Source organism: Elephas maximus, chromosome 17, assembly GCF_024166365.1.
Source record: "Elephas maximus indicus isolate mEleMax1 chromosome 17, mEleMax1 primary haplotype, whole genome shotgun sequence".
In the NCBI taxonomy this organism is placed as follows: domain Eukaryota; kingdom Metazoa; phylum Chordata; class Mammalia; order Proboscidea; family Elephantidae; genus Elephas; species Elephas maximus.
The window spans coordinates 59,557,278-59,629,366 of record NC_064835.1 but is presented as its reverse complement, the minus strand read 5'-3'; positions in this window follow the sequence as shown (position 1 = coordinate 59,629,366).

Genomic DNA, 72,089 nt, shown 5'->3' with positions numbered 1-72,089 from the left:
ATATGTGTCATTTTGGCTAGGCCATGATTCCCAGTATTGTGTGTTTGTCCACCATTTTGCCATTTGATATGATTCCTATGTGTTGTAAATCCTACCTCTATGATGTTAATGAGGTAGGATTAGGGACAGTTACGTTAATGAGGCAGGGCTCAATCTACAAGATTAGGTTTTGTTTTAAGTTAATTTCTGCCAAGAAATCAGAGCCAGGAGAACAGAGCATCCTTTGGACCCCAGGGACCCTCATCTGAGAAGCTCCTAGACCGGGGAAGAGTGATGAGAAGGATCTTCCCCCAGAGCTGACACAGAGAGAAATTCTTCCCCTTGAACTAGCACCCTGAATTCAGACTTTTAGCCTCCTAGACTGTGAGAGAAGAAATTTCCTTTGTTAAAGCCACCCACTTGTGGTATTTCTGTTATAGCAGCACTAAATAACTAAGACAGGCCTCATCCCCCTAGCACACCTTAATGGCAAAGACATGAATTTTGGTTCTGACTTTTTCAAACCTAACAGGCTGTGGCCCCACCCTTTGTGATCTAGGAGACTATGATCCCACCCTTTGAAACTGAGATGGCCCTGCTTCACGTGCTCCTTCCAACAGTGCTGCTGATCTCCAAGATGCTCCAAGGACGTTCCTTTTCTTTTCTTGAAGGACAACAGATAAAGCTCCTTTGGCCTATTTCCTGCCTGTAGAATTCCAAGAGGGAAACAATTTCTTTCCTTTTTTCCTGTTCTTGAAGGAGTCCAGTCTAAGCTGAGGGGCTTTCTGCTGTGGCAGTTGGTTAGATCCATCAGTTACAAGTCCTTGGTGAATATTTTAGGGCACATGTCCTTAGTTTGCGTCTTAGTTATCTAGTGCTGCTATAACAGAAATACCACAAATGGATGGCTTTAACAAACAGAAGTTTATTCTCCATCAATCTTCCCCTGGACTAGATGACTCTGTGCAGAAACCCTGGGTTCAAAGGACAGGCTCTGCTCCTGGCGCAGCTTTCTTTGTGGTATGAGATCCCCCCCTCTCTCTGCTCACTTCTCCTTTTATATCCCAAAAGAAACTATCTCAAGACATAATCCAATCCTGTAGATTGAGCTCTGCCTCATCAACACAACTGCCACCCATCCCCCCTCATTAATATCATACAGGCAGGATTTACAACACATAGGAAAATAACATCGGATGACAAAATGGTCACACGCTACCAGAAATCATGACCCAGCCAAATTGGTACACACATTTTTGGGGACACAATTCAATTCACGACAGTTTGTGCAACAGAATTTTCCAAATCTTTGAGTTCTGGTTTTGTTTTGCACAGTTCATTTTTAAGTCCATCTCTTTCCTCTTGCATTTTACTATAAGTGATAAGGAGAAACCATGCAGCTTCTTTAAGACCTTGCTTAGAAATCCCCTCAACCAGATATCCGAGTTTATCACTTATAAGTTCTACCTTCCACCAAATATTTGAACATAATTCAGACAAGTTCTTTGCAACTGCATAAAAAGCATTGCCCTCCCTCCATTGTCCAGTCACACATTCATCATTGTCTTTTAATGCCTCACCAGAAGCACATTTAAAATCTACATTTTTAGCAACATTCTGTTGCTTGTGCCATATATATTCTCTAAGATGATAGAGATTGTCTCTATAGCTCTCCTCACTTCCTTCTGAGCCCTCAACAGAATTGCCTTTGATATCCATAATTCTACCAACAGTCTCTTCAAGGCAATCTAGGCTTTTATGATTGTGTACCTTAAAACTCTTCCAGCCTCTACCAATTACCCAATTCCAAAACCACTTCCACATTTTAGGTGTCCGTTAGAGCACCATCACGCCCTTCAGGTACCAAATTCTGTCTTAGTTATCTAGTGCTGCTATAACAGAAATGCCATGAGTGGATGGCTTTAACAAACAGAAACTTATTTTCTCACAATTTAGGAGGCTAGAGGTCCAAATTCAGGGTGCTGGCTTTAGGGGAAGGTCTTCTCTCTCTGTAGGTTCTGGGGGAAAGTCCTTGTCTCTTTTAGTTTCTGATCTTGGGCTATCTTCATGTGGCTTGGCATCTCTCTTCCCTCATCTCTGCTTCTCTCACTTTCTTGTTTAATCTCTTTTATAACTGTGATGGTTAAGATTGTGCGTCTACTTGGCTGGGCCATGGTTCTCAGGGTTTATTAGTGATCAGTTCCATGACGGGATCTGCTGTGAGTAGCCAGTCAGCTGAAGGGGAGTTTCCTTGAGGGTGTGGCCTGCATCCAAATATAAGCAGACATTCTGGCTTTTTGTTGGCTCTGGATTCTGCAGTTACCTTCTGTTTGCCGGGCCTCTGGTTCTTAGGCTTGAACTATCAGCTTATCTGCCTATCTTGGGATTCATCAATCTTCATAGCCTGTGAGCAGAAACCCTGCCCTCTGACCTGCCAATCTTGGGTTTGCCATCCCCTGTGGCTATGAGAATTGGGACAAGCCTCTATCCAGATCCATGGACTTGAGATGTTCCAGCCTCTACAATTGTGTGAGTCATTCGTGTCCTTGATATAAATCTCTTTCTATATTTATATTCGTACATTTTACTCGTCTTGCTTCTCTAGAGAACCCTAAGACAATATCTCAAAAGAAATTGACTCAAAATACACCCTGCACTCATCCTGCCTCGTTTACACGACAACCATTCCTAAATGGGGTTATAACCACATGCATAGAGGTTAGAATTTACAACATGTGTGTTTGGGAGACGCTATTCAATCTATGACAGTCCCATAGCAATTAAAGGATGGTCAGAGAAAGCCAATTTTAAAACGGAAGTTATTTGTTCTCCAGCTGTATCACCAAGTCTTAAAATCTTTGCACACAGTCCAGTTTATATAAAGATGTGACAACAAAAATCAAAATTATATAAATCTACATCTAGGATATTTTTTCTCCTAATCAGTGGTTTCTTTCTGGAAGGCTGGATTATCTACAAATTCTTTTTTTTTTTTGGAATAAATATGGTTGGGATGGGGGTAGATCTTGTAATTTAAAAAAATGACATTTTCATGTGTTTCATTATCTTGCCAAGTCATTATAGCAAAAAAGAAAAGAAAAAAAAAAAAAAAGTAGCCTGAAGTACTACATAAAGACCATCCAGTGGCAAAATACTAATAAATATTTTTTTGATATAATTCTTTATCTTCTCAGTCTCCCTGAATTGTGCACCTGCGAGGGGAATTTTGGACAGAAGCGTTTGGAACCAGTTGGGGGATTCCCTGAAATCTAACATTTTGTTGGCTGTGAATTGTACCCCATTACGTGCTACACTGCACTTTATTTCCCACATTTGGCACTTTCAGTGGTAATTCCTCCAAACAGACCCAGGGATCCGTGCTTGGTATTCCTTACAAGGAACAAATAGATGAGCTAATTGTTTTAAATGTCTCCAATGAGATAAGTGGCAGGAAGCTAAAACTGGTCATCTAATTACCTATTTGCTCTCTCAGAGAAGAGGAAAATCCAACCCTAATTAATATTCAGGGAATCCAAAAGTTGTCATCTTAAATCAAGGTGCAATATAATAATCATATTGAGTATTTATTACAGAAAAATACAAATGATTTGCTAGATGGTGGGGGATTGGCTGCTAATTGAGTGCTGGCACCTGTGATATGGCATTACCAAAGGGTTAGTCTGGAATTTAGTCCTGATTTATAAGCATTTTCATCTACAGAACTTTGGATGCCATTCCATTTGATGTCAAGGGAGGAATGGCAACAGAATCCTCGGGCCAAAACCAAGTGCTCACCCATCAAACACACAGCTTGCTTGTCAGGAAAGGGCAATAGCTGCCTAAGCAAGCCACGACATTAGTTATAAGGAAAGTATGAAATGGCAGGATGATGCATACATCCCATGGGATATGCACAAACCAGCAGAACAGCATACCTTTATTTGGAGTGTTATTTATTCTAAGAAAAGTCCTATTGTGATCACCTTAGGAGAAAGACAAAAGTTGTCACAGGTTAGAAAGTACTTTAGAAGGGAAATTTGTACATGAATCAAAACCAAAGAAAACCCCAAACTCCTTGCCATCGAGTCAGTTTTGACTCACGGCAACCCCATATGCTACAGAGTAGAACTAACTGCTCCATAGGTTTTTCTTGGCTGTAATCTTTATGGAAGCAGATTGCCAGGTCTTTCTTCCATGGCACCATGGTTGTGTGCAAACTGTGAACCTTTAGTTGTCAAGTGCAAACTGTGCCACCCAGAAACCTCCTTTATATGAAGAGTTTGTTCATTCTCTCACTTTTTGCCAATTATCCTGACAAATCTGGTGGATTGACTAGCTGATGTGCTGATAAAATATTAAGTAAGGCGGTTACTACTATACCTTGATAGTCCTCACTGCTATTTTATCTTGGCCAGACCTCCTCAGTTTAGCATCAAATTTCCTTACCCATCACTAAATTACCAAAGAGGAAGCACTTTTCTTTGGGATCATCTTTGCTCATCTTTAGAAGGACTTGGGTGTGACCTAGAGAGAACGTGACCTTGGTGAGGCTCAAAGTATTTAGCTCTGAGACATAAGTTTCTGTACCCAGGCAAAGTTGATGCTGTATCTCAACGTGGACCAATGTAACCTACTAAAAGTAGGGGGACCTTGTAATATGTCACCCAAACCTGGGCACTTCTGAGTGCTAAAGGGGACATACATTTATTAATTTACCAGGATAGGGCAACCCCAGGCAAACAAATATATGATCACCCTGACTGGGAGGTTATATTAGCATTGGGAGCTGTAATGAAGTGTTCGTTAGTCAACCCTGTCCTCTTGTACATACCTTCCTGGAATAAACTTCAGAGTCTGGAAAAGGATGGGTGTGGCAGAATGGGGTTTAAGTGTTAGAGATCTTGGGTTCCAGCCATGTGTCAATCTCTTTCCACTTAAGAAAAAGACAAATTTTGATGTATCTCCAAATCTTGGCACTCCAAATACATCAGAATTTGTCTTTTTCCCGAGTGGAAAGACAAACATAAGGTACATATATATATGCATATGTTGTTTTGTTAGGTGCTAAAGTGTCAGCTTTGACTTACAGCAAAATTTTTTTTAAACGTTCAGTCCCACACCATCTTCATAATCATTTTCATAATTGTTGGTATGTTTGAATACATTGTTGTAATTAAGAACTTGGCTTGTTTTTGCTGACCCTCTATTTTACCAAATATGATGTCCTTTTCTAGAAATTGGTCTTTCCTGATGATGTGTTTAAAGTCGAAGTCTTTCCAGCCTCGCGTCTAAGGACCCTTCTGGTTGTATTTCTTCTAAGACTAACTTGTTCATTCTTCTGGTAGTCTACATACAACGTATTCAATATTCTCTGCCAACACCACAATTCAGATGCATCAATATTTCTTTTTGGGTATATATATATATATATATGTATACATATATGATGAGGAGAGTAGAGCTCAGAGTGTGGGACAAGCCATTAGAGTTTTGTTTGTTTGTTTTGCTCTTTTACAACTGCAAGAGAAACTGCAGGACTGCTAAACTAGGTCCTGCTTGGAACCACGAGCATTAATGGAATTAGATTTTTCTTTCTACAGACAGAGCCAACTCACTCAGCAACCTCTTATCTGGCTTATATGCTCCAAAATCCTGCGAGGTGGCAAGACTTCCAAGTTGTGGTTACGGCTATAGCAGCTGGAATCAGATGGAATTCTATATTAATGGGGGGTCCAGGTTTATTTGTAGGGCCAGGACAAGTTTACCCAGAACTTCAAGTTACAAATGAAGCTACAAGTCTAGCTGGAAACACCTCTTGTGAAGTGACCAAGGGATTGGTAGAGGCAAAGGCAGAATCATTTCCAGTGATGAGACAGACATTCCATTCTGATATTGGGAAATGATCGTGTTTCCCCAAGATTTTATAAATGTAGGAAAGATGCTATGATATGCTCATTTGTCCAGTTGACCTGGAAATTTTGAAAATAGGACACACAAGAGAGATTTGAATTGAGCTATTTTAATTTTGGAAATTCTGAAGAAATACAAATATTCCTGGTAGGGGATAACCTCAAAAGGAAGTTACTACCAAGTAGACCACTGAAGGGGCTCTTTCTACCCGCTGTTAACCCAGTGCCGTTGAGTTGATTCCGACTCATAGCGGTTAGGCAGCATTAAAGAAGCTGGGGAGTGGAACATTTAGCATTTACTTTGGGACTTTAATTTCTATCCTTGTAAAAGTACAGTAAATATCGCTAGAATAAAATAAAATATTTTTTTTTCCTAAGGAAAATAATTTGTTGAGAAAAATTGCTTTAAGATGCATCTAGTAAGTTGAGAACTCAACTTAGGCTGCCAAAAATGTTATCAATAAAAAGTTAATGGTTTGGAATACTCAGTTTTGGTCTGTGTACTCTCAGAAAAATTGCATCAAGTCATAGAAATTGTTGTATATATTTTGTAATCATAAACATGGTTAAACAGTCAGAGCAGGCCCATTTGGCTAAAAATAAATCAAAATAAAATTCTGAAAAATAAACAGCAGTGCCGAAAGGCTTCGAAAGTATGCTGTCATCAGGGTTCATAAAAATTATCTCCTCTTGAAATAAATACTTAAGAAAATCTATTAAAAAAAAAACTTTAATTCCTAAAATATCTGCAAAATCACCCAAAGGAAAAAAAAAAAAAGAGAGAATGTGTTTCCAACTCCACCACCAAATTCTTGACAAACAGATAAAAAGCATTTTAAATACATAGAAGCTGTATGCCTGCCATTCAACTCAATTTTTTTTAAATTGTATTTTAGATGAAGGTTTACAGAGCAAAGTACTCTCCCATTAAACAATCAATATACATATTCTTTTGTGACATTGGTAGCCAACCCCACAACATGCCAATACTCTCCCTTCTGGAAATTGGGTTCCCCGTAACCAGTTTTCTTGTTCCCTTCCTACCTTCTCATCCTTGCCCCTGGGCTGGTGTGCCCATTAAATCTCATTTTGTTTTATGGGCCTGTCTTTTCTGTGGCTGAAGTGTAAACCTGAGTTTAAATGGTGTCTAGGGGCCACATTCTTGGGGTTTCTCCAGTCTCTGTCAGACTAGTAAGTCTGGTCTTTTTTGTGGGTTAAAATTTTTTTCTACATTTTTCTCCAACTCTGTCCAGAACCCTCTATTGTTATTCCTGTCAGAGCAGTCAGTGGTGGTAGCCAGGCACCGTCTAGTTGTACTGGACTCAGTCTGGTGGAGGCTGTGGTACATGTGATCCATCAGTCCTTTAGATTAATCTTTCCCTTGTGTCTTTGGTTTTCTTCACTCTCCCTTGCGACAGATGGGGTGAGACCAGTGGGATATGTTAGATGGCCCCTCACAGCTTTTAAGGCCCCAGAGGCTACTCACCAAAATAGGATGTAGAACATTTTCTTTATAAACTATGCTATGCTAATTGGGTTAGACATCCTCCTAGACCATGGTCCTGCCTCCCCCCCTAAGCTCAGTAATTTGGTCCCTCAGGGAGTTTGGATTTGTCTATGAAGCTTCCATGACCTTGCCTTGGTCAACTTGTACCGAGTTCCCAGTATTGTGTACTGTTTTACCTTTCAACAAAGTTATCGCTAATCTATTGTCTAACTGGTGTTTTTCCCTCCTCACCTCTTCCCTTCCCAGTGAACTTCAAAGATTGTTTCTTTCTGTCTGTAAACTTTTTCATGAGTTTTTATACTAGTGGTCTCATACAGAATTTCTCCTTTTGCGATTGACTTATTTCACTCAGCATAATGCCCTCCAGATTCATCCCTGTTGTGAGGTATTTCATAGACTCATTATTGTTCTTTTTTGTTGCATAGTATTCCATTGTGTGTATGTACCATAGTTTGTTTATCCATTCCTCTGTTGATGGGCACATAAGCTATTTCCAAGTTTTTTCTATTGTCAATAGTGCTGCAATGAACATGGGTATGCATATGTCTATTTTTGACTGCTCTTATTTCTCTCAGGTATATTCCTAGGAGTGGGATTGCTGGATTGTACGGTATTTCTATTTCTAGCTTTTTAAGGAAGCACCATATTGTTTTCCAAAATGGTTGCATCGTTTCACATTCCCTCCAGCAGTGCCTAAGAGTTCCAATCTCCTGCAGCCTCTGCAACATTTGTTATTTTCTGTTTTTTTTTTTTTTTATTTGTGCCAGTAATGTTGGGGTGAGATGGTATCTCATTGTATATTTTATTTGTATTTCTCTAATGGCTAGTGATTGCGAGCATTTTCTCATGTGTGTGTTAGTTGCCTGAAAGCCATCTTGGTAAAGTGTCTGTTCATATCCTTTGCCATTTTTTAATTGGATTATTTGTCTTCATGTTGTAGAGATGTTGGATTTTCCTGTAGATTGTAGAGAGTAGACTTTTGTCAGATTTGTCATAGCCAATTTTTTTTTCCCAGTCTGTAGGCACTCTTTTTACTCTTTTGGTGAAGTCTTTTGATAAGCACAAGTGTTTAATTTTTAGAAGATCCCAGTTATCTAGCCTATCTTCTGGTGTTTGAGTATTTTTACTTATGGTTTATACCCTGTTTATGCCCTGTATGAGGGTCCCAAGTGTTGATCCTATTTTTTTTTTCCATAATCTTTATGGTTTTTGGTTTTATATTTAGGTCTTTGATCCATTTTGAATTAGTTTTTGTGTATGGCATGCGGTATGGGTTCTTTTTAATTTTTTACAGATGAACATCCAGTTTTGCCAGCACCATTTGTTTAAAAGACTGCCTTTTCCCCATTTAATGGACTTAGGGCCTTTGTTGAAGATCAGGCGACCATAGTGGATGGATTTACATCTGGGTTCTCAATTCTATTCCATTGGTTAATGTCTCTGTCATTGTGCTAGTACCAGGCTGTTTTGACTACGATAGTTGTATAGGAGGTTCTGAGGTCAGGTAGTGAGAGTTCTTCTACTTTATTCTTTTTCGATACTGCTTTACTTATCCTGTACCTCTTTCCTTTCTGTATAAAGTTAATGATTAGTTTTTCCATCTCATTAAAGAATGCTGTTGGTATTTGGGTCAGGATTGCATTGTATTTGTAGATTGCTTTGGACAGACATTTTCACAATGTTGATTGTACCTATCCATGAGCATGGTATGTTTTTCCATTTACGTGGATCTTGTTTGGTTTCTTGCAGTAGGGTTTTGTAGCTTTTTATATATAGGTCTTTTACGTCCCTGGTTAGATTTACTTGTAATTATTTTATTGTTTTAGGGGCTATTGTAAATGGTGTTGTTTTCCTAATTTCCTTTTCATTGTTCTCTTTGTTGGTGTGTAGGAATCCAACTGATTTTTGTATGTTTGCCTTGTATCCTGCCACTTTGCTGAATCTTTCTATTAGTTTCAGTAGTTTTCTTGTGGAGTTCTGGGAGTTGTCTATTCATAATATCATACAATCCACAAATAGGGACAGTTTTACTTCTTCCTTAAGAATTGGGGTGCCCTTCATTTCTTTTTCTTGCCTTATTGCTCTAGCCAAATCTTCCAGCACAATGTTAAATAGAAGTGGTGATATAGGGCATCCTCATCTTTTCCCTGTTCTCAGGGGGAATATTTTCAGCCTCTTTCCACTGAAAATGATTTCGGCTGCTGGTTATGTATGGATGCCTTTTATTATTTGAGGAATTTCCCTATATTTCTATTCAATTGAGAGTTTTTGTCAGGAGTGGGTGTTAAATTTTATCAAATGCCTTTTCTGAATTGATTGAAGTGACCATGTGATTCTTTCCCTTTGTTTTATTTATGTGGTGGATTACGTTGATTGATTTCTAGTATTGAATCATTCTTGCACACTTGATATGAATCCTGCTGGGTCATGGTGTATTATTTTTTTGATATGATGCTGAATTCCATTGGCTGGAATTTTGTTGGGAATTTTTGCATCTATATTCATGAAAGATATTGGTCTGTAATTTTCTTTTTTGTGGTGCTTTTACCTGGTTTTGGTATCAGGGTTAGGCTGGCTTCATAGAATGAATTTGGAAATATCACTTCCTTTTTTTTTCTATGTTCTGAAATAGTTTGAGCAGTACTAGTGCAAGCTCTTCTCTGAATGTGTGGTAGAACTTTCCAGTGAATCCAACTAGACCAGGGTTTTTTTTTTGTTGGGAGCTTTTTTTTTATTTCCTTTTCAATCTCTTCTTTTGTTATTGTTCTGTTCATATTTTTTACCTCAGTTTTTGTTTGTTTTGGTAAGTAACCCATTTCCTCTAGGTTTCCAAATTTGTTGGTGTTTAGTTTTTCCTAGTACTCTGCTATGATCCTTTTTATTTCAGTTGGGTCCATTGTAATGTCCCTCATTTCATTTCTTATTTGGGATTTAATATATCTTAATATATAATAAAAGATATATTATTCTTGGTTGGTAGTTTTTTTTTTTTTTTTTTCTTTCAAGGTTTCACATATGTCATCCATTGCCTTCTTGCCTGCATGGTTTCCTTAGTCTTATTGTTTCCCCTTTGTGACTTTTTATTTCTGTTGAGCTGCTTTCAGGATTCTTTCTTTGTCATTGTTATTAGCGAGTGTAATTATGATATGTCTTGGTGAATTTATTTTGCGGTCTATCCTGTATGGGGATCATTTTGCTTCTTGGATGATCAGCTTTTCATCTTTCATGAAATTAGTGAAGTTTTCTGTCAGCAAATCATCAACAATCTTCTCTGTGTTTTCTATTTTCTCCTTCTGTTTTGGAACTCTAAGCACACATAGATTTTTGCTTTTGATTGTATCCCACGTCGTTCTCAGATTTTCTTCATTTTTTTTTTTCATTCTTTTCCCTGATTTTTCCTTCAGCAAATCAGTATCCAAGGATTTGTCTTCAATTTCTCTAATACTGTCTTCCACTGTTTTAAATTTGCTCCTAAAACCTTCTATTGCACTGTTCATTTCTGAAATCTTGTTATTTATCTTTTGGATTTCTAATTGCTGCTTTTGTATGATTTCTAATTGCTTATTTATTTTGAAATTTTGTTCCTGTATTATTTTCCCATATTCTTGCCTTGCTTTTTCTGACTTTTCACTGAATTGTCTGTATTTTCCATGATTTTCTCTATTTTTCCTTATATTTCTCTGCATTTTCCTTCATCTCTTAAAGAACCCTGAATATCACAGTTTTGCATTCCCTAACAAGTAGTTCCAATGCCTTTTCTTAACCAGAAGGTCATCTGGTGTTTTATTTTGGTCATTTTCTGGAGGTATCCTGTGCTTTTTTGTATGTGTTTTGATGTTGTTTGCTGTCTCTATGACATTCAGAAATTATTTTCTTTGCTTATTGCTTGTAGATTTATTTGTTTCATCCTGCCTTTTTGTTTTATCTGGTTATGTCTGGGCAGGCAGACTGGATGTGTTTTGTTGCTTGCCCACCTGCAGGCTTAATACTTCTCACCACCTTGTCTACATGGGCAAGGCCTGTCACTCAGCTATGATGCAGTAGGACTGGTCCATTGAAGGTGGAGGGGTGTGTTTGGGTAATTTGCAGCACAAACTGGGGGTGATGGAGTGGGGTCAAAGGCAGTGCAGACCTCATCAATTCCACTAGGGGGACACAGTCCTCAGCACATGGTGCAGATAGGCAGGAGGGAAGGGAGTGGATGTTGTGTGTGGGGCTAAGTGGGTGAGTGAAAGAAGAGAGAAAAATAAAAGCAGGAAAAGAAAAAGTGAAGAAAAAAAGTAAATAAAATGGTGGTGTAGTAGGATTCATCAGGCAGGGGCACGGAAGACCCAGCAAGGCCATGTTCTTGTGGTTCTTTAGACAAGCTGTGTGGCTTGGACTGTGGAGAAGGGACCTGGCCATCACACAGGACTACTTGGTTAGGAGAAAGGAAAGAAAAGAGGGGAAAGAGAGAGAAGAAACCACCCAAAACTAAATAAACAAAAACAATAGCAACAACAAAAATAAATAAATATGGTGGTGGGGGTGCTGGCCATTGGGAGAGGGGTTGAATTGGGATGGCAGCAAGCTGATGTCTCTCTCACCAGGTGGCATGGTACACCCCATCAGGAAGGAGCAGAGGCAGCACAGGGTCTAGACGGAATGGAGAATGAAAAGGTAGAAGGGGAAATACAAACAAAAATAAAAAAATACAGTGCTGAGAGAGCCAGCCTGTGGAGGTGGTGCAGAGCTGGTGATGCTGTGTACCAGAGGCTCTCCAGCTGAGCAGTACAGAAGAACGCACTAGGGGGCGGGGTTAGCACATGGGGCTAGGTGGTTGGGAAAAAGTAAAGGAAGGAAGTGAGATAGAGAGAAGAAACAGCAGCCAAAAAAAGCAAAACAAAAACAGACAAAAAATAAATAAGTAAAATGGCACTGAGGGAGCTGGTTACCAAAGGTGGTGCAGACCTGGGGAGGCCTTGCACCAGTGACTCTCCAGCCAAGTGGTACAGTATGTCCCCTTGAGAAGGGGTGTGAGTGGTGCACAGGGCTAGGTGGGTGGAAGAAAGGAAGGAAAGGAGACAAAGAAGAAACAGAAAAAAAAAAAAAGAACAAAGCAAACAAACCAAAAAAACAGGCTCTGAGACAGATTGCTGGATGCAGTGCAGACCCAGGGAGGTCGTGCACTGGTGTCCTTCCAGCCAAGTGGTGCAACACACTGTTAAGAAGGGGCAAGGATGGCACACAGGGCCATGTGGACAGGAGAAAGAAAGGGAGGGAAAGAGAGAGAAGCAACAACAAAAAAAAAAAAAATAAAATAAAATAAAATAACAAAAAACAAACAAGCCCTCCCCCCACAAAAAAAAATGGCCCAGAAGGGGCTTGCCTATAGGAGTGGGGTGGACCCTGGCAGCAGCGAGCTGATGTCTCTCTGGCTGAGTGACCACTGGCCTGTTGGAAAGCAGCAGAGGCTGTGTAGAAGTAAGAAAGGGTGGGGTGTGGGAAAGCATGTACCCCTGGTTACTGGGTGCTCTGCCTCCTGTTGGGAGTTCTGTGAAGTTGACTTCCCCTACTCCTTGTTCATGACCCTTGGTGGCTGAGGTCCAAAATGGCGAATCTGTACTGTGTTAGCTGGTAGGGGACCTCCACTCTGTAGCTCTCTTCGTTCTCTGCTCTCCGTCAGTTTCTTACTCCATTCAGTGCTTGATCAATTTCCTTATTCCTTCATTTGTTACTTAGGCTTCCAGGATTGTTGTTTGTACCTGTTTTACTTATTTTTTCCAGTCTCTGCTTCAGAGGGACGGCATGGTGCCTCTGTGTATATCACTATTGGCTCCACCATCCCAATTTGTTTTTGATCCATTATGTTTTTAGCAATTCACCTGGACTAATGATGTTTGGCAATATTTAAGCCTAATCACACTTCACTAACCTTGTACTAAAATACAATTATTAGTCTAATCAACATAGTCTTACTGAGGGCTTTCTACATAAAAAGCACTCTGGAAAGCAAAGAAGCAAACCTATGCACCCTGCCTGCAATGGACTTCCCATCTCCTCTGAGTTGCCATTAACTGGACATCAGGGTTGTTATTCCAGAGTGTGACAAGGACTTGAGAGATAAGCAAAAGTTAATTGGATTTTTACTGGAGTAATAATTATCTTTGTCAGACAAAAAAAAAAAAAAAGAATATAAAAACTATTGTAAGATTCATTAAGTTCAAATGTGTTACCAAACAATTACATAATGGCACAGAGTAATCTCTAGAGTTTGATTTCAAGGACTTGAAGTCAGAGGGGAAGACAATTAAATCTCTTAAGAAAACAAAATACAAGTAAAATGAAACTAAAGCACTGAAATAAGTTAGCTGCAATTTTTTTTTTTAATCTTAGTGGGAATTTCAGACATCTATGAGTAAGTGGAGCTTCCTGGGGTCTTTGTGGTCAAAACAACTACGTAAAGCGCTGATATGTCCCCTCTGAAGCTCAGGAAAAATTGCCCTTGAGGTCTGCTGCCTTCGAGCATCAAGAAAGTCCCCTCAACTTACTGGGTATGATGAATTTGTGAGTAAATGCTTTTTAATCTTGAGATCATTATCATCAAGGACAGAAATGATGAAGATAATAAAAAGGCTCAGTATTAATATTTTCTGTTAACTTTAGCTAAAATATATATATATAGAATATATTCAGTGACTAGAATGTAATGATTGAGAAATTTTTGGTATATTAAACAGGCTAATTTTGTGGCACCATCTTAAAGTACATACTTGAGTAGTTGACTTAGACTGGTGATTTTAAATTGAAATACATAAGACACTTTTACTAAGTTTGTAAATAATGTTAAAATGCTAAGGGGAAGCAAATAAGTATATTTATAAACTTAATGTATAGATTTACAAAAACCGCTTAAGTATTGCGAGGAGATTTTCTGGTAGGTAGACAACTAAAGTACCTAAAAAAGCCTGAATGTATTACATTAATTAATGTAATGTAAAATGTTTAAAGGAGTTTATTTAACTACACTTAAAAGCCCTCTGAAAAGTGATTTTCAAAATTTAGTAGATTTATAAAAAGAATAATAATATTTTTAAGATGTACTTCAAAGGTTATGGGAAAACATATGCTTTTTAAATTGATTATTGTATGGCATTGAATTTCAGTATTTTTTTTAAGCCAAATTTTTTTTTTTTTCCTGTGCTTGAATTATCCTCAAGGAAACCAAAAATTTCACATCGACAGGTGAGAGAATAATCACCTTGAAAATTAAAAAAAGACAAGATAATGAGGCACTAGACATCCCAGTGCATAGTTGATAGCCAAATCAATCACGCAGATAGTAAAGCTACAGGTTTAGAGAAGGGACAAGTTTACTGGGGTCTGAATTGTCTGGGAAAAGCTCAATTAAAATGTATTACGTGATCTCGAGCCTCATCCTCATGAATCAAGTTGAATGGATTTATAAAATTATCGGTATGTGGTAGCCATGAAGCAACAGGGGTCACTTATCAACAATGCTTAGTTTAAAAATGAGAAGCTGCTCTCTGATGTGAAAGCTTCTGAAAATGTTATCCTTTCTTTAATGTGAAGATGTCAGTGTGTTTTATTGATTTATGTTTTTGTATTTATTGTTCCCTAAGTGTGGAAATGGGCCCCTTTGCCTGAACAATGTTTCTTGCTCAGTATTGAAAAATGACCTCATTCCTTTGTAAGTATTAGTCACATTTTAATGGGAACATATCCAACATTTGTACAAGAACTCCCAAATCATCTGAAAGCATTATCATCACACATGGGTGAATTTTAATTACTGATGGTGTCGCCAATTCAGTGTTCTTCTTATATTATGATCAGAGATGAAGGTGAGTTTTAGATGACCAGTGACTAAAGGCAGTGAAGCAACGGATGTCACTTGCTTTCGTTTTGTATCTTTTTTGCTCTTAATTGTTGCTACTCTTAATAAGCAAGATGTGTTATTCCAAAATACACTAAGCTTTGAAAACGTAAGATCATTTGTCTGTGTTACTAAGTTAATGCATCATCATTACTTCGCATTTGGTACATGGGGAAATTGAAGCACAAATAGAGCTTGGGCTTGAAATTAAACGTTGGAAAAGAAAAACAGATTTAGGTCTTTAATGGATAAATGCAAAAGCAAGGTTTTCACCCAAAACAAAAAAGAACTTTTGAGTTGTACTTGGAAAATGGCTGCTGGGGAAACAATTTTCTGAGCGCTTGGAATGAAGACTTTCATACACTATGCAAAGCTTTGCTTTTTCCACTCAGTCAGCATGAGATTGAAAGGAGAGATTTTAAATGTTACTCCAGGTATGGCAGGGGGAGCAGACCAAGCAAAGGCTTTAGAATCCATTGGATTGTCATTCAACCCCCACTTTACCTACCTGGCAAGTTATTTCCTCCACGGTAAATGGAAGGTAATGACGTCTATCTTGCACTGTTGTGTAAAGTGCTGGTCATAGTGTGGCACAGAACAGGACTTAAATAAAAGGAAAGGGTTATGAAGGTTCCTCAGACAAGTTAAAACTTGTTCAGACTAATAAGAAGCCACAAACTCTTTTCTGAGACCATCGTCCTCATTTGGAGGTTGTTTTTGTTTCTGTTGCGTGCCCTTGAGTCGATTTCAACTTACGGCAACTTTATGTGACAGAGTAGAACTTCCCCATACGGTTTCCTAGGGTGTAATCTTTATGGGAGCATATGACAAGGTCTTTCCTCCTGTGAGCCACTGGTGGGTGCAAACTACCAACCCTCTGGTCAACAGCCAAGCACTTAACTATTGCGTCACCAGGGCTCCTTGTATGTTGGCTATGAAGACAGCTATTCTCTGGGTCTCTGGGTTGTAGTTAGGGCTAAATCAATAATGCATATGAAAATGCCTGGCACAGAGCCCAGTACGTGGTAGGCTTGTCTTCTCTCCCCTTCTTTATTTACAGGTTTGGGGAATACATTGTTATTGTTTTGCTACTTGTGTTTTAAATTTCTAAATTTATGGAACCTCTTAACAGTATCCTAAACCTAATAAGAGGAGACTGTCTAAAGAATTAGGTTTGTAGTGAATGGTTTGCACCCTGTGTTAAGCTAATTAGGAATCAAGTGGCTTAGAAATTCAGGGTATGCAGAGGAAACATTTGCACCTGTAGGAGAGAATAGAGAATAAAGAAACCGAGAGACAGTACAACCTACCATCAATCAACTGAGTCTCCAGCTTTAGGTCACATGATGGAGGAGAGAGGTGTTGACTGCCAAATCACAGAAAACTTGGATGGCAGGGAACAATTTGTATAAAAATTGTTAAAGGGGAACCTAAACTTTCACCTAATACACAATAAAATATTATTATTATTTATTTTTTAAAAAAAACCATTGGAATAGTCTGTTGGTCTAACAAAGCCAAGTTTATTAAACCTACTGAAGTAAGGGAGAACACACCCCACTGACAGAGTGTTAGTAGTGTCTCAGATAAGATGGAAGATTCAGGAGAGAACATCAGTTATTGGGGTCTGGGCTCATGTGGTTTGTCTTAGTTACCTAGTGCTGCTATAACACAAATACAATAAGTGGGTGGCTTTAAAGAAGAAGCATTTGTTATTTATCACAGCTCTGGAGGCTAAATCAGGGTCTCGATTCCCTCCTAGTTGGTAGCCTGGGCATTCCTTGGTTCCTTGGTGTTCATTGGCTTGTAGACAATCCTCATATGGCATCTGTCTTGCCCTATGTGTGTGTGTGTCTCTGTGTCTATTCTGGTATTTTTACAAGTCAGAAGTGATTAGGTTTGGAATCCACCCTATGCTGGAATAAATGACCTTATTAACATAACAAAAGGAAACCTCTATTTCTAAACGGGATTACATACACAGGTATCAGGGCCAGGAATTCAAAGCAAATTTTTTTTGGGGGGGGGGCACAATTCAATTCAAAACATGGTTTAGGGCAAGTCTATCAATGCAGGGACCGATTGAGATTGGATAAAGGTCATGACATAATAGTTTAATGTTGGGGGGATCAGAGAGATAAGGATCTTGAAACCAACCTTGATAAGTTAACTGTGCTTTGTAAGCCAGTTGGTTGCCCAGGTGAGCAACCTATAGTCTTAAGAAGAGGGCTGTTAGCCTAGATGAGAAAACCATTTACTTTGACAAATTGGTCTTCAGGAATTTCCTGACGCTAACTGTGAAATTACTTGTTATTTTAAAGTCTTATTTTTCCCGGTGGGAATCTCTTGGAATAAATAAAAAAGTCACGTTGACACAGGTGGTCTCAGTTCTAAGTCCCAATAGTTAAGCAACGTGTATTTAGACAGCCTTAGTTCTCAGAGGAAAGTATATGATTTAGTTCCTTATAGTATAGGAAAAATATACAGTGTATTTAGAGAGACAACTAATGTACATAAAAAAAATAATGAATCCATGAAACAATAACTGATATGTTTATGAATATATAGGAAAATAGATTGGAACATTAAGTATTCGCACACATATGCATAGCCATACATGATCATCTGTAATACAGAGCATAAAGTTAGAAGATTTAAAGGAAAAGTAGATTAGGCAATGCATTATAGTTGAAAGAGTATTGGCATGAAAGACAGGAAGTAGATTTGAAGCCTTAAATTGACCTTTAACTTTGTCACTAAGCTCATATTTATACTTGGGCAAGTCACTGAACTTTAGGGCCAGAATCACTCTGTTTTTGTTTTTCTTCGTAACCATAGTGCAGCAATTAGCACAAAGTTAATGATCAGTCTAATGTTTGTCAAACCAAAGCATAAATGAATTTGACAGTGTTGCTCAGTTTCCTCATTTTTCAAGTTTGAGATTTAGAGTAGGTAATTTATCAGGCCACCATCAACACAAAAGCCTTTTTCTCTGTAAATTGGACCCAAGTGAGATGTGTTCATGGATGAAACGGGCACTGAACTGGGCAGAAAATGGGGTGGAACAGGGGAGATAAAAGAGAAAGCATTCTAAAAGAGGTGCAGAATTGTGAGTGTGTAAAAAAAAAAAAACAGTGATACTTTCATAGAATGATGAAACACTGAGGGTGCCCAGATATAAGAAGTATTTATAGTGGTGGCTGGTGAGATAGGGTAGGAAACCCTAGGGGCATAGTGGTTAAGTGCTACAGCTGCTAACCAAGATGTCGGCAGTTCAAATCCTCCAGGCACTCCTTGGAAGCTCTATGGGGCAGTTCTACTCTGTCCTATAGGGTCGCTATGAGTCGGAATCTACTCGACAGCAGTGGGATTGATTGATTGATTGGTGAGATGGGGCCATCACAGGAAATGGAAGGCCTGAAATGTTTGTATTTAATGTGCTTGACAGTGTTTCTCCAACTATAACCATGATGCATTCCTAATGCTTCTGCAGTCCCAGGACATAACCTGAAGGGATAATGGTAAGCCCAGGATTTATTTTACCTCAAAATTGTATGTCCTATTCACGTTCTAACTCATGATATATTCGTGCTTCTTTTGTTGTAAGAATATTAATTTTCTCCAAATCCGTGAATAATTATATCACTCCGGGAGCATGCATTATTCTTTCTTGGGTACATTATTGTGTCCACTCCTCCTCCTTGTCCCAGAGTTCTGCAGGCCTGTGTTTGAGGACCACTGGGAAATAATTACTAAAGGACTGACATAATAGAAATAGCCTTTAAATGATATCGATCAAGTAGCTGTTGGTAGACAGATTTGCACGTGGATATTTTGTCAGGCAGGGCAATGAGAAGACGTCCAGTGATCCAGATGTGTGGTGACAAGGATCTAGGGTCAGCAAACTATGACCATGGGCTAAATCCTGTGTGCCACCTGTTTTGTGAATAATGTTTTACTGGACCGCAGCCGTGTCCATTGGTTTACGTATTGTCTATGACTGCTGTGGGCTACGATGCAGAACTGAGCAGTTGTAACAGAGACCATATAGCCTGCAAAGATCAATGTATTTTCATATGGCCCTTTACAGAAAAGAGATGACAGGGGGGTTGAAGAGGAAAACTATTGATATTGCGAAGAATAGTTGCAAACCACCCCTCACCCTCCCCCTCAAAATGCTTTGTGATTTATAGGGTATAGTGTTTGAAGGAAGGAAGACACACTCTATCTACTTCAAAGGCAACTTGGAGTTTTCAAGTCTGGGTGACTCAGAAAATTGTGGCGTCATTGGCATACATGAGGTAATGGAGAGAAAAGCCAGTTTAGGGGAGCTCAGTCTTTTACATGTCAATTTTGAGGTGACGGATTAATTCCAGTGTTGTCTAATGAGACGCTGGAAATAATGGATTGTAACTTGAATGCAAGATCATGACAGAAGATCTAGATTCATAAGTCATCAGTCGGAAATATAGCCAAAGTCATGCTAACTGACAGAAGAGCAGACAATATACTTAATGATAAAATGAAAACAAAAGGCAAAGGTCAGTTCATGAGCTTCATCACCGAACAGAGTAACAAGAAAACTAAAGGCCCATTTACACCGTTGAAAGCCTCCAGTCGGCCATCTAGCTCGTCTACTCTTGATTCTCTGTCAACTAAATAGAAAAATAAAATGCTCAGAATGTATTAACTGTTTTGAGAGAACAGAATAATGAATTTGAAACATTTTTATAGCTCTGAAAAAAAAAGGCATTACAGGAAAGTTCTAGGGATTGTGGTTATTATTCAGGAAAACCTGTATGCCTCAGATACTGTAATACAAAGGGTCAAATCATACCTTTTGTGGATACAGTGAACTGCATAATATATGACTCTAGATATAACTTGATCCCAGTATTTAAGAATGAGATTCTACAACATTTCCTTGGGGGAAAAGGAGTGGAGTGAATACCAGAACGGCTCATAGCTTCTTAGATTTTGTCAGACTTTAGTAATATTAGCTATCTGTCTTAATAGATGATAAACAAACCAGAGTTTATCTTTCTAATATTTTAGGGATTATATAAGTACATTATTTACATTATCTTGAACTTGCAATAGGTAAAATCACAGTGGAATACATTAATACTCATTTCTCTCTTTGTTGATCCTTAATATAAGCACTAACCTATACTCCTATAGGGAGTCCTTGGGTGGTCAAAAGGTTAATGTTCTCAGCTATTAATAGAAAAGTCGGGGGTTCAAGACGCCTTGGAAGAAAGGTCTGGTGATCTAAAACATCAGACTTTGAGAATCCTGTGGAGTACAGTTATACTCTGATACACATGAGATCACCATGTGTTGGAGTTATCTGGACAGCAAGCGGTTTTATAGAATTGTAACACCTCTTTGCCCACACTTTCAGCAGTACTTTGTTTCTTTTCAAACAACACAGATTTGATATTCAATTGTGGAAAATCAGAGAGTGGGGAAGTCAGAGCTAAGGTGGAAGAGTGACTTTCAATTCTTTAGCTCATTTTATCATTAATTAGGATACTCAAGACCTATTACGGTAAACCACTCTCAGGTATTTGGTGTGTGTGGGAGGGAGATAAACCCAAAACCTGTCTACAAGGTTGTTGTTAGTCAATTTGTGTAATCTTGAGGGCTAATACGTGTGCATTTATGATGTTCTTATATGAGATATTCTTTTCTCAAAATAAAGAGAGGTGAAGTCAAGAAGAGGAAAAATTGGTGCAGCTTAGAAAGCTCATTAAGAAAAGAGGCCTTATTATCTATCTGGCAAGGTTGATTCCGAGGAGAAAGGATGCCATTAGCACTATCTCAGTAATTGATATTCACCCCCATTCTGCCAGCAATTCAGAAAGAAAGTGGATTAAAGGAAAACAAAACCCCATCTCCAAAGCATCACTAAATACGTGGCGGTGCCCTGTGGATTTGCTGAAAGTCACCAGGAACGGTGTGTTAACCACATGCAGAGAAACAGAGCAGAGGACCTGCGATGAGTTGATCTGTGTTTTCCCAAAAGTTATGTTGAAGCCCTAAACCCTGGCACCTGTGAATGCAATCTATTTGGAAATAGGATCTTTGCAGATGTAATCAAATTAAGAGGTCTTAAGTGCTAAGGAAACAAGTTGTTCTGGATACTCTGGTGGCGTAATGGTTAAGTGCTATGGCTACAACCCAGAATATCAGCAGTTGGAATCCACCAGGCTGCTCCTTAGAAATTGAATGGGGCAGTTTTACTCTGTCTTATTTTATAGGGCTGCTGTGAGCCGGAATTGGCTTGAAGTCAGTGGGTTGGGTTTGGATTTTTAGGGTGAGTCAGAAATGAACTGACAGCAACTTTTTTTTTAGGGTGGCCGCTAAGTCTAACATGACTGTGTCTCTATAAGAGAAAAAAAACATAGACACGGACATAGCAGGAAAACAGCCACGTGAGGAAGGAGGCCAAGACTGGAGTTCTGGTGCCACAAGCCAGGAAATGCTTGAGGCTACTAGCAGACGCTGAAAGAGGCAAAAGGTGGAGCCTCCTCCAGAAGGGAGCCTGGCCCTGCTGACATGAACTGTGAGAGAATAAATGTCTGTTGTTTGAAGCCACCCATTCATTCTGTGGTAATTTGTTACGTTAGCCCTAGGACACTAATTCAGGAGACACCACTAGGTTCAAAACTTCCACCTACCATGGGGAAAAACAACAAACAAAAGACCTTGCTCAGTGTATCCATTAGGAATTGTATTCAGCTGTGAATAAGTGTGACTTAAAAATGGAGACTTAAAGTTCTATTTTCCTAGGTAGCGAGAAGTCCGAAATAGCAGTCCTGGCCTGGTATGTGGCTCCACAGAGTCGTTAGGGACTCAGACTTCTTTTATTTCTCTTCAGCCATGGTACGTGCGGTTATTGCTTCAGACTCACAAGACATCCTCGTTTTTCTACTCTTGCCTTTCTGCCCTCAGGCTCCATAAGCATGTTCTAGGCAGGAGAAAGGAGAAAGGATGAGGGACAAATGGCCCATGCCAGCTCAGTCAGACCTCCTTTCAAAGTACTTTTCTGTTGTTTACATCCCATTGGATAGAACTGTGTCCGACGACAACCCACAGTTGGTGATTCAGAGGTAGAGTTCTCCACTTCTATGTGAGAGATCCAAGTTTGATTACTGGCCAGTGCACCTCATGCAGCCACCGCCTGTCTGGCAGTGGAGCCTTCCTTGTGTGTGCTGCTTTGATGCTGAACAGGTTTCAGCAGAGCTTCCAGACTAAGATGGACTAGGAAGAAAGGCCTGGCAATCTACTTCTGAAAATCAACCAATGAAAACCCTAAGAATCACAATGTTTCAATCTGTAACCAACCATGAGGATTGTGCAGGGCTGAGCAGTGTTTTGCTCTACTGTGCATAGGGTCACCATGAGTCAGGGGCTGGCTTGATGGCAGTTAAGAACAACAATAGCAGCCAGGCAGGCTGGGAAATTGTTTTAAATTAGGCACATGACCACCCTCAATGGAATAATGGTTCTGTAGAAAGGAAGAAAAAGGGAAAGATTATTGGATAGGAGCTATCTTTGTCAAATGTGACCATTTCAGGTCTCCAAATACTCTTTCAAGATGGCACTACTTTGTTCAGATGCTGTTCAGGCCTAGTTTCTACACTGAAAAGCAGAGTCTTTACGTAAAGAACATGGCCTCTCTTGAATTCATACATGAGATTTTTTCTTTTGTAGGATTCATACAAAAAGGCAGCATAAAGAGTTCTAAGATGGAGGGGTAAAGAAAAGATGCAGAGAGAAACATATTAAATCCTTCTGGCTCAGCTAAGCTACAGTCATTCTTTCCCCTGACTCATTGCTCCCACCTTTCTTCATTAGAAAGATCTGGGGTCAAAACAAGGGTAAAGAGGCAGATTAGATGCCTGTTTCCATCTCAAATAAAGGACACCCCAGAGAGTTTTTTTTTTTTTTTAATGCTTTAGGTGAAAGTTTACAAATCAAGTCAGTCTCTCGCACAAAAACTTATATACACCTTGCTACATACTGCCAGTTGCTCTCTCCCTAGTGAGAGAGCCTGCTGCCTCCCTCCACTTTCTCTTCTCTGTCCATTTCTCTAGCTTCTAACCCCCTCTAGCCTCTCATCTCCCCTCCAGGAAGGAGATGACAACAGTCTCAAGTGTCCACCTGATCTAAGAAGCTCACTCCTCACCAGCATCCCTCTCCAACCCATTGTCCAGTCCAATCCCTGTCTGAAGAGTTGGCTTTGGGAATGGTTCCTGTCCTGGGCCAACAGAAGGTCTGGGGTCCATGACCACCGGGGACCTTTTACACTCAGTCAGACCATTAAGTCTGATCTTTTTATGAGAATTGGGGGTTTGCATCCCACTGCTCTCCTGCTCCCTCAGGGGTTCTCTGTTGTGTTCCCTGTCAGGGGAATCATCGGTTGTAGCTGGGTACTATCTAGTTCTTCTGGTCTCAGGATGCAGTCTCTGGTTTATGTGGCCCTTTCTGTCTCTTGGGCTTGCAATTGCCTTGTGTCCTTGGTGTTCCTCATTCTCCTTTGATCCAGGTGGGTTGAGACCAATTGATGCATCTCAGATGGCAGCTTGCTAGCGTTTAAGACCCCAGATGCCGCTCTACAAAGTGGGATACAGAATGTTTTCTTGATAGATTTTATTATGCCAATTGACATGGTCCCCAAACTCTGCCCCTGCTACGCTGGCCTTTGAAGCATTCAGTTTATTCAGGAAACTTCTTTGCTTTTGGTTTAGTCCGGTTGTGCTGACCTCGCCTGAGTTGTGTGTTGTCTTCCTGTCGCCTAAAGTAGTTCTTATCTACTATCAAATTAGTGAATGCCCTTCTCCCACCCTCCCTCCCCCAACCTGGAAACCATCAAAGAATATTTTCTTCTCTGTTTAAACTATTTCTAGTGGTCTTGTACAATATTTGTCTTTTTCATCTGACTAGTTTCACTCAGCATAATGCCTTCCAGATTCCTCCATGTTATGAAATGTTTCACAGATTCATCACTGTTCTGTATCGATGCGTAGTCTTCCATTGTGTGAATATACCATAAGTTATTTATCCATTCAGCCATTGATGGGCACCTTGGTTGCTTCCATCTTTTTGCTTGTAAACAGTGCTCCAGTGAACATGGGTGTGCATATATCCGTTTGTGTAAAGGCTCTTATTTCTCTAGGATATATTCCAAGGAGTGGGATTGCTAGATCGTATGGTAGTTCTACTTCTAGCTTTTTAAGGAAGCGCCAAATCAAATTCCAAAGTGGTCGTACCATTTGATATTCCCACCAGCAGTGTATAAGTGTTCCAATCTCTCTACAGCCTCCCCAAGATTTATTGTCTTGTGTTTTTTGGATTAATGCCAGGCTTGTTGGAGCGAGATGAAATCTCATTGTAGTTTTGATTTGCATTTCTCTAATGGCTAATGATCATGAGCATTTCCTCAAGTATCCGTTAGCTACCTGAATGTCTCCTTTAGTGAAGTGTCTGTTCATATCTTTTGCACATTTTTTAATTGGGTTATTTGCCTTTTTGTAGTTGAGTTTTTGCAGTATCATATAGATTATAGAGATCAGGCACTGATCAGAAATCTCATAGCTAATAGCTTCTTCCCAGTCTGTAGGTAATCTTTTTACTCTTTTGGTGAAGTCTTTGGATGAGCATAGGTGTTTGATTTTTAGGAGCTCCCAGTTATCTAGTTTTTCTTCTGCAATCTTAATGATGTTTTGTATACTGTTTATGCCATGTATTGGGGCTCCTAACATTGTCCCTATTTTTTCTTCCATGATCTTTATGGTTTTAGATTTTATATTGAGGTCTTTGATTCATTTTGAGCTTGTTTTTGTGCATGGAGTGAGGTATGGGTCTTGTTTCATTTTTTTGCAGATGGGTATTCAGTTATGCCAGCACCATTTGTTAAAAAGATTGTCTTTTCCCCATTTAACTGTTTTGGGGCCTTTGTCAAATATCAATTGCTCATATGGAGATGGATTTATGTCTGGATTCTCAATTCTGTTCCATTGTTCTATGTATCTATTGTACCAGTACCAGGCTGTTTTGACTACTGTGGTGGTATAATCAGTTCTAAAATCAGGTAGAGTAAGACCTCCCACTTTGTTCTTCTTTTCAGTAATGCTTTTTTTTTTTTTTTTTTTTACTTATCTGGGGCCTCTTTCCCTTCCATATGAAGTTGGTGATTTGTTTCTTCATCTCATTAAAGAATGTCGTTGGAATTTGGATGGGAATTGCATTAAAACTATAGATCACTTTTGGTAGAATAGACATTTTTATAATGGTCAGTCTTCCAATCCATAAGCAATGTATGTTTTTCCGGTTATGCAGGTCTCTTTTGGTTTCTTGCAGAAGTGTTTTGTAGTTTTCTTTGTACAAGTCTTTTACATCTCTGGTAAGATTTATCCCTAAGTATTTTACCTTTTTGGGGGCTACTGTAAATGGTATTGATTTGGTGATTTCCTCTTCGATGTTCTTTTTGTTGATGTAGAGGAATTCAACTGATTTTTGTATGTTTATCTTGTATCCTGGTACTCTGCTGAACTCTTCTATTAGTTTCAGTAGTTTTCGTGAGGATTCCTTAGGGTTTTCTGTGTACAAGGTCATGTAATCTGCAAACATAGGTAATTTCACTCCTTCCTTGCCAATCTGGATGCCCTTTATTTCTTCATCCAGCCTAATTGCTCTGGCTAGGACCTCTAGCTCGGTGTTGAATAAAAGTGGTGATAAAGGGTTCCCGATCTCAAGGGGAATACTTTCAGGCTCCTTCCATTTAGGATGATGTTGGCTATTAGCTTTGTACAAACGCCCTTTATTATGTTGAGGAATTTTCCTTCTATTCCTATTTTACTGAGAGTTTTTATCATGAATGGGTGTTGAACTTTGTCAAATGCCTGTTCTGCATTAATTGATAAAATCATGTGATTCTTGTCTATTTTTTTATTTATATGATGGATTACATTAATTGTTTTTCTAATGTTGAACCATCCCTGCATTGTTGTTGTTAGGTACCGTTGAGTCAGTTCCGACTCATAGCAACCCTGTGCAGAACAGAAAGAAACACTGTTATGCTTGAGCTCATTTTTGCAGCCACAGTGTCAATCCACCTCGTTAAGGGTCTCCCTCTTTTCCACTGCTCTGTACTCTGCCAAGCATGATGTCCTTCTCCAGGGACTGATCCCTCCTGACAACATGTCCAAAGTATGTAAGACAATCTCGCCATCCTTCCTTCTAAGGTGCACACTGGTTGTACTTCTTCCAAGATAGCTTTGTTCCTTCTTTTGGCAGTCCATGGTGTATTCAAAATTCTTCACCAACACCACAATTCAAAGGTGTCAATTTTTCTTCGGTCTTCCTTATTCATTGTCCAGCTTTCACATGCATATGATTTGAACCTGGTATAAATCTCACTTGGTCATGGTGAATTATTTTTTTGATATGTTGTTGAATTCTCTTGGCTAGAATTTTGTTGAGGATTTTTGCACCTAAGTTCATGAGGGATATAGGTCTGTAATTTCCTTTTTTAGTGGAGTCTTTACCTGGTGTTGGTATCAGGGTTATGGTGGCTTCATAGAATGAGTTTGGGAGTATTCCATCCTTTTCCATGCTCTGAAATACCTTTAGTAATAGTGGTGTTAACTCTTCTCTGAAAGTTTGGTAGAACTCTGCGGTGAAGCGGTCCGGGCCAGGGCTTTTTTTTTGTTGGGAGCTTTTTGATTATCTTTCCGATCTCTTCTTTTGTCATGGGTCTTTTTAATTGTTCTACCTCTGTTTGTGTTACCTTAGGAAGGTAGTGTGTTTCTAGGAATTCATCCATTTCTTCTAGGTTTTCAAATTTGTTAGAATACAATTTTTCATAGTAATCTGATATGAGTCTTTTAGTTTCAGTTGGGTCTGTTGTAATATCGCCCATCTCATTTCTTATTTGGTTTATTTGCTTCCTCTCCTGTTTTTCTTTTGTCAGTTTGGCCAATGGCTTATCAATTTTGTTGATTTTTTCAAAGAACCAGCTTTTGGTCTTGTTAATTCTTTCAATTGTTTTCTGTTTTCTATTTCATTTAGCCCTGTTCTAATTTTTATTATTTGTTTTCTTCTAGGGCCTGAGGGTTTCTTTTGTTGCTCTGTTTCTATTTGCTCAAGTTGTAGGGATAATTCTTTGATTTTGGCCCTTTCTTCTTTTTGGATGTGTGCATTTATTGATGTAAATTGACCTCTGAGCACTGCTTTCGCTGTGTCCCAAAGGTTCTGATAGGAAGTGTTTTCATTCTCATTGGATTCTATGAATTTCTTTATTCCATCCTTAATGTCTTCTATAATCCAGTCTTTTTTGAGCAGGGTATTGTTCAGTTTCCAAGTGTATGATTTCTTTTCCCTGCTTTTTTGTTATTGATTTCCGCTTTTATGGCCTTATGGTCAGAGAAGATGCTTTGTAATATTTCAATGTTTTGGATTCTGCTAAGGCTTGCTTTATGACCTAATATGTGGTCTATTCTAGAGAATGTTCCATGTGTGCTAGAAAAGAAAGTATACTTGGTTGCTGTTGGGTGGAGTGTTCTGTATATGTCTATGAGGTCAAGTTGTTTGATTGTGACTTTTAGATCTTGTGTGTCTTTATTGAGCTTCTTTCTGGATGTCCTGTCCTTCACCAAAAGTTGTGTGTTGAAGCCTTCTACTATTATTGTGGAGCTGTCTATCTCATTTTTCAATGCTGATAGAGTTTGTTTTATGTATCCTGCAGCCCTGTCATTGAGTGCATAAATATTTAATATGGTAGTATCTTCTTGGTATATTGTCCCTTTAATCATTATATAGTGTCCTTCCTTATCCTTTATGATGGATTTAACTTTAAAGTCTATTTTGGCAGAAATTAGTATTGCTACTCCTGCTCTTTTTTGAATGTTGTTTGCTTGATATATTTTTTCCATCCTTCAAGTTTTAGTTTGTGTCTCTAAGGTGTGTCTCTTTTAGGCATTATATAGACAGATCGTGTTTTTTTTTAACCCATTCTGCCACTCTCTGTCTCTTTATTGGTGCATTTAGTCCGTTTACATTCAGCATAATTATGGATAGGTATAAATTTAGTGCTATCATTTTACTGTCCTTTTTTGTGTGTTGTTGACAGTTTCTTTTTCCCACTTAATTTTATATGCGGAGTGGATTGTCTTTATATATTGTCCTTTCCTCATATTCGTTATTGATTTTGTTTCTGTTGAGTCTGTATTTTTCCCTTGTATTTTATTTTGATGAGTAGGATTGTTTGTCTCCTTTGTGGTTACCTTATTATTTACCCTTATGTTTCTAAATTTAAACCTACCTTTTATTTCTCTGTATCACCTTATCTTCCTCTCCATATGGAAGATCTATGACTACATTTCTTAGTCCCTCTTTATTGTTTTAATGTTGTCTTCTTTTATATAATAACATCGCTGTTACCCTGTTTTGAGCTTTTTTTTTTCTATCTTGCTTTTTTTTTTTTTTTTATTTCCCTGTCTGGGTTGACTTCTGATTGCTCTGCCCAGTGTTCTAGTCTTGGCTTGATACCTGATATTATTGATTTTCTAACCAGAGACTCCCTTTAGTATTGCTTGTAGTTTTGGTTTGGTTTTTATGAATTCCCTAAACTTCTGTTTATCTGGAAATGTCCTAATTTCATCTTCATATTTAAGACACTGTTTTGCTGGATATACGATTCTTGGCTGGCCGTTTTTTTTTTTTTTCCTTCAATTTTTTAAATAAGTCATCCCATTGCCTTCTTGCCTGCATGGTTTCTGCCGAGCAGTCCGAGCTTATTTTTATTGGTTCTCCTTTGTAGGTGACTTTTCGTAGCTGCTCTTAAAATTCTCTCTTTATCTTTGGTTTTGGCAAGTTTGATTATAATATGTCTTCGTGACTTTCTTTTAACATCTACCTTATGTGGAGTCTGATGATCATCTTGGATAGAGATCTTCTCATCTTTCATGATATCAGGGAAGCTTTCTGCCATCAAATCTGCAACAATTTTCTCTGTATTTTCTGTTATCACTCCCTGTTCCGGTACTCCAATCACTCATAGGTTATTTCTTTTGATAGAGTACCACATAATTCTTAAGGTTTCTTCAGTTTTTTAAATTCTTTTACCTGATTTTTCTTCAAATATATTAGTGCCAAGTGATTTATCTTCAAGTTCAGAAATTCTGCCTTCCACTTGCTCAATTCTGCTCCTCTGACTTTCTATTGAGTTGTCTAGTTCTGTAATTTTATTGTTAATCTTCTGAATTTCTGATTGCGGTCCGTCTATGGATTTTTCCAGCCTATTGAATTTTTCATTATATTCCTGAATAATCTTTTTAATTTCTTCAATTGCTTTATCTGTGTGTTCCTTGGCTTGTTCTGCATATTGCCTCATTTCCTTCCTGATGTGTTGAAGGGTTCTTTATATTAATCTTTTGTATGCTGGCTCTGGTAGTTCCATGAATGCACTTTCATCTAGAAGATCTCTTGATTCTTTGTTTTGAGAGCTTGTTGAGGTGATCATGGTGTTTCTTTGTGTGACTTCATATTGAATGTTGTCCCTGAGCCATCTATAGGTTATTGTATTAGTTAATTCTATGTTTGCTTACTGTGTCATAGCTTCTTGCTTTGTTTTGTTTTGATATGCCCAAATGGGTTGCTTGAGTGAGCTAGCTTGATTATTTTCATCTTTGGAGCTCTGACATCCTGTCCCCAGATGACTAGAGCTGTTATCAGGTATATCAATCTAGGAGTCCATTCACTTTTCTTGTATGAATTCAGCTCAGGTGTCCAGGTAGTTCATCATCAAGTGTGTGGTATAAGCTCTGCCCTACAGTCTTAGATGGGCAGGGGTAATTGGTGTTTTTGGTTGTGAGGACTGGGAGGTATCAGTTATCCTTGGACCCCTGTCATGGGTGGCTTGGTGACCTGATTGGAGCTACCAGTCCTTAGGCCCCAGATGTGGGTAGGTGAGGACCCTGTTTAATAGACAAAGCAATGTCAAACATCAAACACCCAACTCTCTGCCACACAGCTGAAATGGCTGGAGTCTGCCAATAAGGGCCTATTCTCCTGAAATAGGCCCACAGAGGTCCATGCAGAGGGGAAAGGTACTCAAAGTCCACAGACTGTTTATGCCTGAACAGGCACCACTTCTGTCCTGAGTTCCCCCGGTTAGTGGAGCTAGCATATTATTTATTCCCTCAATGCAAATTTTTTCCTTCTCCAAGGCTGGGAGGATGTGACTAGGCGCTCAACAGTGCCTATTTTAGGCCCAGGGAATTCAGCCGCTGAAGCCGACTTGGGGGTGGGGAGCGAGGTAAAATATATGCAAGTACTTAGCTTTTGTCAAGAGTGCCATTCTTCTCTGGTTCCAGAGGTGTGAGTAGGCTGTGCGGCTGGCTACATCCCCCTGAGGAAACTACGTCCAAACGCTAGTATCAGCCTGCTGCTGCCGCTCTGTAAGTGGTGCCTGAGGGCTCCCCGCAATCCCGGTCTGGTAACTCCTCTTCACTTCTGAACTGTCTCTTCCTCCTCCTGCTTCTCAGTTCTTTTTCTAAACTTGCCTTTGATGTTCAGGGGTCCTAGTTTGTCATAAATATACTTGTGTTTTTTTCAGGTCTTTGTTGTAAAGAGGGCTCACAGGAAGCATCTGTCTATTCTGCCATCTTGGCTCCGCCTTTCCAGAGAGTTTTAAGGCTTTCCTTCTTTTTAGGACAAACCTATAGTATGATGGAAACCCTGGTGGCGTAGTGTTTAAGTGCTATGGCTGTTATCCAAGCGGTTGGCAGTTCAAATCTGCCAGGTGCTCCTTGGAAGCTCTACAGGGCAGTTCTACTCTGTCCTATAGGGTTGCTATGAGTCGGAATTGCCTTGATGGCAGTGGGTTTTTTGGTTTATATTATGATACCCTTCCACTCTCAGGCACTGCCCAAAATCCTGGCGTTAAGTTCTACTTCTGCTAGAACAGGTCTGTTATGATTTTTTTTTTTAATCCAGTTTATTTTTTATAACAGTTTTAAATTTACATAAAATTGCAGAGATAACACAGAAATTTCCCATATCTGGTTTCCATTATTAATATCTTACATTAGTACGGTACTCATTAAAATTAATGACCCCCTGATGGTGTCCGGCTACAACCAACGACTGCCCTGCCGGGGAACACAACAGAGAACATCTGAGGGAGAAGGAGAGCAGACTCAAATTCTAGTAAAAGACCAGACTTAATGGTCTGACTAAGACTAGAAGGACCCCTGGGGTCCTAGTGCCCAAACCTTCTGTTAGCCCAAGACGGGAACCATTCCCAAAGCCAACTCTTCAGACATGGATTGGACTGCACTATGGGATAGAAAATGATACTGGTGAAGAGTGAGCTTCTTGGATCAAGTAGACACATGAGACCATGTGGGCAGCTCCTGTCTAGAGGGGAGATGAGAGGGCAGAGGAGGTTAGAAGTTGGCCAAATGGACATGAAAATAGAAAGTGGAGGGGAGAAGTGTGCTGTCTCATTAGGGGGAGAGCAATTAGGAGTATATAAAAAAATATAGCAAGGTGTATATAAATTTTTGTATGAGAGACTGACTTGATTTGTAAATTTTCACTTAAAGCAAAATAAAAATTAAAAAAAAAATTAATGACCCCCTTATTGCTACCTTATTATTTACTAGAGTCCTTATTTTATTGAGTGTGCCTTTGTTTTTATGTAATATCCTTTTTCTGTTCTAGGAACACATACAGGAAAACACATTACATTTAGTTATCATGTCTCTTTAGACTTCTCTGACTGTGATACTAGTTTAGACTTTTCCTTGGTTTTGATGAGCTTGATAATATTGAGTAGTACTGATCAGGTATTTGTAGAATGCCCCTCAGTTGGAATTTGACTGATTTTTTTCATGATTAGGGTTTTGGGTTTTTGGGAGGAAGGCTATGGAGGTAAAGTGCCATTTTCATCACATTGCATGAAGAGTATATGCTATTGCCATGACTTATCACTGTTGATGTCACTCTTGATCACCCGGCTGAGGTAGTTTTTTTCAGGTTTTTCTACTATAAAGTTTTCCACCTTCTTTTCATACTGTACCCTTTGGAAAGAAGTCACTTGGGAGTAGCGAGTTGTGTTTCTTCTCCTGAGAAAGATATACCTAAAAAATTTGGAATTCTTCTATGCAGGAGATTTGTCTGTTCTTCCCCATTTATTTATTTAATCATTTATTTGCATCAGTACGGCCTTGTGGATATTTATTTTATAGTTTGTGTTATAATCCAATATGACTTTATTTATTTGCTCCTCAAATAGTTCTAGCTTTGGCCATTGAGAGATATTTCAGTTGACTTCTGTGTCCCTTTGATGTATGCCCATCATTGTGTGTGTGTGTGTCTGTGTGTGTGTGTGTGTCTGTGTATGTGTGTATGTCTAACTTGGAACACCAGCCATCAAGTTCAGCAGAGAAATGGAGAATGTAGAAGTGAATGAGATCTTCGAAAGAAACATGTCCCAGATTTCTGTTTCCCAGGAAACAGGGGCAAGCAGACAGGGTCCCTTCCAGGGTCCTGAGTCCAGGACCCTGGGTTCAGGACGACCCGACAAACTCTAACAGCTCTCATTGCAACTTTGTGTCCATATACTTCTCTCCTTGAACCTTGTACCTGTTGGACTTCCAACTCTGCAGCCTTTGGGACTAGCACCAAGAGTTGAGATTACCATTCCTGAGGAAAGCAGTAGTCCTTTGCCTCAGGCCTTGGGTAGAGTTTCCAAAAAAACAAGGAGTAGCATAGGCTGTTTGAGCTTTGGGAAAATGAGCTTTTGCTCTCTCTCTCTCTGTGTATGTGTGTGTTAATTGAGCATCTTCTTACTTCCTGGAAGTAGAAGATGCTCCAGGCCAATCTTGTATATTTCCGGCCCCAGTGCTAGAATCTGTCATTTCTCCATAGAGTACCAGCTCCTTTTTATTAGAAAGTGGTATTAGAAACCAAGATCTGGGCACTAGATGTGTTTGTTTCTATTGAGATGCGATTGCTTCTAGGCCTTCTGGGCTGATGGAGAAAGAAAATATTTGTGTGTATACTAATGCATGTACCTATAAATTTTTTTTAATGTAATCAGCTGTGTATATTAACATAGTTCATATTGATGTCTGCAACTCTAATTGATAACCACATGGACCACTATAGCCTTTTCCCCTTGCTTACCTATAAACTACCACTCTATCCGTGAGAATCCTGACTCATGCCATCTATTTACTTAATTGATCAGTTCCAGAATACATGTACAGGAGTATCAGAATTATTAACCCATACCCCCATAGGAAACACCTTTAACAAACAGAGTCCAGTGCTTACATACAGTTTTTTTTGCCTTTAGTTTTACAGACTTCACTCATTTCCAAAGTTACTTAGTAACTTTTCTCCCAGCCTTTTCAGTGAGATTGTTTCATACATTTTTAATGCAGTTAGATTGTTTGATCACATTATACATTCTATCCTGGGATTTCTCCAAACTCCTAAATGATTTTTTCTTAAATTTCCATGCGTTAAAGTTAACTCATATTGCTATAAATATCTGTGGGTTTTGACAAGTGCATGGAGTCACATATCCACAATTCAATATGGATAGAGAATAATTTCATTGCCCTAAAAAAATCCCCTGTGCTTCGTCTATTCAGCCTTGGCCTCTCCCTTCAAGCCTCTAGCAAGGCTGACATTTTTCCTTTAGATTTTCCTTTTCTAGAATAGCATATAATTTATGTTATATGGTATGTAGACTTTTCACATAATCTTCTTTTACTTAAAAAAAAATCAATTTCAGTTTCACTTATGTATTTTTTAAATATGCATTTAAGTTTCATTGATGTATTTTGTGGCTTGGCACGTCATTTTTTTTTAATTACTGAGGCATATTCCATGGTATGGCGGAACCAAGGTTTATTTATCCATATTCACCTATTGAAGGACACCTTGGTGGCTTGCAATTTTTAGTAATTATGAATAAATCTGCTATAAACATTTGTGTGTAGATTTTGTGTAGACATAAATTTTCAAACTAATTGAGTAAATATCTAGGAGCACAATTGCTGAAGCATATGGTAAGACTATCTTTAATTTACAAAAAAACTGCCAAGCTGTCCTCCAAAGTAGAAGTACCATTTTACATTTTCACCAGCAACGAATGAGAGTACCTGTTGTTCTTTCTGGATCCTCACTAGCAATTGGTATTGTCAGGTTTTTAGATTTTGGCCTTCTAAATTGTCATGGTTTCAATTTTTGATTCCTTAATAAAAAATGATGTTGAACATCTTTTCATATGCTTATTTACCATCTGTATAACTTCTTTGGCAGTGTCTGTCCAGATTTTTTACCTGTCTTACAATTAGGTTGTTTGTTTTCTTAAAGAGTTTTAAAGATATATATTTCAGTACGAGCTCTTTATCACCTGTGTTTTACAAATATTTTCTCCAAGTCTCTGGATTGTCTTTCTATTCTCTTCATTGTCTTTTTGAAGAGCAGAGGTTTTTTGTTTTTAATTTTGATAAAGTTTAACATCAATTTTATCTTTCACAGGTTAAGCGTTTGATGTAAAATCTAAAAATTCATCACTGAATTCATGGTCATCCAAATTTTGTCTATATTTTCCCCTAGAAGTTTTATAGTTTTTTTTATTTTACATTTAGATCTATAATCCTTTTGAGTTAATGTTTATGAAAGGTGTAAGGCTTGTGACTAAATTCTCTTTTTTTTTTTTTGCATGTTGACTTCCAGTTGCTCCAGCGCCATTTGTTGAAATGACTATCCTTTCTTTGTTGAATCATCTTAGCTTCTTTGTTAAAGATCACTTGACTAGAGTTGTAAGGTCTATTTCTGGGTTCTCTTTTAAGTTTTATTGATCTACTTGTCTGTCCTTTCACCAATATCATACCACCTTGATTATTGTATGTTTATAGCAAATTTTGAAGTTGGATAGTACCAATTCTCCAATTTTCTTTTACTTCAGTATTGTGCTAGCTATTTTTGGTCTTCACCTTTTAAAATCAGTTTTTTAATATCTATAAAATAGCTTGCTGGGATTTTAGTTGGAATTGTGTTGAATCTATAGATCAAGTTGGGAATACTTGACATCTTAACAATATTGTATCTTCCAATTCATAAACATGGACTATCTCTTTTTTTATTGAGATCTTTAATTTCACTCATCAGGGTTTTGCAATATTCTACATACAAATCCTATATATACTTTGGTTTATACCTAATTATTTCCTCTTTTTGTGCTATTGTAATTTTTTTTTTTAATTTCAAATTCTAATTATTTATTGTAGATTGTCTTAGTTTCTTAGTGCTGCTGTAACAGAGAATCCAGAAATGGGTGGCTTTAAAGAACAGAAATTCATTTTCTTACAGTTTAGGAGGTTAGAAGTCCAAATTGAAGGCACTAGCTCTGGGGAAAGGCTCTCTCTGTTTGCTCTGGAGGAAAATCCTTGTCTCACTTTCTCTAGCTTTCTTCTCAGGGCTCCTTAGAGCTCCCAACATGGCATCTTTCCCTCATTCATGCTTACTTTCTTCTATGCCTACTCTGTACTTTTATATCTCAAAACTGATTGGTCTAAGACACATCCTACAGTGATATGGCCCTATTAAGATAACAAAGAAAACCCTACTCCCAAATGGGATTGTGTCTGCTAATCTAAATTCACATTCAAACAACACTACACTAAAACCTGTGAAAGCTGGAACCTGTGTAAGGTGGAAACTTGTCAGAGAAGGAAAACTTAAGTATTTTCCTCTAATAGAGAGCAATAGAAAAGTGGTAAGACTGCAGCCTGTCAAAGATGGAAATCTTGCAAGACTTGGAAAACCAAAGCAGTTCCAAGTCTCACGGGTTTCACTATATACGACTTCACCTATAGTGAAGGTACTTCATAATAGGCTATTCCCAATTCCTTCCCCCATTCCTTATGACATTGCTATCATTCATTTTACTTACTCATACACTACGATTTTCCAAAACATTATTACTATTATTACATTAAACCATTCCTTTTTAATTCAATTAAGAATAAGAAAAATAAAATTTTATTTTACCTTCATTTATTGCTTCTCTAATACTCTTTCTCACTTTATGTAGATCCAATTTTTTTGCCTGTATCATTTCCCTTCTCCCTAAATAAATTATTTTAAAATTTCTTGTCAGCAAGGAATCCCCTTAGTTTTTGTTTGTCTGAGAAAGCACTTATTTTTCCTTCATTTGTTAGAGAAATGACTTCCCTGGATATCAAATTCTAGGCAAGCAATTTTATTCTTTCAACACTTTATTAAATATTTTACTCTATTATCTTCTTGCTTGTATGGCTTCTGACAAGTTCAATGTAATTCTTATCATCATTCCTCTGTAGATAAGTTATTTTGTTCCTCCAGGTTCTTTTTCTTTTTTTTTTTGGTTTTCTGTATTTTGAATACGATATGCCTAAGTGCAGATTGTGTGTGCGTGTGTGGTACTTATTCTGCTTGGTTTGTTGAGCTTTCTGGATTTGTGGTTTGGTGTCTGTCACTAATTTAAGTTCTTGGCCATTATTACTTCAAATATTTATTCTGCTCCATTGTTTTTTCTCCTCCATCTGATATTCCAATTTTACCCACGTTACACTTTTTTGAATTCTTCTTAGATTTTTTTGTTCTATTTTTTTAAAATGATTTTTTCTTTTTGCATTTTAGTTTGGGAATTTTCTAATGACATATCTTTAAGCTCACTGATTCTTAACTGGCCATGTCAAGTCTACTGACGATCCTGTCAAGTGCGCTCTTGGTTTCTGCTCAGGGTTTTTGATTTCTTGCATTTTCTTTGATTCTTAGAGTTTCCATCTCTCTGCTTCATTACTTATCTGTTGGCACTTTTTGTCTACTTCTTCTCTTAAGCCCTTAAAATATTAATCACAGTAATTTTAAATTACCTGTCTTATAATTCTAAATTGCATATGTGACTCAAGAACTAAAGCTTGCTTTGTTTCTTCAGACATTTTTTAAATTTTTACCTTTTAGTATATCTTGGAATTTTTTGGGGGGGAGGGTTGAAAGCCAGCATGATAAACTAGATAATAGAAACTGAGGTAAATAGGTCTTTAGTGTGAGGTCTTTTGTTAATCTGGTTAGGAGGTGGGCTGTGTTTTATGTTTGCTGTATCTGTAGATGCCAGAGGCTTCAAATTACTCTAGTGTCCTTGTGTTTGTCTCCTGTTGTCCTTGAGTTTCTTTAAAAACTCTTTGTTAAACAGAGTCTACGTCTTGTAGCAATTTCAGCTATAATTCACTGTTATTACATTGGAGCTCTGTTGATGTGATGGTAAGGTATGGGGGAAAGAAAGTACTCTATAATCTTATGATTAAATCTCTTAGTAGACCTGTGTCCCTAGGCTGTGATCTTCACAAGAGTTTCTTAGCTTTTTACCCATTTAGGTGAGATAGGAATTCCTGAGTGGTATAAATGGTTAATGTGCTCGGCTGCTAACTGAAGGGTTGGAGTTTCAAACCTCCTTGGAGGGGCCTCAGAAAAAAGGCCTAGTGATCCACTCAAAATATCAGCCACTGAAAACCCTAGGGACCACAGTTATATCCTGACACACATTGGTTGTCATGAATTGGCGTTGACTCCAGAGCAAGAGGTTTTATACTGCTAAAACACCTACATGCCCACACTCTGCACAGCACTTTGTTTCCTCTCAAATGACACAGATTTCATATTCAGTTGCCTGAAACCAGAAAGTGAGGGAGTCGGAGCTAAAGTGAGAGTGACTTTCAATTCCTGGCTCACTTTGGTCACTAATTATGATACTCAAGAGCTATTAAGGTAAACAATCAGCCACTGAAAACCCTATGGAGCACAGTTCTACTCTGCAACACAGGGAGCTGTCATAAGTCAGGACCGACTCCACAGCAAATGGTTTGAGAGGTGAGAAAGGAAGGCTAGAGGGAACTAGAATCAGGAACATGTCCTTCCCCCAGGTAGGAAAAAACAAAACGAGACCACCAAACAAAAAACTTTGCTGTGAAGTTGAATATGACTCATAGTGACCCGATAGAACAGAATAGAACTGCCCCATAGGATTTCCAGGGAGTGGCTGGTAGATTTGATCTGTTGACTTTTTGGTTAGCAGCCATAGCTCTTAACCACTGCGCCACCAAGGATTCAAGTAGGAAGAGGCTCTGGTAAAATCTTTTACCTTGAAGAATAGGTCTTTATTACAGACAACCCTCTGGGCATAGTATTTCTCAATGGGTACTTTTTACTTCTCCCTGCCACAGCCTTTAGGGGATCTTTCTCGGCTCTTGATAGTTACCACCTGGGGGGATTCTAAGAGGTAAAATCCACCAAGTTTGGGAACCTTCTAAGACCACAGATGTCAGGAGTGTATTATTCTCACGCTAGTGCATACTCCAAAAATACCACCCAAACCAAACCCATTGCCGTTGAGCCAAATCAGACTTATAGTGACCTTAGAGGATAGAGTAGAACTGCAGCCTCCAGGAATTCATCAAAGTTACCATTTAAGTATTGCCATCAATGTAGGGCTCCAGGGGTTCCTGCTCTAGGTGAGCAGATCTCAGCAGTGACTCTCAGGATGCATCTGCTTCTCCAGATTTAGGAGTGGTGGTTTTTCTGCAACCTCAGTTCTCTGATGGGTCCCAGAAAAGTAATTCACTTTGAATTTTTTAGATTTTTTCTTGTTATAAAGCTCAGAGTGATGACATACGAACTCTACACATTGAAGCTGAAATCAGAAGTCAGCAACTGCTTTGTTAGTAGCAAAGTATACCCTGGTACTGAGATCTTATTCATTCTATTAGTTCTTCAGTAACTGTGGGCAATTCTATAGGGGTTACTATACTTTCTTGGCTACTCTTTCTCACCCTCGTGATTTATCAAGGTTTCTTTTATTAGTGCATTCCTGAAGGTGATTCCAGATCAAGTGCGTGATTGTGCCATGCATCTCAGGAGCCACAGAGGAAGCCGCATCTTTTGGAGCAGCCTATTCTACCTCTACAGCAGTCCGAGATGGAACATCACTGCTGAACTTACCCAGTTCCAAAAAGAGGTGGCACTTATTAGGGCCTGCCCCATTTCCTAGCTTGCCCTCTGGGACAGAGACTGATGATGTCCCAGAGGTTCAAGAATCCGTTGGAAAAGGAATTCCAGTTTCCCAGGATGCTTAAGCTGCCTGTGCATTTTCATCAAACCCAGTTACCTTTGGACCATCATCAAGAGGAGTTTTATTGGAATAGGATGAAGATCCAGATTGTGAGCTCCAGCAGGTTTTAACAGGAGCTCCTTGGAAACTCTATCGGGCAGTTCTACTCTGTCCTACAGGGTTGCTATGAGGTGGAATTGACTCGACGGCAGTGGGTTTTTTTGTTTAGTTTTATTGATATTTACTGAAGGAGCCCTGACGGCACAGTGGTTAAGCACTCGGCTATAACTAAGTGGTTGATGGTTTGAACCTACCAGGCACTCCATATGAGAAAGATGTGCCAGTCTGCTTCCATAAAGATTACAGCCTTGGAAACCCTATGGGGCAGCTCTACTCTGTCCTGTAGGGTCACCATGAGTAACAATCACCTCCACGGCAACTGGTTAGATATTTCCTGCTCTGAACTAAAGCCTATAATCTTCTTTTCACCAACTAGGCTGGCCTGGATGGTGGGAAAGATGCTGCTTCCCTCACATTGATTGATTTTGTTGTTGTTGTCGACTCATCCTTACCTAGCATATTAGTTTTGTATAGTTGTATAGCAATATTACCAAAAACTCAGTGGCTTAAAACAACACATATTTATTATCTTATAGTATCTGTGGGTCAGGAGCCTGGGCACAGTTTAGCTTGGCTCTCTGCTTTAGGTCTCACAAGGCTGCGATCAAGATGTTGGTCAGTGTTGGGGCTTTATCTCAAGGCTTAACTGGGGAAAGATCTATTTCCAAGCTTATGTGGTTCTACCAGAATTTACTTCCTTGTGGTTGTAGGACTAAAGACTTTGGTTTCTTGCTGGCTGTCAGATAGAGAATACTCTCAGCCACTAGAGGTTACTCTCAGTTCCTTGCCATATGGGCCTCCCAACAGTGCTGCTTGTTTCATCAAACCTATCAAGTGAGAGCATCTTCTTATAAGACCAGTACCAGTTATGGTTGAGTTGATTCTGATTCTGATGACCTCGTGTGTATCAGAGTAGAACTGCGCTCCATAGGATTTTCAGTAGCTGATTTTTCAGAGGTGACCACCAAGCCTTTCTTCCATGGTGCCTCTGGGTGGACTCTAACCTCCAACCTTTACGTTAGCAGCTGAGCTCTTAACTCTTTGCACCACCCCGAAACCAACCAAACCCAGTGCCGTCGAGTCAATTCTGACTCATAGCGACCCTGTAGGACAGGGTAGAACTGCCCCATAGAGTTTCCAAGGAGCACCTAGCGGATTCAAATGGCCGACCCTTTAGTTAGCAGCTGTAGCGCTTAACCACTATGCCACCGGGGTTTCCTTGCACCACCCAGGAGCTCCTTTTATAGAACAGAGGCCATTAATCTACATAATCTAATGATAGAAGTGACATCCCATCACCTTTGCTGTATTCTACTGGCAGATCAAAATCCCTGGGTGGTGCTAACTGAAAAGTTGGAGGCTCGAGTCTCACCAGAGGCACCTTGGAAGAAAGGCCTAAAGGTCTATTTCTGAAAAATCAGCCATTGAAAACCCTGTGGAGCACAGTTCTACTCTGTAACACATGGGTTTGCTGTGAATTGAAGTCCGGTAGATGCAACTGGCATTGGCAGGTCACAGTCTTCCCACACTGAAATGGAGGGAATCAAACAAGGTCATGAATACCAAGAGGCAGAGAACATCGGGGGATGAGGGGGGACCTTAAAGTCTGTCTGCCATATCCAGTTACCTGTATGTAATTCTGTCAATCACTGGCTGTGGCTGGTTGAACCACATGATGAGGGAAAGACAGTTAAAGCTAAGCCTCACAGAGAAATGAGCTATTTCACTCAATCCAACTATTAAAATATTAAAAAAAAAAAAAGTAGACTGCCTACAAGGTAGAACTTACACAATTCTCTTAGTTATTGATTTAGAAAATACACAGTCAAAAGGTCATTATATATTCAGTAATTTTTTTCATTAATGTGCATTTGATTATTTATAACAGAATGTATAGACGTTTGAAAAAGAATAGCATATTCATGTAAGAGGCAGAGTTACTAATTGTTGAAACCACAGTTGGAATAGTTATGAATTTTTAAAGACCCCTGTGGTCATAATCCTGTTGATACTGAGGGGAGAGCCGTTCATATGAAAGCCATTTTCCTAATGGGAAGTGGAGAAATTCCTTTCTAGAAGGATAAACCCTGAAGAAAGAAAGGAAATCCTTTGAGTTTGAACTATAACATACATAATAGAGCACAGTGGGGAAGAGAGACATCATTTTCTTGGAAGATTGCAAACATTTAAATAGTATATTGATGCGATAAAACTCGGAAGATGTTTAATTGTTCCCTAATTGTAGTTTTTCAGATGTCAAATGAGTTACGGGACTTACACAGGGGTTGAATGGTACAGAACGTATTCACCAAAATGATATTGTGTGGATTCCTAACCAAAATTAGCTTTGTGATTAGCGGGTACTTACACCTGAGCATTACTTGCTATTTAAGCACTCACGGATGCAGAGGGATAAACAAAGCTGCTGCGAACCAGAAAAGCTAAAGAAATCCACTTCAAATGGATTAACATAATCACTGCAGCCAGGGGGTGACAACAGAGTGACAAAACACACTTGAAACATGGATGTTTTTGTAGCCCCCCCTTCTGCTTGTACACACCTGTGCACTTTGTAAATGGCTCCATATGCTTAATCAAAAGAAATCTAATTGCCTTAATTTACTTCATTCCAAAAGTAGAAGAGTAAATGATATGTTTAATTATAAACTTTCCACTTTGGGCAGCTATAATTAATGACTCAAGGAATTGTGCAATAAGCCGAGAGCAACCTTTTATTACTCCTGAGGTACCTGAACAACACCAGCATTTCAGAGCCAGTCAAGTTCTATTAGTACAGGAATCAAAATGCCTACCTAAGGCATTAATCACGGTGTACTTCAGAGCAGAGAGACTTTTAATTGTATACAGTCTGCTGTATACCATCCACGTGGATTGTCTGCACCAGGGGATAGTAATAAATGTTCTGTCTTAAGTAATGATGACAAGAGGGTTTTTTCTTTTTTAAAAATTTTTAGTAGGATGCCACCTTAAATTTCGAAAACCGTATCGAGATGTGGCCTCAGGTCTGGAACAAGGGGAATTTCTTCCTCTAACACATTTTTCAGGAAGTCAGTGCCTTTTGAGATTGGAGTCTAGTTTGTGCTTTCTACTAGATTTGACAAGTGCAGTGAGGAGCGTGTCTACATTTAGAGATCCCACTGGTTTTTCTCCATGCATCTGGGATTCCATCATTAAGAGTCTCGTCTATCTACCCTACACAGAAAGTGACCACAGAGTTTATTATCAAAAAGCCTTTATCTATTCCAGGAGAACATGCCCAACTAGGACTTTCCTGGTCAAATCAAAAGTCATCCTATATACGGAAGAAAGCCCATGTAGTCCTTGTAGGCAATCCCATCACCCAGTGAAGCATGGAGTGGGTTGGCTGTTTTTGTATAAGTAGCATTATTTTTTCACGGAAGGAGCATGGGCTTTGAATTTGAAAAGGTCTTGATTTGAAGCTTAACTCTGCCACTTACTGGCTGAGGGCTTTCAGGCAAGTTTTTAACCTCTCGAGTCTTAATTCCATTTTTAAAATGGATACTTTTATAATTATTAACTCGGGGTACTGATAAATAAAGCTGCTGGTATAGGTAATGTACTAAGCTCTCAACAACTGAAATTTGTTATAATTACTTATACATGTTAAATGCATATTAAAAATACTTTAGATGATCTTATGCACCCACTAAGAATCAGAGTAGCTTAGGCTGTTAATGAAAATATTAATATTGACACTTAGAAATAATACAATCTGAAAGGCAAGCTTCTATTAAATGATGGGTCTGCTGATTATTCTCTGTTTGCATTCTCACCCCTCCTTTCATTCTCTAATCTCCTCTGCCCTGCTCTGTGCCCCGGGAAGCTGGCCTCTATAGACACTGATCACCTGGGCAACCTTGCTTATCTATGACTTTCAGCTGATTTGGCCAATGAGGCATTGGCAAAAAATTGACTTCTAGAAAAGAAGAACATCAGGGTATTATTGCTTTCCCTTCCTCCCTGCTTCCCTACAGTTCTGGCTCTGGCTATGATCTTCTTAGACAATGATTCTCAGACTTGAAAACGCATCAGAATTGCCCGAGGCCTTTTTAAAACAGATTTCAGGGACCTACTTCCAGAATTTCTGATTCAGTAAATGTGGGATGGGGCCCAAGAAAGTTCCCTAGAGGTGGAGAAACTATTGGTTAAGGAACATTTGTTTGAAAACCACGAGTCTAAGGCTGCAGGTCCTTAGGGCGGCCCCTTCTCCAGGGCTGCAGTCCCCTCTCTCTCTAACGCTGCTTGCTCTCCTTCAGGCTTAGAGATAGTAGCAGCACCCCTGGGTGGTGCCTGGCAGTTCCTTATTAGTCATTAAGCTTTTCCCACACTTCCAGAAATAGCCCCTTCAATTATATTCACTTTTATTAAGCACCTTTAAGTGCATCATTTGTTTTTCACCTGGACCCTAACTGGTCCAGTGGGTGAATAAATTACTTAAATTGAATATTAAGGAGTTTTCAAAATCAGCAGATGTGTTGCATTTTAATTACTTGTATATTTTCAATTACTGTAGAATTTTATGTCTATAATTTCTGTTAAAACTGAGGCAAATTTCCAGATTCAAATCAAGGAGAATATTGGGTTTGAACCCAAGCATCTACATAGCTGCATTAAAAATACCATTTGGTTACTTTATAAACGGGACAAAACAGCAACAAAAAAGCATTACACCAGGAGACCCTTAGTATCCAATTTATTGGCTTTCTATAAGAGTGAAAATTTGAACTGGAATTGTGACTTCTAATAGCGGAGTGTTAAAACAGAAATGTCTCAGTCATTTAAAACCAAACCAAACCCATTGCTGTTGACTCGATTCCAGCTCATAGCCACTCTACGGTCATTTAGTTCCTATAAATGTATCACTTTCCAAAGAGTGTTTGAAACTAATTTAACAATTTGGAAGGTACTCAGCATAGATCAGTGTATTAAAAACAAATTCTTCAAAAATAGTCTAAGCTTAGTATGCTTTTTCTCAATATTCCCTGGACCTACTAAATAATTATGACTAGAAATGTTTTGAAATTTCAAGATTGGTTTTTAAATTTCTTCAAAGATGAGTCTTCACATTCCCCTTCTCCTATCTTTTGTGTCTGAATAAGAGATTATTACCTGTGAGAATTTTTTTTTTCCCCCACTCCTGGGAGAACGCCTGTTTACTGTTAAAAAGGTTACTCATAACTAGTCTCTTGTGGACCGTTCCAAATAAAACCAAGTGAAGTGAAAGAGGAAAAAAGTCTTTACATATAGTGAAGATATAAATAACTTATCTAGAAGTTAAAAAAACAAGATGAAGGGGACAATGAGGATAACAAAGTTCAGCTGTGATGCTCCTGGGGCCTCAGAAGTTACAAGACTTGATTGGCAGAAGGTCAATTGTCTCCATGATAGAAACCTCACATCTCCACACCTAACGCTCTTCTGTCTGGCGTGACATTTTGTGGAACTTTTGAAGAATGAAGTCCTTACCAGCAAACTAAAAAATCTAAAAAAGCAATCTCACATTTTTTTATAAGTAAATGTCAAAAAGGTCTCTCCTTTTCTAAGCCCTGGGTATAAACAATTCACTCTGTCTTGAATTTCTCAGAATAGCAAATGGCTCAGTGTTAAATTGTGTTAGGAACTGTGCAAAGGCTTCTGAGGCAAAGGGCTATTGGAATTTTATAATCAGAGACAACAGAGGGTAAATGTCAGTCAAGAAAAGGAGAGAGCACGTACACCTGGAATTTTTAAATACATCATGAGTTGGTTTTGCTTGGAGAGTATCATTATGCTTTTTTTGAACTTTATTTTCTTTTTCTATGAAACTGGCACTAGCATCAAAAGTTATTTGGAACTTCTTGGAGGAATAGCAATAAAAGGGCCATCAAATATGTTTCCTAAATCTGCAGTGAAGTATCAGATCTCAGCAACTAAATTAATACCTATTATTCCAGGGATCAGAAAGACAAAGCAAATATATGAGCACACTGTCTTTTTTTTCTCTTCTATTGTACTTTAGATGAAGGTTTACAGAACAAACTAGCTTCTCGTTAAACAGCACACATATTATTCTACGATATTAGTTAACAACCCCATGACATGTCTACACTCTCCCTTCTCAACCTTGGTTTCCTATTACCAGCTTTCCTGTCTCCTCCTGCCTTCTAGTCCTTGCTCCTGGGCTGGTGTGCTCTGTTAGTCTCGTTTTGTTTTATGGGCCTGTCTAATCTTTTTTTTTTTTTTTTAATCTTTGGCTGAAGGGTGAACCTCAGGAGTGACTTCATTACTGAGCTAAAAGGGTGTCCGGAGGCTGTACTCTCAGGGTTTCTCCAGTCTGTGTCAGGCCAGTAAGTCTGGTCTTTTTTTTTGTGAGTTAGAATTTTGTTCTACATTTTTCTCCAGCTCTGTCCGGGACCCTCTATTATGATCCTTATCAGAACAGTCAGTGGTGATAGCTGGGCACCATCTCATGGTACTGGACTCAGTTTGGTGGATGCCATGGTACATGTGGTTCATTAGTCCTTAGGACTAATCTTTGCCCTGTGTCTTCAGTTTTCTTCATCCTTCCTTGCTCCTGAAGGGGTGAGACCAATGGAGTATCTCAGATGGCTGCTCACAGGCTTTTCAGACCCCAGAAGCTACTCACCAAAGTAGAATGCAGAACATTTTCTTTATAAACTATGTTATGCCAATTGAGCTAGATATTCCCAGAGACCATGAACCCCACAGCCCTCAGCCCAGCAATTCGGTCCCCCAGGGAGTTTGGATGCGTCTAAGGAGCCATCATGACCTTGCCTTGATCAAGTTGTGCTGGCTTCCCCAGTATTGTGTACTGTCTTACCCTTCACCAAAGTTGCCACTTACCTATTGTCTTATTTAGGCACTTTCCTCCTTTTTTTTTTTTTAACTTTTTGTTACTGATTTTAAAGTTTTATTGCACTGTGGTCAGAAAGTGTGTTCTGTTGAGACTTCACTTAAAATATAAGTGAATTTTGCTCATTTCCCATGAGTGCATAAAAAATACTTTGCATAATTGTTGGATGTGGAGTTCAATCTATGCCTATTAAGTAAAACTTAGTATTTATTATGATTTCATATTTTAATAGCCTTAATATTTTTTCTGCTAATCCTATCAATTCCTAAGAGACGTGTATTAAAATGACTCACAGTGAGTGAATATTTGCCAATTTCTCCTAGTAGTTCTTTCAATTTGGTTTTACATAGTCAGTGGTTTTATTATTTCATCCAATCAGTTTTAGGATAGTTATTTCTCCCTGGTAACTTCTTGTATTGTTTTATTTTAAAATTACTGTGTCCTGTGTTCCACATGCCTCATATTATCATCTAATTCTATATGATCAAACTTTAATAATATGGACTGAATTCCATCATTTCTCACTACCCCACCATTACTACTTGGTTAAAGCCACCTCTGTTCTGTAACTGTCCTAGATTACTGCTCTAGCCTCCTCCTTGCTCTGCCTCCACTCTTACCCTACATGAGTCTATTGTCAACAACAACCAAAAAAACCAAACCCATTGTCATTGAGTTGATTCCAACTCATAGCAACCCTACAGAGCAGTGTAGAACTGCCCCATAGAATTTCTGAGGAGTGCCTGACTGCCAACCTTTTTTGTCAGTAGCTGTAGCTCTTAACCACTTAACCACTATGCCACCAGGGTTTCCATCATGAACAAAGTTCCTCCAATCCTTAAAAGGGGCTACTAAGTTCTCCACAGTCAGGGTACCATTCTCCTTCTGACCCCAGCAGTGTGAAAGCGACCCTGCAAAGTGGCTCTGTGTTTATGTTTGTTAGGGGTCAATGAGCATCAGGAATGCTGATATTATTTTCATGTCAGGTTCTCAATTTCCAGTTTCTGCACTATGCAGGTTATAAATTTGGACTCATATTTACAGATGATGAGGGCCTGGAATTTTGACTTACTTTTAGAGACTTTATTCCCACCCAAGAGCTCCAGGGAGATGGTCAACATTTTTGCTGCTTCACCAGGATAATCAAAGAAGTTTTTTCTAAGATGTTATTGTTTTTGTTAGGTGTCATGGAGTCTGTTCCAACTCATAGTGACCCTATGTACAACAGAATGAAACACTGCCCAGTCCTTCGTCATCCTCACAATCTTTGTTATGATTGAGCTCATTGTTGTAGCCATTGTGTCGATTCATCTCGTTGAATGTCTTCCTCTTTTTTGCTGACCTTCTGCTTTACAAAGCATGATGTCTTTCTCCACGGACTGGTCCCTCCTGATAATATGTCCAAAGTATGTGAGAAGAAGTCTTGCCATCCTTGCTTCTAAAGAGCATTCTGGATGTACTTCTTCCAAGACAGATTTGTTTATTCTTCTGGCAATTCATGGTGTATTCATATTCTTCTTCAATACCACAATTCAAAGGCATTGATTCTTCTTCAGTCTTCTTTATTCATTGACTAGCTTTTACATGCCTATGAGGTGATTGAAAACACCATGGCTTGGGTCAGGCACACCTTAGTCCTTGTCTTAGTTATCTAGTGCTGCTATAACAGAAATATCCCAAATGGATGGTTTTAACGAAGAGAAATTTATTCTCTCACAGTCTAGTAGGCTAGAAGTCCAATTCAGGGTGTTAGTTCCAGGGGAAGGCTTTCTCTCTTTCTGTCAGCTCTGAAGGGAGGTCCTGTCATCAATCTTCCCCTGGACTAGCAGTGCAGGGACCCTGGGACCAAAGGACATGCTTTTCTCCTGGCACTACTTTCTCGATGGTATGAGGTCTTCATGTCTCTCTGCTTGCTTCCTTCTTTTATATCTTAAAAGAGATTGGCTTAAGATACAACCTAATCTTGTAGATTGAGTCCTGCCTCATTAACATAACTGCCACTGATTCCTCCTCATTAATATCATGGAGATAGGATTAGTGGCAGTACAGAAGGAAACACCCTTACAGGAGAGTGTGGATGCCATTCTCTTTACTGTGCAGCTGGTTAGAAGTATTGCCCAATAAGGTGAACTAATTCTTACTGCTTTAGTGAGACTATATTTCTTCCAGTCTATGACTACTAGACTCTGACTCCTAGACCACAACTACTATTTATGACTTGAGATAGATGTGCTATCTTCAAAACCAAAGAGAACTGAGATACAGAGTTAGAGTTGCCTCTTTGAAGAGTTAGCTCCCTCCGGGATGCCATACCATTTGTTCCTTTCACTAATAAGTATCTTGAGCTCTTTGCAGCCTGCAAGGACTCAAATAAGAATGACATAGCTCTGCTTGCAAGGAACTCACAGGAGATAGAACTGTAAACAAATATATATAATGTAATACATTTTTTTTTAATACATACTAAATTTTTTTTTTTTTAAATAGAAGGTACTACAGAAGGCCACTGGAGGGAGTAGTTCATATCTGAAGGATGAAGACCACTTCATAAAAAGGGTGATATTTTGTCTGACATCATACAAAATGAAAGTCTCCAGATAGAGATTGGGGTGAAATGGCAGCAGGAAGGAAAGAGATGAAAGCTGGTGAGTTTAGTACACCCTCACAGCATGAGAAATCTTAAAGCTCAGGTGTACAAATAACCTTAATGAAGAGAAATTTCATCAAGAAAACTAACAAAGGCAAGGTTAATTTGTGCTATTAGGAGTTCTCCATAGCAGCCCACTTTTCATGTCTCACTCATATAAAGATATGTTAGTAACAGCAAAAAATAAATTGAAAGGAATTTGTCTCAGTTGCCAGGTGCTGAACAGAAATACCACAAAGGGGTGGCTTTAAAGAACAGAAATTTATTTGCTCACAGTTCAGAAAGCTAGAAGTCTATTTTAGGGTGTGGCTCTAGGGAGAGGTCCTTCCTTGTCTATTTCAGCTTCCAGTAGCTGCCAGCTATTCTTGGCATTCCTGGGTGTCTTAGTTCTCTAGCGCTGCTATAATAGAAATACTACAAATGGATGGCTTTAACAAAGAGAAATTTGTTCTCTCACAGTCTAGGAGGCTAGAAGTCAAAAGAGATTGACTCAAGATACAACCTAATCTTGTAGATTGAGTCCTGCCTCATTAACATAATTGCCTCTAATTCTGCCTCAATAACATCATATGTGCAGGATTTACAACACACAAGAAAAATCACATTAGGTGACAAAACGGTGGACAATCATACAATACTGGGAATCATAGCCTACCCAAGTTGACACACATTTTGGGGGCACACGATTCAATCCATACCACTGGGCTTATAGAAGATCCTTACACAGCATTTGTCCTCCTTGTGTGTCTGTGTCTATTCTGCTCTTTTCATAGCTCATAAGTGATTAGGTTTAGGATCCACCCTGTGCTGGCATGATCTCATTAACATAGCAAAAGAAAAACCTGTTTCCAAACACAATCACATTCACAAAGGTCAGGAATTTGACACATATTTTTTAGGGTCACAATCCAATACATATCAGAAAGCAAAGTACATCTGAGACAATGCTATGTTCCATTCAGTTAGCCTTCTGACCAGCCACCAGAAGAAATGAGAATAACTTCATAATTAAAAAATAACCAAACCCGTTGCCATCGTGTCAATTCTGACTCATAGCGACCCTATTGGACAAAGTAAAACTGCCCTACAGGGTTTCCAAGGAGTGCCTGGTGGATTTGAACTGCCAATCTTTTGGTTAGCAGCCACAGCTCTTAGCCAATGCACCATCAGGGCTCCAAATTCATAATGGCAGCATTTTTTCTCTTTCTCACTTTTTCAGACATGTGCATAGCAAGTACCTATACATTTCATTGAGGAGACAGCTTATTTGTGGTTTACATGGAACAGAGCCACAAGGATGGGGCCTTTCCCACCCGATGCTCCTTTTGATGCTCATGGAGGTGAATCCTGGGAGGTGTCTTTATTTTAACATTGCTCTACTGGCCTAACAAGGACCCTTTTAAAATCTGGATGATATCATTTATCTCCTCAGTTAATGTATAATTGCTGTATGTTACTTACTTTAGAGCCAAAGGAGAATAACAGTACTCTGAATCATTGCCCCTTTTGATACAATCTCATTTTATCGAGTTGTTTATTGGTCTGATTTATGGAATGAGTTTTGAAGACAATGTAAAGCTGGCCCTTGGCCTCAAAGATCTACACTCACTATCTTGCAAGGGCACAGTATTATTATTATTTTTATTATTTTGCCTTCACATTTCTTTTTCCATTCATTTCTTTTGACACAGAACTAGTATATAAGTTTACTGTATGTTCTTAGTAAAAAAAGTAGGATTTGTTTTAAATATTGCCTATAATCCCAGTATTTAATAAACACAATATTTTGTATATATACAAAAATAGATCATATGCTACATGTTTTTGTTATTTTTTGGTGTTCCTTTACATATATATATATATATATATATTGCTGAGAGTGCAACGGTTGTTTGGCTACTAACCAAGAGGTTGGAACTTTGAACTCACCTAGCCACTCCCCAGGAGAAAGAACAGGTGACATACTCCCGTAAAGATTACAGTATAGAAAACCCTATGGGGCAGTTCTATTCTGTCACATGGGGTCGTTATGAGTTGACAATATATATGTGTATATAGATATGTAGCTCTCACTTGCCATTGTGTTGATGTCGACTCAATGACCCCGTGTGACAGACATAAAGACTCAAAATAGTTGGTCCTTATATTTTTTAGGGAGCCATGGACTACTTTAAAGATGGATATATAACCAAGCATGAAAAATATTACATATAATTTCAGAAGATATAAGGATCCCCTCTAAAGCCTCAGGGGTTTCATAGACTTCAGAATAAAGACTCCTGACTCAATGCATTCCTTCTTGCTTTTTTTTTGTATATAAAACCCCAAACCCATTGCTGCTGAGTTGATTCTGACTCGTAGTGACCCTGTAGGACAGAGCAGAACTGTCCCATAGTGTTTCCAAGGAGTGGCTGGTGGATTCAAACAGCAGACCTTTCGGTTAGCAGCCGTAGCTCACCATAGGTTTTAGCCACTGTGCCACCAGGGCTCCTCTTTTGTATATAGTAGACATTCTTGGTGGTTTCCGGCCTTCTGTAACCTCTACCCCTGGGAATTTTTCCCAGTCATAATTTTTTCTGAAAGGGCAAGTCTAGATAAATTTGCTTAATCCTTTCTCCTCTGTTCCAGCTCATTAGACCATGACACAAGGGGTTCAATTCACTGGCTTCCCAGGCAGTCATTAGATTTTTTTTACTCTAGGAAATTTGAACTTAGATCTGAAGAAAGAGACGAAATCTCTTATTGAAGGGTTCTCTGATCAACACACAGAATGAAGATAAATCTACAACTGAATACCTAAAAGTAAAAATATAAAAAAGTAAAAGACAAAGAAAAAAAAAAGTAAACCTACCCCTCAAAACCCAGGTCACTCACAGTGTAATAATAGAAAACGTGAGGACTGCCTTGCAGGAGAAGTAGTAGACACAGGAGATATTGGAGGAGTAGCCTTGAAGTGTCGGGCACAAATTCCTGGAAGTTTAGGATTTTTCTCCAGCAAAATTAAAGGAGCCAGCTCACTGCTTGTCACCCTAGAGTTGTCACTCACCAGTGAACACACCTGCCCATGCAGTCAGAGCTCCTATTGGCTTTTTAGGGTCAGATGTTTGAGAAAAGGCTCTTACATGAAGGAAACAAACACTTAGAAGAAAAGAACCAGAGAAAACAGATACATACTGGAAACAGCAGGAATCTTTAAAGAAAAATAATAATCTGATTAGAGATAAGGAACAGTCCAGGAATCCTAAACAAGAACAAGATGCTAGAAAAGGGATATTCCCCGAGGCAAATAAACATTCTTAGATATTAAAAATTATGATACCAGAAATAAAAAAGGGATAAAGTTTTAGAAAGTAAAGGAAACCCAGGAAATAAAAGTTTTAAAAAGACATGAAATATAAGAAATTAGGTAAAAGAATTAGATCAGTTGAGAATCTTTAACAAAAAAATAAAAATAATTCCAGAAAGAGAGAACAGAGAAAATGATGGAAGGACTTTTCTAGAATGGAAAGGCATAAGTTTAGAAATTTAGAGGTTAAATAAGCAGGAACAAGATTTGCCCTACAATCATTAAGACATTATAAAATTATAATTATTAAGATAAAAGAAAGCTCAAGAAAGGAGCCAGGCATAAGTGGGAAGTTGGTTAAAAATAATAATGATAATAATTCTAGAAACCAATGGAGGAAACTTTAAACTCTTTGATAAATATTTTTTATATTATTTATTGTTCATAAGGATAAAATAAAATCAGATTTATACCTCAGATCATACATATGAACAAATTCCAGGTGATTAGAAAACTTAAATATAAAGAAGAAATCTTGAATACATGATGAGAAAATAAAATTATAACTTTGGATTGGGATTATTTTCTCAAACAACATGAACCAAAAAGTACAATTTACACAGGAAAAGACTGAAAGATTTGACTATAAAACTATTCAAATATTGTTTGAAAAGACACCATAAGTAAAGTCTAGAAGACAAACCTGAGGGAAGATAATTACTACACTTATCTCTATCAAAGGCTGCTATCTAGAAAACAGGTGTTCTTCAGACCAATAAGAAAAACAAAATAGAAAGATGAACCAATGATACATAGATAAGTATGCTGATCACAAAAGAGGAAACTAGAATCCAGTAAACATCTAAGAAGTTGCTCAAATTTAGCTAAAAAAAATCAGAAACATGCAACTTCAAAAAATAAGGAAGTACTATTTTACACGAAGCTGAATGGAAAATTTATGAAAGCCTGATAATATAACGTGTTGGCAAGGATCTGGCTAAATATTGACTCTGTAAAGTCTGAGTGTGACTGTAGCTAGCATGTCCATTTTAACACTTTTCTGTTCTTGTCTGTTTCTAAAAAATTAATTCTTAGTTACATTTTTTGAGATGATATTTTTTTCTCTATGTTCTGAGGCAAGTTAAATATCCTAGGAATTATCTACGTTTATAAAATTGTGAAGAACTCTCTTTGAAAGTATCATTGTCTGGTTCATTTTTTGTTGTTAGTTGCTTTCAAGTCGGCTCCAACTCATAGACACTCCGTATTACAACAGAATGTCCTGTGCCATCTTCATAATCGCTGGTGTGTCTGAGTCCGTCGTTGCAACCTCTGTGTATTTTGAGTGCCTTCTAACTAAGAGACTCATCTTCCAGCACTATATTGGCCAGTATTTTGTTGTGAACTATAGAGTTTTCATTGGCTAATTTTCCCAAGTAGATCTTCAGGCCTTTCTTCCTAGTCTGCCTTAGTCTGGACACTCTGCTGAAACCTGTCTGCCATGGTGACCCTGCCGGTATTTAAAGTACTGGTGGCATAGCTTCCAGCATCATAGCAACCTGCAAACCACCACAGTATGACAAATTGACAGCTGAGTGGTGGTGGGTTCGTTATTTAGAGCTAGGTCATTGTTATTATTACTTATTGGCAGCTTTCTAATATTTTTCAGGTTCTCTAATATTTTAGTTTTTTTTTCCCCTAGAAAATCACCCATTCTGTTGGTATTTTAATTTTTTAGACTACAGTGACATTGTAGATTAAAATAATTCAAAAAAATATATTTGTATCTGAGGTTACCTTTCCTTCCTCAGTCCTGTAGTGACTTTTCTCTATAGTTATTATTAGCATTGCTATAAGTTTATTTCTTGGCTTTTTCAAAAAGTCAGCCTTTTGACTTGGGAATTAACTGTGTTTTTTTCTTTTTCATCTTTTTGGTAGTCTTTACAGCTCTGTTGAGCAATACCTTTAAAGTTTTGGTGGCTTTTAATACAACTGTCAAGGTCTGCCAAGATACAGGAGTTGAGGCTTTCTCTTCTTTACCACTACATTTTCCTGGGAGACCTCGTGGTGTAGAGGTTAAGAGCTATGGCTGCTAACTAAAAGGTCAGTAGTTCAAATCTACCAGCTGCTCCTTGAAAACCCTGTGGGGCAGTTCTACTATGTCCTGTAGTGTAGCTGTGAGTCGAATCAATGGCAACCCTTTCATGGGTAACAAAAATCCACTCTCTATTTGGGTTTTCTCAAGTCTTTTGAAAAGCAGGAGGGGGTTTCCTATTCAGGGCCGTTCTGTTGGGGTTCAGTTAATCTCAGGGCATGGATGTGAGTCAGGTTTGTTTAAAGATTGATGTGTGGCATGGAGAAAGTTATAGATGGACGGCCTTCCCCAACAGCAATGAAGGTTGCTAGCACGGCTGATCACCAAAAGGTGACCTCAACTTAAAGGAAAGAAGTGACCTGCTGGCCTTGGCACTGGATTGAAGAAGCTCCCTGGCTAGCAACAGTCATTACAATGCTTGACCATCTCTATGTCATGACTCCATTCACGTGGTTACTCCTGAGTGGGGCCCCCTGTGTTCACCAGTAGGGCATGTTCTCTCCCTGCTGTGCCTCCAGCTTTTCCCAAGGTTATACTCCACTCAATCTCCTTACCTGCTCCCAGGGCAGGTGGCTGCACAGCCTTCTATTCTCCAGTCATATGTTGTCATGGGAAACGCCAAACCTTGCTTCCTTCAGAGCTTTTCATCTTTAATTCCAAAAAAAACACCTTTGCCTTAAAAAAAAAAAAAATTAAAAAAACCAATCTTTTGGAAATAAGAAAGGTGAGAATTCCAAGACAATTCTTCTTCTTTGTGGGCACTAAGAGATTGTTTTGGACGTCAAAAAAGCAAATGAACAAAAATAACAGCATGGAATATTGATGGTTCTTTTTCTCTCTTTGCTTCCCTGCTATTTACAATCCCCAAGCTTCTTGAGGCCACATGGGTTTTTTGATCTACCAGGGGAAGGGTCACATAAAAGGAAACAAAGAAAACAAAGGGAAAATCAGTCTTTCAGAATATTGGTTTGTTATATCGGTATTTGCAGTGCTTTGTTTTCTTTTTCTTTAAAACTGTTCCCAGTGCTTTCACAGTTATCAACTCAGGTAGCCTGAGGCATGAATGTTAAGGCTGAGGCACTGAGCTCAGATGCCAGGGTCATTTACAGTTTCTCCTGCTCCTTGATTTGAGTGCAAGCTGGGCCTTGTGTTCAACCTGTCTGAGGCTCAATTTGCTCATTTGTAAATGTCAGCTCTTAACAGCACCTGTCTCATGGAGTCTCTAGATGTACAAACAATTAATGTGCTTGGCTGCTAATTAGAAGGTTAGATATTGAAGTCCACTCAGAGCTGCTTCAGAAGAAAAGCTTGGCGATCTACTTCCGAAGAATTAGCTATTGAAAACCCTATGGAGCACAGTTCTAATCTGACACACATTGGGTAGCCGTGTGTGGCATTCAAGAGCAACTGATTTGATGTCACAGAGTTTCATGAGGGTTAAATGGCAAGCACATACATAACACTTTCCACACTGGCTTGCATGTGAGCGCTTGTCTTCTCCTCCTTTGTCATCAGTCTCTTCCAAGGCTTTATTTAAATGCCAGCTCCAAGGTTCCTTGGTCACTTTGCACCACCCTGATTTCATTTTTAACAATCATATTTGTTTATGTCTGTATCTTCTCTCCTGGCTGGGCATATCTTTTTTTTTTTTCTTTAATATAATTTTTATTGTGCTTTAAGTGAAAGTTTACAAATCAAGTCAGTCTGTCACATATAAGCTTATATACACCTTACTCCATACTCCCACTTACTCTCCCCCTAATGAGTCAGCCCTTCCAGTCTCTCCTTTCGTGACAATTTTGCCAGTTTCTAACCTTCTCTACCCTCCTATCTCCCCTCCAGACAGGAGATGCCAACACAGTCCACCTGATACAAGTAGCTCACTCTTCATCAGCATCTCTCTCCCACCCACTGTCCAGTCCCTTTCTTGTCTGTTGAATTGTCCTCAGGGATGGTTCCCGTCCTGTGCCAACAGAAGGTTTGGGGACCATGACCGCCGGGATTCCTCTAGTCACATCCAGACCATTAAGTCTGGTCTTTTTATGAGAATTTGGGATCTGCATCCCACTGATCTCCTGCTCCCTCAGAGGTTCTCTGTTGTGCTCCCTGTCAGGGCAGTCATCAGTTGTGGCCGGGCACCATCTAGTTCTTCTGGTCCCAGGATGATGTAAGTCTCTGGTTCATGTGGCCCTTTCTGTCTCTTGGGCTCATAGTTATCGTGTGACCTTGGTGTTCTTCATTCTCCTTTGATCCAGGTGGGTTGAGACCAATTGATGCATCTTAGATGGCCGCTTGTTAGCATTTAAGACCCCAGACGCCACATTTCGAAGTGGAATGCAGAATGGGCATATCTTTTTGAGACTGGGAAAACGTGTTTTTTTAATCTGTATATCTCTCACCCCACCTGTGACAGCACTTAAGCAAGTCTCTCACCCTGGAGGCCATTTATTTTAAAGTGTTTTACTTGGTGCTAGCTTGTCAAGAAAATACATGGTTATCACAAACAACTTTGAAAGAACAAGAAACTAGCTGTGAACATAAAGGCCACCCAAATATTGTTACCCAGTGACAATTTACCACAGGCATTATTTTAGGGTAATCACCTTAATTATTTCTTAAAATAATTTTTTAAGAAGTGCACCAATCAAAAGTGCACAGGTTGGTGAATTTCCACAAAGAGAACACCTTTGTGTAGCAATCACTCAGATCAAGAGATTGAGCAGCCAAAAGACCCCTTATACCTTTTCCCAGTCTCTATCTCACTCTCCTAAGGGTTACTGTATTAGTTTCCTGTTGCTGCTGTAACAAATCTCCATGAATATAGTGGATTAAAACAATACAAATTTATTCTTCCATAGTTCTGAGGTCAGAAGTTAAAATAAAGATGTCAGCCGTATTCCTTTTGGAGGCTCTAGGGGAGGATCCAGTTTCTTGTCTTTTCTAGCTTCTAGAGGCCACCTGCATTCCTTGGCTGGTGGTCCCTCCTTCATCTCCAAAATGCCTCAGCCCAACTTCTGATTCTACTATCCATACCTCTTTTTCCAGCTCTAACTCTGACTCCTCCTATATAATGACCATTGTGATGATATCAGCAACACATGGATAATCCAGGATAATCTCCCATCTCAAGGTCCTTAATCACTTCTGCAAAATCCCTTTTGCCATTTAAAGTAATATATCCACAGGTTAGGATACCTGGTGGCATAGTGGTTAAGTGCTACGGCTGCTAACCAAAGGGTCGGCAGTTTGTATCCTCCATGCTCTCCTTGGAAACTCTATGGGGCAATTCTACTCTGTCCTATAGGGTCTCTATGAGTCGGAATCGACTCGATGGCACTGGGTTTGGTTTTTTGGTTATCCACAGGTTCCAGGGATTAGGATGTGGACATCTTGGCGGGGGAGGGGGGGTGGAGCATTATTGTGTATACCACAATAACCATTAACTCGAATTTTAATAATGTGGATTAGTTTTGCCTGTTTTTGAATGTTACAGCGACACAATCTTTATATAAACGTATCCTTTGGTGTCTGCCATCTTTCACTAAACACTGTATTTCGGAGATTCATCTAAGTTGCTGTGAGTAGCAGTAGTTTGTTAATTTTCATTACTGTGTTGTATCCCACTGTAGGAATACATTTTGATTTTTTTATTATCCATTCTATTATTGATGAGGACTCAATTATTATTCAATTACTTTGTTGTTTTTGGCTACTATGAATAGCACCATTATAAATCCTGTTGTATGTTTCTTTCAATGCCTGTATGTATGTGCTTCTATTGTTCATACACCAGGAGTGGAATTTTTAAGCTAGAAGGTATATATATATATGTTCAACTTTAGTAGATTCTTCCAAACAGTTTTCTGAAGTGGTGTACTAATTCACACATTCACCAGCAGGATACCAGAGTTTCAGTTGTGCCACATCTTTGCAAACATTTGGCATTTATCAATGGCTTTCATTTTAGCCATTCTGGTGGGTATATAACTCATTGCTGTCGAGTTGCTTCCAACCCTATGTGTTACAGAATAGAATTGTTCCATCGGTTTTCTTAGCTGTAACTTTTATGGAAACAGATCACCAGGACTTTCTTCCACAGTACTGCTAGGTGGGTTCACACCACAAACTTTAAGTTAGTAGTTGAGTCCAGATATTTTGGATTACCCAGGGCTACATAGTAGTCTCTTATTAAGGCTCTAATTTACATGTCTAATATTATAATGTTTCCACTCTCCCTTTCCCTACCTCTTTTCTTTTCTTCTGGAACTCTAATTACACCTGTGTTAGACTCTTTCTATGCCTTATATATGTATAAATTATGTTATCCATAATTTTAAATTTTTCAGCCTACATAATTTCTTCTGACTCAGATTCCATTGACCTAACCCTCTCTTCTACTTTCTCTTATCTGTGGCTAAACATAATTATTGAGTTAACTGGAGAGTTTTTTTTCTTTTGCAAATTTTTCTTCTAGTTTTTTTTTTTTTCATAGTTCCCATTGCTCTAGGAAAACGTCTCTATCTTCTTGTCTACATTCTTGAACATGTGAATTAAAATGTTTTAAAGTCTGTATTTGATAGCTCCAACATCTAGATATCTTGTTGGTCTGTTTTTGTCATCTATTTTTCTTTGTTATTTTATCTTGGTTTGCCTACATATGCGTGTGTGTCTGTGCGTTTTAAATTCAGTGTGGGACTTCATTACGAAAAAAAACTTTGATGAACTAGAAGATATTTCCTCTACTCACAGATGCTTTACTTTTGCTTCTGGCAGGCAATTTGGGTCAGGATAGATCACTTCATCGATTCTGGGACTGAACAGTTTTCAAACTGAGTTTAACCATTCATAGGTTCAATTGAGATCTTGGGGTCTTGATAAGATTTCCTTCTCCCTGGCAGACTTTGATCTCTAATTTTTGTCTTAACAGCACTATGAGTCTTCCCAAATTCTTTGACTTTTTATTTCTTAGCTGCCACTTTCTGTTGGTTTAGCCTTTATGGCTTGTACAGCTTACAATTTAGCAAATGCTTCAAGTTGTTATGTGGTAAAAAATGTTATAGCACTGCTTTTTACTTTCCTTTTCTCTGCAGTCTTGGCCCTGGAATTTCTGGCTGTCTTGGCAGCTCTGAACTCTGTTATTTGTCTTCCCATCTCTGTGCAACTACTCAGAGTTCTGTTCTGTTTCTCTGCCTCTTAGCTGCCCCTTCTGCTCAGCTTCTTGGCATACAAGACCTGACTCGCATCAACATAATTTTTCCTGTCTCCCAGGATATTGGATTCTCAAATCTTGGCTATCTTGGTGGCTTTCCAATGTCCCCACAATATTTATTTTTTATCCAGGTTTTTTGTTTTTGCTGGGAAAGTCTGCTACAAGCTAGCTTACCATAGCCAGAATTGGAAGTCCTCAGTTAATTTTTACCTATTTTCTTTAAGCTAATTGACATTCATATTGAATATAAATTTCTATATCTTACCTAATTCCAACCTTATGTCACAAGCATTTCTCATGCCATGACAAGTTTCATAAACAATTTTTTATACCCGCATTAAATTGTATTATATGGATAACCCATGATATAACTCTCTCTTTACTGTTGGGCTTTCCACTTGGATTCCAAAGTTTTCCTATTAAAAATAATTGTAGGAAAAAATAATTATAGGAGTAGCATCTTGAACATTGTTTAATATTCATGAAATGTAAGAAATATTCATGAAAATATTAGGTTTGAATCACAGCTATGATGGTCAATAAAACGTGGACACATTATTAGCATAGGTTATTGGGGAAGTTGCTGTAGGGGATACAAACTATATAACTAAGTGATCCCTTTCCTCCAGAGAGTATAGCTGGAGAAATGAAACAGAGAGTTAGAAAAATAGTACAGATTAACTTTTCATCAGAAATTCCTGAATGGTACATGTAATAGAATGGTCATATTCAAAGGAGAAAGAGTTCACTAGGTGCTTGGAGGGCAGGAAAAACTTCATGAAGAAGAGATGGTCAGAGTTGGATTGGATTTTATTGCATACAGTGTGGGAGGAAAGACATAATTATTTTCCAGCGTTCCTTTTCTCATTTTTACCTAAGGTTGTTTTGGAAGTATTATTCCTAAGACACCTACGCTTGCATTTTTTTTTTTTCTGTCTGGAAAAAAAAAAAAATCATTGATGGATTTTTCATGGTCTGTAAATCTGTTTCAGTTGAATAAACACATTTAACCTAAGAAACTAGATCACAGGAACTTTGCTGACAAATTGCATAGCTGACAACCTTCTGTACGCAAATTTAAGGACAGTGTTTTGCTTTGCCAATTTGAAATAAGAAAAGTTTATGATCCTTATTTCTCACCTGCCCAGAGACAAAGCCAGGATATGCTCACGAGCAAATGACTAGCTTTGATTTTGAGAAGAGATAGTATGCCAGGAAAAAATCCCACAAACCCATCAATGAGCAAAAAAGTATCAAATATTTGCATATATGTGATTTTATTTAATTATCACATTACACTGTAGTAGTAGGCATTATTTATTCTACTTTAGAAAATCACTCAAACTCAAACAACTAGAAAAATGAATCTTCATTTGGAGCCTGTCTGAAGTCAAGATCACATTCTTTCTACTAAAGCATTAGCGAGTCACTTCTATTAATGAAGACCACAAAGCCATATTTAAGGGAACGCTCTTTATATCATTTCAGGATTACGTGTGTAAATTCAGTAAAAGGATGCCACAAATGTGAAATACCCAATACAGGCAAAGTTGCAGAAGTGCATACGATGCTGGCAGTAATGTGACTCGGTTCAATACTTAGAGAAAGCACATATAAATATTCCATCGTGGAACATAAAAATGTTTATTCTTATTGACCCAGTAATTATACTCCTGGGAAAGTATCCTGATGGAATAATTTAACAGATGGAAAAGCTATAAGCAATCTTAAGTTTCACTTTACAAGGAAGAGAGTTCTCAGGTATTTTAAGGTGGTAAGAGTTATTGTAAAGATTCACAAAAGGAAGGAAGCCCAGAATCACTCAAAAGTTGGACAGCATGGAGAGCTGGAGTGACCATTGCTACCGTTCTCAACAGAACCTCTAATGGCCCAGTGGCAGCACTGGTGGCCTGCCCCTCAGGTCATATTCATTGATCCCCCTTTTACCACCCTAGCTTGTCTCTGTCTCTAGCGTTATCTCTGTCTTAGATTCTCACATTTCCTCTGCTAAAGTGGGCCTAAAAAAGTGGGCCTAGTTCTATGTTTTAAATCATTGACTCAGCTTATATTTATTGAGTGGCAACACTAACAATGATAAGAAGGCCGTAACAACAGCTAGCCTCTGTGACTGCCTACTACCTGCTAGCCATGGTTCTAACAACTTCACATGCACTAACTCATTTAATCTTCACAACACTCCTTTGAGGTAAGTACTTTATTGTTACCATTTTGTAAATGAGAAAAGTGAGGCACTGAGAAGTTAATCAATGTTCCCAAGTGCCCCCATCTAGAAAATGGTGGCACAAAGTTTCAGAGAAGATAGTAGTGGTGGTTCAGTGATAGAATTTCTGCCTTTCATGTGGGAGACCCAGGTTCAATTCCTGGCCAATATACCTCAAGGGCAGCCATCACCTATCTGTCAGTGGAAGCTTGTGTGTTGCTGTTATGCTGAATAAGCTTCAGTGGAACTTTGAAACTGAGATAGACTACAAAGAAAGGCCTGGTGATCTACTTCGAAAAAATCAGCCAATTAAAACTCTATGGACTGCAAGGGTTCAATCCCCTTGTGTATGGGGTCCCCTTGAGTTGAGGGGCAACTCAATGGCAGCTACCAACAACAACAATGAGGTTCAAAGGAAACAATATAAATATATTTGAGAAACATTAGTACAAGTGTAGAATGTAAATACATTGGGGTAAATGCGGTTATCCAAGTAGAGAATGTAAGGAGAAAATAGGGACAAGAAGTAAGCCCTGAAAAATGTCAACATTTAGTGGTACAATAGAAGACAAACAAAAGAGAATTCAAAGGAGCAATAGGTGAGATAGAGAAAACACTTGGGTGGTGTAAAAACGGCATGAGGGAGGTGTCTGACCTCCTCCAACCCTACAAGTGGAAGGAGAACCAAGATCAACAGCACAAGGCTGAATCTCATGAGGTGGAGGCCAGACAAGCCTTCTCTCTCTGCCATCTTTACTAATTCTGACACCAGCTGTCCCTCCCACAGCACTCTCTATAGGGTTCGATAATTCATTGTAATGGCCACACAGAACTCATAGACCATACTCACTATTATGGGGTTTATTAGGGAAGTCACAGTTACAATTCAGGCTCAGGAACATTCAGGATCCAGTTCTTGCATCAGGATAGCTTCTTCCCAGCCTTGCTTGCAGGCTTGCCTCTCCCTGGCCCTCAGTCCCTTCCCAAAGGCACTTGGCTTTCTCTTTCCGTGGGCCAGGAAGCCCACCATGCCATCTCCTGCTGCTATGTCTCTGCTGGTGTGTCTCTCCTGTTGGTCTCTCCTTACTTGGTGGTGGTGAGTTCCTCCTCTCTGCTCTGGAATTGACTCTTTGTTTAAGGCAAAACTGATCAATCAATCCCCTTGGTAGGCCACAGGCCACAATTACCCTACCACACAATCACCTAGGAGGGAGTTACAAGATCATGGCTAGAAAGACCCCACTCAAAAGCAATTAATCGCACCACAATGGGGTGCTCTTTTAGAAGCTAAGAGCTCATATATCAAGAAGGAGAAAACACTCATTTGTTTTGAATGCTTCTGAGAGAACAAATAACATGAAGAAAGAATTGTGTCCATTGTATTTCTCAATAGGGTGATCACTGACGTCTAGAATAATTTTTAGTGTAATTGAGAGAGAAATCATACTAAAGGGAACTGAAGATAAGGAAGGAGAGATAGTGTATGTAACAACTCTACCTAGGAATTTGACTGTGAAAGAGAATGGGGACTTGGAATGTTAGCTGGCAAGGGAAGTGGTATCAAAGGGGAATATATTTTCAAATACAGAAGGAAGCTATTGGAGTATGTTAGTGTACTCTTGGGAAAAGAGTAGAAAAGGAGGGGCAAAAGATCCATGAGAGAGAACAAAACAGCTGATAATCTGAATCTTTAGAAGATAAGAGGGAGAGGGAAGGAGGGTATGGGTAATTCTTACTGTGTTGGGAGGAAGACACTTTCTTCACAGTAACAGAGATGAAGAAGCAGAATATGGGTGTAGAAGCAGGTATAAGAAGGTCAGGACAGTGGTGTTTTATTTCACCAATGAATCATGAAGTGAAGTCATCCACTAAGAATGGAAAGACACACTCTGAGAAGAGGTCAAAAATTATGGCAATGGGATAATTAATAAGGAACTATTAAGAATAAAAGTTTTCATTCAGCCAGTATGGTGTTTGAAATTGGTATTTTAGCTGTGATGTATTTTTATTTCTGACAAGATGAAGTATATGTTCTCTCATAATTGGACTTTGGAAGCTTTGTCACATAATGACATGGTTTAAGGGAGGAAAAGTGACAACATTCTAAAAGAGATACATTGAGGGCATAAAGAAAACACTGATGCAATTTACTCAGGTCATAGACTGGACTCAACTACAAACTCCAATTAATGAAATAAAGTTTATGACATGCCCAACCTTCTATATAAGTATATTTGAAATTTCAAGATGGTCTTTTTAAGGTTTTATGAAAGAGTGGGCCCTATCAAAATCTCAGCTGACTTCTTTGTAGAAATTAACTGTTGATGTTAGGTGCCACTGAGTCAATTTTGGCTCACAATGACCCTCACGTAACAGAGTAGAACTGCCCTATAGGGTTTTCTAGTCTGTACTCTTTACAGGAGCATATCACCAAACCTTTCTTCTGCAGAGCTGCTGGGTGAGTTCAGAACACTAACCTTTTAGGTAATAGCCAAGTTTTTAACTGTTGTACCACCAGAGCTCCTTAGAAATTGACTAGTTGATCCCAAAATCCATAAGGAGATTCAATGAAGCGAGGATACTCAAAACAACCTTGAAATGGAAGAACAAAGGTGGAGGAGTCACACTTCTCTATTTTAAAACTTATTACAAAGATACAGTAATCAACACAGTGTGGCATAAGGCTAGACAAATAGATCAATGGGATAGAACTGAGAACCCAGAAATAAACCTTCACAATAATAGTCAATTGATATTTTACAAAGGTGCTAAAATAATTAAATGTTGAAAGAACAGACTTTCTAACAAATGGTGCTGGGACAACTGGATATCCACATGCAGAAGAATGAAGTTGGACTTCTACCTCACCTCACATACAAAAGTTAACTTAAAATGATTCAAAGACCTAAATGTAAGAGCTAAAACTCTAAGCTCCTAAGAGAAAACACAGGGGTAAATTTTTATAACCTTGGATTAGGCAATGGTTTCTTAGGTATGATACCAAAAGCAGAAGCAACAAAAGAAAAATTAGATAAATTGGACATCATCAAAATTAAAAACTACTATGCTTCAAAGGGCATCACCAAACAATAGAAAGACAATCCATAAAAATGGGAGAAAATATGAGCAATTCATTTATCTAATAAGAGACTTGTGCCTATAATATAAAAAGAACACTTACAACTCAATAATAAAAAGAAAAATAACCCTATTGAAAAATGGGCAAAGGATTTGAGTAGAGTTCTCCCAAGAAGATGTATTGATGGCTAATGGGGACGTGAGAAGATGCTCAGTATCATTAGACACCAGAGAATTGGAAATAAAAATCACAATGAAATACCACTTTACACTCACTAGGATGCATATAAAAATAATTGAAAAACTAGATAGTAACAAATGTTGGCAGTGTATAAAGAAATTGGAACCCTATATATACACTGATGGTGGGAATGCAAAATGGTGCTACTTTGAAAAGCAGTCTGGAAATTTCACAAATGTTTAACCATAGAGTTACTATATGGTATAGTGATTTCTTTATGCCTATTCCCAAGAAAGGTGATCCAACCGAACGTGGAAATTATAGAACAATATCATTAATATCACATGCAAGCAAAATTTTGCTGAAGATCATTCAAAAACGGCTACAGCAGTATATCGACAGGGAACTGCCAGAAATTCAGGCTGGTTTCAGAAGAGGACGTGGAACCAGGGGTATCATTGCTGACGTCAGATGGATCCCGGCTGAAAGCAGAGAATACCAGAAGGATATTTCCCTGTGTTTTATTGACTATGCAAAGGCATTCGACTGTGTGGATCATAACAAACTATGGATAACACTGCGAAGAATAGGAATTCCAGAACACTTAATTGTGCTCATGAGGAACATTTACATAGATCAAGAGGCAGTTGTTCGGACAGAACAAGGGTATACTGATTGGTTTAAAGTCAGGAAAGGCGTGCGTCAGGGTTGTATTCTTTCACCATACCTATTTAATCTGTATGCTGAACAAATAATCCGAGAAGCTGGACTATATGAAGAAGAACGGGGCATCAGGATTGGAGGAAGATTCATTAACAACCTGTGTTATGCAGAGGACACAACCTTGCTTGCTGAAAGTGAAGAGGACTTGAAACACTAATGAAGATCAAAGATCACAGCCTTCAGTATGGATTACACCTCAACATAAAGAAAACAAAAATCCTCACAACTGGACCAATGAGCAACATCATGATAAACGGAGAAAAGATTGAAGTTGGCAAGGATTTCATTTTACTTGGATCCACAATCAACAGCCATGGAAGCAGCAGTCAAGAAATCAAAAGATGCATTGCATTGGGCAAATCTGCTGCAAAGGACCTCTTCAAAGTGTTGAAGAACAAAGATGTCGCCCTGAAGACTAAGGTGCGCCTGACCCAAGCCATGGTATTTTCAATCACATCATATGCATGTGAAAGCTGGACAATGAAAAGGCAGACCGGAGAAGAGTTGACTCCTTTGAATTGTGGTGTTAGCGAAGAATATTGAGTATACCGTGGACTGCCAAAAGAACGAACAAATCTGTCTTAGAAGAAGTACAACCAGAATGCTCCTTAGAGGCAAGGATGGCGAGACTGCATCTTACATACTTTGGACATGTTGTCAGGAGGGATGAGTCCCTGGAGAAGGATATCATGCTTGGCAGAGTACAGGGTCAGCGTAAAAGAGGAAGACCCTTAACAAGGTGGATTGACACAGTGGCTGCAACAATGAGCTCAAGCATAACAACGATCGTAAGGATGGCACAGGACCGGATGGTGTTTCGTTCTGTTATGCATAGGGTCGCTATGAGTCGGAACCAACTTGACGACACCTAACAAGAACAACAACATAGTGATTTCACTCCTAAGTGTATGTACCTGCGTGTAATGAAAACATGTCCACACAAAAATTCATACATGAACGTTCATGGAAGCGTTATTTTTAATAGCCCCAGAGTGAAAACAACCCAAATGTTTATCAACAGATGAATGGATAAATAAACTGTGCTGTACTCATTCAATGGAGTATTACTTGGCATGGAATATTATTTGTCAATAAAAAGAAATTAAATATTAGTACATGTTACAACATGGATAAACCTTGAAAACAGTATTCTAAGCAAAAACAGCCAGTTACAAAAGACCAAATATTGTATGATTTCATTCATATGAAAAGCCCAGGATAGACGAATCTGTAGATACAGAAATTAGGTTAGTGGGTACTAAAAGTAGGGGTTGGAGCATGATGACTAAGGGCTGTGGGTTTTTTAGGGGGAGTAAAAATATTCTAAAAGTGATCATGGTTATGGTTTAAAACTCTGTGGATATACTAAAAGACATTGAGTTGTGCATTTTAAATGGGTGAATGATAAGCAAATGAATGATGTGATATGTGAATTATGTTTCAACAAGACTGTTAAAAAAAAAAAAAAAAAGAGTGACAAAAGAAATATTTGTAACTTCCATGTGGTCCATGTCAAATTAGCAGAAAAAAGATACCAGATAATTATTTGAGGCAAAATTCTCATATAGTCAAAAAAAAAGTGATTTTGCTTGGAAAGCCTCCTACAGAGCTTACAAGGAAAGAAAACTATAGAGCTTAAGGACTCTGGAACCAGAGAACCTGCAGTAAATCCTTGTCCTACCACTTGCTAATATGAAAATTACATGAGAAAATCTATAAAAAATATTCAACTGGGCTTTTGTTTTATGATTGTTTACTCAATTTATACAATATCTACACCAATGTATACACCTTTTTAATTGTATGCATTTGGCATTTAATGTATATTTGCACATGGCTGAATAAAGTAGGGAAAGGATTCAGAGAAGTCATTTTATGGGCATCTTTGTCTCTTGAGCCAAGACTAATACAAGTGCTCTTACCTAGAAAACCAAAATCTTATTTTACCCAGTTCTCCTTTCTAGTTACCACCCAAATTATTCTTTTTTCTAGTTTTTATGAATGATGTTCGACACCTTCTTCTTCCATTTCTTCTTTATGTGTTCCCTCTTCAATCCTTTAAAATCTGTTCTTCCATTATTCAATAGAAACTCTACTCTTGAAAGTTATGAGAAGTCTTTTACCAGATCCTTTTGTCCTTCATTTGTTCAGTTCCTATCAAAATTGAAAGTTTCCTTCTTTAATGAAACACACATCTGCTCCAATTTCCATGACAGAGTCCATTTTAGCTTTATTCTATATCTTTAGTTCACATTTCTGTATTAATTAATTCATTTTTTGTATTAAATTTCCTCCTCCTGAGATTTTAATGCTAGTTTAATTTTTGTTTCCTGTTTCTCTTCCTCCAGTGCTTTATGTTGCTCAACTACTACTATGTCCCCACTTAAATAAAGCATGGCTCACAAGTCAAGGCTTTTCTTTTTGTAGAAACTCCAATTCTTCATCTTCAGTTTCTGTTATGACAGTTTGACTTTTGTAACTCACCTATGCCTAAAATTCAGTAGCTTCCATAATGACTCCTGAATCATATGTCAGCACTCCGACCCATGTCATGAAGCATCTCAGGGTAGGAAAGGGGAGAGAACGACCTGGGACCCCACGTAAGTCCTGCCAACTTGGTTAAGCAATGACCTCTCTCTAATTTGGTCAACAAGGAGATTTGTCTGGAAGAAGGCTTAATGTCCAAGAGTCAAAGGTTTTCAGCTCTTGTAACTGAGGCTCCAAAAGGGGACCCCAAAACATAAGCAGGGTCCAGGTGTGGAAAGACCACGTGACTAGCATTCCAAAACTGGTAGGAGAAGTTTCTTGGAGTGGGGAATCAGTAAAATGGAAAAATTTCTAGAATAGAAATTCTGTCTGTGGGAATGACTTACAAGAAGACAGGACTAGAGAAACCAAAGTGGAGGTTCAGGACTTGTGTTAGCTGGATGTGAGAAGAGCTCATGGGTACCATGGACATCCAGTGATTGCTATCAAAGCATGCCATTTTGGCCTAGTGAGAAAGCTGGGGTCTTTGTGGAGAAATGTAGGTGCCAACAAATAGAATGCTCAGCCCCTCTGGGTATTGGCCTGAATGTGTGTAGACATAGCCACTTTCCTGTAGAAATCAGTGGATAACTAGGTGTGGCTGAGCCTACGGGAAGATAGAGCTGTGGAAAGTCAAGGAGGAAGAACAAGGTTCTGCCTGTGGTTTAGCAGCCTCTTACCCTCACGTGCCACCACTCATCTGTCAGTTTGTCATACTGTGGTGACTTGCATGTTTTTATAATGCTCGAAGCTATGCCAGCAGGGCCACCCATGGTAGACAGGTTTCAGAGGAGCTTTCAGACTAAGACAGACTAGCAAGAAAGGCTTGGTAATCTACTTCCAAAAATTAGCCAATGAAAAACTTATGGATCACAACAGAATACTGTTCAACGCAATAGCAACCAACAACCAAACAATAGCATTCTCTCTGGAAACCTAGGAGTCATACAGAACTGTAAAATGCCCTTTGTCCTCCAAATCCTTCCCCATTAATTCTTTGAAATTTATATATCTCTGTAACCATTTTTTAAATCCTGGTGCTACAGTTGTGGTCTAGACATCAACTTACTCATGGAGAACTATGAGTGTTGAGACGGATTTTTCTCCTCCTTCTCCTTTCATTGCATCCTGCACAACACTCTAAGATAATATCCTGAATACATCATATTTATCATGTTCTCCATCATTTATAACAATTTCCAATTTGTGTCAGGATAAAACAGAATTCTGTGGTGTGAATTCAAGGCCATCCATAATCTGGCTCCAGGCTGCCAATCCAATCTCATTTCCTAATTTTGTGCATGACATTCTCACAGTGAAGAAAGGTTTGGGAGACAGACAGCACCATGTCTGAATCTTGCTTCTTACTTCCCGTGATCATGACAAATTTGCTTACCTTCTGCAGACCTCAGTTCCTCACCTCTGACGTAGATTTGTTTATCATCTGAGATTGATTTGAAGATAAATGAGATGATGCCTGTATTGTACTCAGCATAACTTCAGGCATATGGTCAGCCTTCAACTACTGGGAGCTATTTGTTGGTTAAATTACTGTTTTTGAGATCTAGGATATGATATTTAATCCATGTATTATTCATTGCTGAGTTTATCTGTACTCTATTTTTATAATTTTCATGGAAAATCAAACTCTTAATATTTCTTTTAGCATTGAATGTTTTAAAATTCCAGAGTTGATTTCTATATCAACATATTATCTTGAAAGATCTAAGAAATTGACCAGGACAATGTTATTTTGAAAGCTTCAATTATATTGTTTAACATTCCAAAGAAATTAATTTTCTGAAAACCTCTTAAAATGAGTTTAGCTATTGACTCTTCCGTCCACTACTTTACTTCATTCATTCATTCATTCGTTTGTTTGTTTATTCAGCAAGCATTTAATCAAAGTCAATGTTTTTAAGCACGGGGAAGGATGCAGGGAACATGAAGAGTAAGAAGAGAACCTGTGGCTAAGATAGTTAGTTGCCCCCAAACTTCTGTTCTGCCTTCTGTAAAAGTAAAATTTTGAGCTCAACATATGCAAAAAAAGATTAGATTTCCCAGTCTCCTCTGCAGCTAGGTATGGCAATGTGAATACGTTCTGGTCAATGTGATGTACACTCAAGTGACAGGTGACAAATTCCAAGAAATTTTTCTCAAAGAAAGCTTTGGGGTGCTCTTTGCTCCTTTCTCCCTTCTCCTTTTCTAAAACCTGCAGCTTGGATTGTAGGATGGTGTCATGAGGATGAAGTCCCTGGGTGGTGCAAATATTTAGAGTGCTTGGATGCTAACTGAACTCAGAGGCACCTCAGTAGAAAGGTTGGGTGATCTACGTCCAAAAAATCAACTATTAAAAATCCTATGGAGCAAGTTCTACTCTAACACACATGGGGCCACTATGAGTTGGTGTCGACTCGATGGCAACTGATTTCTAATCATGAGCATGAAGGCCACAACCTAAGGATTAGGGGATAGAAAACTGGAATCAGATTGGGGTCAGAGGTATGCAGAGCTACCATGTCTACCTTGGACTGCCTATTCCTCCACTTGGTCATGAGAAATGATCCTATTTTATGAAAGCCACAATTTTTTGGATCTCTGGAACTTGCAGCTGAGCCTAGTCCTAATTGATACTCACTCCCAGCTTTCTATCCAAAAGCTTACAACTTCACAGGACAGATGTATTTATATATAAATCAATTCATGTACACCAAGAGGGTTTAGGAAACTGAACTAACATTACTTTATTCACAAGTAGACTTTAAATTTTACTTGTTTTTTCTAACCAATAGTTTGAACACCATTTTCAGTGTAGCTGTTGCTACAGAATGTCAAAGTAAATGGTTGAACAAAATATTCTTCAACTGAATTTCTTATTTAAAAGGATCAGATTGATATTCAAAAAAAAAAAAAGAATCAAAGAGTTATTATGGTATTATTCAAACATACCTTAGGAGTAATAATTTGAGTATTTTGGCTGAGCATAGTATGGAGTTTCTTTGACAACCAATATTGTGAAATTAGTTTGTGTCTATAGCTATACATGAACACAGGTACTGAGACACGAACTTCATTCGTAGCCATAGCCTTAGTAAAAATCTTTTACAAATTCAGGCCCTCTCATGTTTAGCCTACATAAAGCTTATAAGAATGGTTTTTAGTGGTACTTAGGGCTTTTTTAGGGCTACTTTTCCATCCTTGGAGCCCTGGTGGTGCAGTGGTTAAGAGCTGGGCTGCTAACCAAAAGGTTTGTAGTTTGGATCCCCCAGCTGCTCCATAGAAACCCTATGGGGGCAATTCTACTGTGTCCTACAGGGTCGCTATGAGTCAGAATCGACTCAATGGCAACCAGTTTGTTTTTTTCCATCCTTGCCTGAAGAACATTGGAGCCCTGGTGGTGCAGTAGTTAAGAGCTCCGTGCTAATCAAAAGGTCAGTAATTCAAATCTGCCAGCTGCTCCTTGGAAACACTATGGGGCAGTTCTACTCTGTCCTGTAGGGTGTCTATGAGTCAGAATCGACTAGATGGCAAATGGTTTAGTTTGTTTTTTTGGTAACGTTTAGCCTACATAAAGCTTGTAAGAATGATTTCAGGGGTATTTTTCATTCTTGCCTGAAAAACGTTATTCTATACCATTAATTTAAATGCCAAATGTT